Source organism: Coloeus monedula (genome assembly GCF_965178545.1).
Source record: "Coloeus monedula genome assembly, chromosome: 4".
NCBI lineage: Eukaryota > Metazoa > Chordata > Aves > Passeriformes > Corvidae > Coloeus > Coloeus monedula.
The window spans coordinates 23514858-23586946 of NC_138784.1; positions in this window are offsets into that span (position 1 = coordinate 23514858).

Below are 72089 nucleotides of genomic sequence, written 5' to 3' on the forward strand. Positions count from 1 at the left end.
AAGATGTAGATAAGGTCTGTGAAAGGCCACAGGGCGTGGGACTTGACTGCTACTCAGCATGTGCTAAGAAATAGAGAGGAGCTTCTACTGTAAGTAATCAGATCTGCTGCTCAGTATATTGTCTCCTGACTGCAGACAACTGCCCATGAAAGATTACTTCACTGGAGCCAGCCAAAATATTTCTTTTCTCTCTGGGTCTGCCTCTCCAGAAAGGCTGTGCTAAGGTCTGGTTTTCTGCATCCTCGGGGAAGTTGGCACTTCAGAAGAGCCGTTGGAGTATTTAGGACATCGGTTTGCAGCCTGCAGGCTGTGGTCCCCTGGGGCTCACTGCTGTTTCTAAGGGACTTGTGAAAGCTGGCTCAGAATAGAAAGGTCAGTACACTTGAAGCAATTTTTAGTTCTGCTAGCAAACTGCAGGGAGCCAAAAGTTATCACTCTAGAAATAGTCATGGAATTAAAGCATGGGCTTGATTCAAGCACTGATGCTTGTGCATGCGCCTGTGGCCCCAGCAAGTCTCATGTCTGAAGCAGACCAAGTCACTCCTCTCCACCACACACTGGTGCCCAATCCCTTGGAAAGACCTCCACATTTCTCTCCGCCTCTGGCCAGTTGACTAGACAGAGTCTAGGCCTTTCAACGTTCATTATTTGTCTCCTGACAGTTCTCTGCCAGGGCTCAGCAGGCAATGAGACTGCAGTTTTGAATATTGTTTTTCACACATCACTCTGACCAGATGTTCAAAGAGTTCATGTCTGTCTCCTTAGCCAAGTTTTCACCAGACTTCTGCTTGCTGGTGTCAGGTTTTTTGTGTGCTAGCTCAAAGAGAGCCCGGAGGTCTAGCTGCAACCCAGCTGCACTATGGCAGGCACAGACACACACAGAATTGCAGGCAGATGAGGGTGCGCTCCTCACCCGAGGGGGCCATCCCTAAACAGGGTGTGAAGGCACGCAGGCAGAGGCAAAGAAGGGAGAGAGAGGGGGGACTCTCCATGTAATTTCTACGCAGAAGGTTTATTGAAGTGAGACGATGGGGGGAAGAGATGGAGAGCTGAGGATCTGACAAAGGTCCAGGGATTTTATAGTGGGGATAGGAAAGGCGGGGATAAGGGATACAGCAAATGCGATACTTGACAGAAGGCAGCGTTGAGTGTAAGGGAACCAATGGAAATAACACAAAGGAGGGATTTAGGGAAGGAACCAATGGGGCATGGAGGAACAAAGAACTTTCTAGAACTGATACATATTAAACTTGGGAAATGAATATACATAACTTCACACATAAAGCAAGCAGGGAAAAACATTAACCAATCAGGGAAAACATGCAAACAGCAGAACAAAGGAACCAAGGGTTCTCACCATGACTGAAAGTTACATGCTAAACTTGGGTTGCTGACTGCCACAGCTGGTTGTCTGAGTTCTCCTCAGGAGACAGAGCAGCTGGAGCTAACTGCATTGCTGCATGCTGGCATGGTGCATGTGAAAGATCTCAGTGCTGTGTTTGTGCCTTGAGCATGAACCAAGAATTGCTGTAACTGTAGATACAACATCCAGAAAATCATCTTTGGACCTTTAAAACCACAAGTGTCTCACCTGCAATCAGACTAGAGATGACTGAATCATCTGGTGCCCATAATTGGAGGAGGTCTCTCTAAGGGCTTCCACAAAACCAATTAAGTTTTACCACTGATACCAGTGAAAGCAAAATTTAATTCTGAAGGTTCATAGAATCATAGAATCATAGAATCATAGAAACATAGAATCACAGAATCACAGAATCATAGAACAGCTTGGATTGGAAGGGATTGGATTGGACTAAAGATCATCTAGTTCCAACCCCCCTTCCATGGCAGGGACACCTTTCCTTCGACCAGGTTGCTCAGAGCCTCATCCAACCTGACCTTGAACACTTCCAGTGATGGACCACCCACAACTTCTCTCAGCAACCTGGTCCAGTGCCTCACCACCCTCACAGTAAAGAATTTCTTCCTAATATCTAATCTAAACCTACTCTCTCTCAGTTTGGAAGCCATGCTTTTGTAAATAGTCTTGCCATCTTTCTTGGAGGTTCCCTTCAGGTAATGGAAGGCAGCAATTAGGTCGCCCCAAAGCCCTCTTTCCTCCAGGCTGAATAAAACAAATTCTCTCAGCCTTTTCTTGTAGGAGAGGTGCTCCCTCCTTCTAATCATCTTTCTGGCCCTCCTCTGGACTTGCTCCAACAGATCGATGTCATTCCTGTGCTGGGACCCCAGAGCTGGATGCAGCACTGCAGGTGGGGTCTCAGCAGAGCAGAGCAGAGGGGCAGAATCCCCTCCCTTGCCCTGCTGTCCACACTGCTTTTGATGCAGCCCAGGATTCAAGTAGCTCTATGGGCTGTGAGTGCACATTGCCAGGCCATGTCCAGCCTCTCATCCACCAGCACCCCCAAGCCCTTCTGGATAGGGCTGCTCTGAGTCTGTTCATCCCCCAGTCTGTGTTGATACCAGTGGTTGCTCTGCAACCCCTTGCACTTGGTCTTATTAAACTTCATGAGATTCCCATGGGCCCACTTCTCAAGCTTGTCCAGGTCCCTCTGGATGGCATCCCATCTTTCAGGATCTGCTCCTGAGGAGCATAACATGTGACTACTCAGTCTGCACAACATTCAGATCAGTCTTACTGAGACCTGTGATCAGCACTGTTATATAAATATTACATAATAGCACTAAAAAGAAGGGAAAGAATTACTCAAATTGGACAGTAGCAGTAAAACAAGGAGCAATACATTAAAGCTGCAAAAATTAAATTTACATTATTTAATTCTGTAACTGTATGATTTAACTCAGCAAATTGCTTAAGGATCCATTTTGCATTAAAAGTGCTGTAAAAGCTGAGTTTTATTGTCTCACATTTATCTTAAGTGTTAAGAAAAGTTTTAAGAGGCAGCAAGTACAACGAAAGAGAGGAAACTTTGCCTAGTGGAAGAAGTGGAATTCGGACAATGATAAATCCGTGCATCCTCTGTGTAGTGCAGGTGCACTAATGGCTATTTAAGACAATGAACTGAGTGTGACTTCTGCCTTAGGAAGTCTCAACACATTCATGGATGTATGTGGGCATCACAGTGTGCTGGCTGTTTGCTTCATTCTGTGCAGCCCCTCTTGGGCAGATCAGAAAAAGGAGGTTCACTCAGGTTCAGCACTACCCAGAGCCAGCCCGGCTCTTCTTTCATTCCTCTGAGACATTTCTACAAATAGTGTGTTTGATCTCTGAAAAGTTTCTTTCTTAAGGTTTCTACAGTTACCTTGAAGAACAAAATTTGGGTCCTTTAGTGTGGGAATTGATTGAGAACATTTTTGGGAATTAAAAGTATCAGCACTGGTAAAACTGGAAGCTGTAGCTCCAAGTGGGTGGCAGTAGCTGTGGTGCTCATCCCTTCTAGCTACAAAATCACTGGCACAGGTAGATACATAGATACACATTCCTTCACAAACCTTACGTTGTTTTACTCATGCTCTGGGTAATGTATGCACAGACACTTTTATCTCACTTCATTTGGTGAAATCCAGATCTTCAGGTTTCCAAGCACTAGTAGCCTATTTTAAGATTAAATAATCCTGACTTCAGAGAGGTTAAAGACAGGGCTTTTGGTTATTACCCTGTGTATTTCCCAGAAGGACCACTGAGGGGGAATGAAAAAAGGGGGGATGGGGAACAAATACTGCCTTCTTGACTGTGTTTGTCCAGTGCCTAACTAGGTGGAACCCAAATCTCTCAGTTTACTGCAGCTTTGAAGTGTAATAATGTTAATAATAAATAATAATGTGCTCAGCTTGTCTCTCCCTTTTCCCTGCATAGTTTCTGGTCTGTGCTAAATTTGCTTAAAATGAGAGTAAAAAATATTTCTGTCCAGGTGTAAATGATGCTCTGATACACAGAGTGCAGGACTACTGGCACCAAATGATTTTTTTATCCCAGGTAGAATTGGGGCACTCAGAATTGTGCCTAGGGATGTCCACCTGTTCCTGAAAGTTATTGACTGGCCTCTCTCTTTTATAATAATCATGGCCTTGTTTTTTGATCTGCAGGGACTTTGAAATCCTACAGGATCCTATACGTACTTTCAGTATATTATTCTGTCACTACAGGACTGTGTGCAGTCCTGCTCACAAACATCCCTGGTCTGCAAGTGAGACAAAGCTGAACTCAAATTTTCTTCGATCTCTTAGTGTTTTGTATTCCAACAGCTATTTTTAATAGATACCTCCTTTTTAATACAGCCCAATATTTCTATGTTCTTTGTGCTTTCATGAAAGATAGGGAACTCCTTGATTTATTAATATTCAGCAGCAAAAAATATCTCCTGTTTCTGGCTTAGCAGCAATACTTCTCTCTCTCCATTAAAACATACAGGACAAAAGCACAAGCCTGCAGTATGCATGTTAACTTCCATATACCAGAGTCGATATTTGCTTTCAGTATGTTGTTCCTCTGATGAGAAAAGGGTAAAGTACATAAGTATCTTTGAACAGACTACTGTTTTAAAGAAGACTAAATCAATAGAGTCAATACAGAATTAAAAGTAAAACAAACTGTTTTGGTAATAGTTAATAAGCTGACACATTTTAAGTTTTTTTGCACTTCATTATTAGCCCTTTATTTTTATTTCTTTAACATCACTAAGCTTTAAACCAAGACCAGTATCAGTGTATGGCTTTTTTAACTGTTGTGCAGGTTCATGTTTTCCTCAAGTCTCCCTCAATTCTTGATAAAAGATTATTATAATCTCCTGAGTTAAGTCTTCCTCCTTTCTTAATAATGACAACAACAAACACAATAATACTAGCATTGAGCCCAGGTGGCAGGACATTCAGAGACACAGCAGGAGCCAAGGTCTCCCAGCCCCAAGGGTCTCTCCTTGGAGGCACCAACTTGAGCTGTGGCTTTGTTATTGCACCAAGATTTAATTATTTTAAGGATCTGGACATCTCAGACTCTGCTGTGGGCAGCCTGGGATGGAGCTAGTAAGGACACCTGGTGGGACTGTGTGAGTGTGGGGTATGTAGCTGTGAAGGGACCTCGGTCCCAGCTCGGTGGAGTGTGTCAGCCAGAGTGGCTCCTGGATGATGGGACATGAAGCTTCCTTAACAGGTTTAAGACTAGAGAGATGTGCTGCTAAGCTGTGCCTTGCCATAACAGCCCCCTCAGCCCAGAATGCAATAATCATCTTGCTAATCACAGAATATCATCTTTCATTTTAGGAAACTGCTCTCGGCACCTTGGGAAATTTCCTGTGAATGAATCACAAAAAATAATTTCATTTCTAAATTACAAATTAAACAAATGACAATTAATTGAGCAAATAGCTAGCTCTATTACTGCCTCTCTTCTTGCTGCCTGTGGACCTCCTCCAGCTCAGGCTTCCCTGCTTTTCTCACCTTGGGATCCAGCTTGTTCACCACAACCAGCTGCAGCTTCTGTCATTTCCTTTCCTTGCTGGCCCAAACATTTTCTATTCTCTTCACTCAGCAGAAGCTTTTTCTCCGTGCTCTCTTCTCTAGCTGAAAGGGAGCACAGTGATGAGAAAGGGCAAGGGGTCTGCAGAAGTTTTTCTCCAGACCATGGCTCATTAAGTTCCTACAAAAGGTTTTACAGCCACGTGGCTTCCAAGAGGCTACCTAACGCCTGCTACTTGGTGCTACGGAATCAGTTCTCCTAACTTGGCCCCTGCTGTCTGTTTTGCCTCTGACACTGAAGTAGTGCTGAGATCCTCCTTTTTGCCCATTGTCCCAAAACCTGGGTGTTGCCACCTTATCAGTAACAGTGAGGAGCTTTGCAGAGTGGCCTGAGGGAGGCGATGATTAACAGAGTGCAATAAGCAGCAACAGAGATGGTGGGATTGCCTGACAGAAAATTTGAGTGAAAGACAACACCTTAATTATGTTTTTTCAGTTGGAACCATAGGCTTCCTTCAGCCCTTGCTCACTGTTTCAGTATCTTCTGGAGTTTGTGTTATTTTGAAGTTTTTGAGTTTCCAAAAGATGTGTTCCCTCTGAGATTTTCCTTCTCTCAAAATTGATTCCTAGACCTTTCTGCCAAACTTCTCCTGAAGTTTCTAGGACAAGCTGCCTTGAGAATAAGATGCAGTTAAAAAAACCACAAAGCAGTGGGAAAAAAATTCAGGATGCCACATTGGTGAGGTTTACATCTATTTGGAGACCGAACTAAAGGCTGTATCAGATATTAAACCTTCAGTTGCATGGACCACCTTTGATCCCTGGCGAAAATAGTGGTGTTTTGACAATAGCAAATGGTGAACAACAACAAGAAAAAATCTAGTTCATTTTATTTTTGTCAGAGTAGTTATGGACGGAATTCATTCTGAGGAAGGAAAGAAATCTTATTCAGAGGCTTGTGTTAATTCCAAGTGAGCACATAAATCCAGTTTGGGGTTTGTACTTCTCATGGCACTTTTCTCCTGAGATTAGATATTGGTAAATCTTGAACTGAAGCTATGTACCCTACTCAGATAGATTTTTGCAGAAATGTAATTTAAGCCAGAGCACAGACACCCATGTGGGAAAGAAGTAGAATTATAAATATAAAAAATACAAAAGGAGATAACTGATGAGGAAAATGGGGTATTATGGGATTCTGGAATCACAGGAATGCACTAAGTGATGGAACATGCCCCCTGCTCTCGGAATTAGCTGCTTCATTAGCAACGACTGCTCAGCCAGGGAAGTTAATTAAAGGCTGCAGCCGGGCGTGTACAGAGCAAGCAGCCACTGCACAGGAAGGCTGCTGCTGTTTCATGCAGGCTGGCAGAAGAGATTTTGTCCTCGTTCACTTCCATGTTGTCATGGTTTAGCATAGTTTGGGTTTTTAGTTAAAGAAGGCTCCATCAGCCACGGAAGTGATTCTTTGCAAAGAGGTGCTTAAAGCTTCCTCTAGACACAATAGAACCAATCAACTGGCTAGTTTGAATACTGGCAACTTTTTTTAAGCCACTTAAGAAGCTTGACACGCCTCTGTGATCCACATTTAAGAACGAACAAACCCCGGGAAATCTCTCTCTTGCTTCCAGCTTTTGGACAAGTAACTGGGCAGCCCACAGCGCGGCCCGGCCGGGTCGGCTGCGGCACGGCTTGGCTGAGATCTCAGCCGCTTCTGCTCGCTGGACACCCGGCGCAGCCCCCTCAGTGCGGGCCGGGCCGGCCGGGACACAGCCACCCTGGAGCCTCGGAGCCCTGTTCCATCCACGGCCCTGCTCCGTGCGGGCTGGCCCCACAGACCTGCTCCGTGCAGGCGGCTCAGCAGTGCGGCTCTGCCAGGTCGGCCCTCACCCAGTGCGGCCGAAATTCATCTGAGGCCACTGCCCAGCAAAGATCATGTGTCCAACAGCAAAAGGCGAATTCCAGCTGCAAGGCTCAGGTGAGATTAACCCTTTTAGTGTTGTAAGTTTTCTCCAGAACAGATTAAGCCTGCAGACATCAATCCTCTCCTAGTCAAAGGAGAAGGCATGTGAAGAAAACACCATAAAGATACCAAAGTCAGTGAAGAAGGAAGAGCTGAAACCCCAAGAGAGGAGAAAATGCTTCAAACCTCAAAGCTGAAATTCTGTTGTAAAGCTATGGTGATGGACTTATGATACATCAGAGTACCCGTTGTAATTTCATGAAAGCATGAGGGGTGGAGCATTCAAACTGCAATTGTGACCAAAAGTACCTGCGCTGAAATAAGCAAATGTTGAAGTAGCTGTGATTTGATGAGAAGCTTGAACAGAGAGAGATGAAAGTGATGAAGACCCTTGCTCCCAGGGAAGAAGAAGTCCTCTGTTCCTAGAGATGAAGATGCTCCCAGAGACAGGGGAAGAGAACCTTTGTTTCTGAACAGCTCGTCCTTAAAATCGTACCCCATTAGCTCAAGACTGAACCCTCAAAAATAGTTGTGAGGAAAGCTGTAAGACGAGGGAAGGGACTTTCACATGTGAGCAGAGAACCATCTTGGGTGGCTGTCTCGCTGTGACATTGAATCCATGAGAGAACTATTTCTTGCGGAGATGTCTCCATACCATGAGCAAGAGAGACTCCTCTCCCTAAGTGAACTGAAAAAGAGATTATTATAGAGGTAGTAAACTGACTGAAAATCTCAAGGGTTGTCTTTTTACGTTGTCAGTGGGAGAAGGGAGAAAGGTGGGGGGAGGAGAAGTGTTCTGAAGGTTTAGTCTGACTTTTTTTTCTTTTTCTTAGTCTGACTTTTTTTTTTCTTTCTTTTTCTTAATAAACTTCTTTATCTTCTTTTAAGTTTTGTGCCTGCTTTGCTTTCTCCTAATTCTTATCTCACAGAAGGAAAATAAGTAAGTAATGGATATTTCGAACCAAACCCCTATTAATTGGTGTTTCTGCCCGGTTTACGAACTGAACCCGCTACACATGTCTGGGGCAGCCATGTTCCCATACCTCCACCAAGGAGATGGCAATCAGATGGCAATCACTGATTGCCTCAGCCCCGATGGCACCGATGGCATGTGCCGTGCTGTGCATTGTTCCACAGAGGGAGAGTCACTGATACACAGGCACCATGCAAGGGTGAAGCCTTGGGTGCAGTGCCAAGCTCAGAAAGGCACATGATACATGTTTCAATTGTCCACATGGATACCTGTGGCCAACTGCAATGTTGATGCAATTTCCCCAGTTTCAGGGCAATAAGGAAAAAATTAGCCCCAGTTATCCGCATTTTAGGCAAATAGGGTCAAATAAACCTCCACTGCTCACAATGCATTGGGCCAGTGCTTTTCATGAACGTACATGGGCGCATATAGACAAATGGCAAAGTTTGGTTAAAAACCTTGGCTCTAGTTTACTGGTGGATCAATACAATAGCTCTCCCAGCCTTTCCACTCTAGCTCTCTATGGGTCAGCAGAAGACCAGCAGCAGGTGGGACAACTCAACCTGTTGAGTGAATGCCATGAAAAATCCACCATTTTACCTAGACCTCTCTGAGGCTTAGAACCAAAGAACTCTCCAGGTGAAAGGAGTGGAAAAAAAAAAAAAAACAAAAAAATATCCAAAATTATAAAACAACCTCAGAACAACTAAACTGACTTATTGCAGGATTTGTAAAAATAAATAATGTCTTCAGGGCTTTCAAGCTTTGCCACATTTCACTTGAGTGACTTTGCAGAGCTCAACTGCAAAGGAATTTTAAAAAACCAAACCCAAATCCCAAGCCAGCAATGTCTGCTATCTCAAGGGATTGCTCCAAAGCTGTCAGCACTGCACTACACTTGGCAACATGTCCCAGGTCTGGTTTGCTGGCTGTCCCATTGTGCTCACATGTTCCCTCAGCCACAGCAGGGAGCCAGATGCCTCTCCCTTTCTTCCTTGAAGCCTTCCCAAGCATGGGGTCCGGGCAGGCAGAGAAGTGCCACCTGCACCCTTGGGGAGCCCAAAAGCAGCCGTGAAGTGCCTGCAGTGGCTTGGGCCCAGCTGTGGCTGCTCTACAGGGTGCACGGGAGCCAATCATTAAAAAAAAGAAAAGAGGGTGAATGTCTGTTTTGAGTAAATGACTAGGAAAGCACAGTTAATGGGGAGGGGAGACCTCCCAAAGAGGCAGAGAAGATAGCTGGAGGCAGTCTCTGTTTCAGCTATCCAGTGCATGACTTGGAGTCCTGAATTATGGATCTAATGCTGGGTACACAGTGACTTTCAGTTTTTCTCATTCTCTATTATTTCCATTGACAGACGCTTTCAATCTTCAGACCAGCAGTGAGATGAAGGACTGGGCAAAACAACACAGCAGCAGTCCTGGACGAACCCAGCAAGTGCTTTCCATTGAATGCAAGTTTGTTTCCCCAACTGTTGTGTCTGCATTTAAGATCCTTTTGGTGTTTGCTTTCCAGAAATATTGTAGCAAAGCGTCTTTGCCAGAATGAAAGTTCATGAAAAATGAATGTTGAGACAGAATCTGCAAATATTCACTGAGAGTAAATTTCCTGTTGTTCAAGCAATTGTAAAATTCATAATTTGCCTTATATTTTATTATATAAATTACACAATCAGAGCACAGTTACAATATGAAGTGAATTATGTATCTAACCAACATTGCATGCATTCCAAATATCCTCAACAAATTACTGGTGAACAAACTACAGGCTAAGAATTATTTGCTCACAAAATGCATGAATCTTTTCAAATAAGAAACACATTACAGGAAATTCTTGTCTATTGCCAGAAAAATCTGTAAATAGAGAGAGACAGAGTGAAAATTAAGAAAAAAAAGTCCATTGTGCTCAACTCACTCAATCCAACTCTGTAGTTGACCATTCATGTGATTAAAAGCTGTCAGGGACAGGCTCTTGAGGATGGAGTAGCTGGTGGAGCTATCAAACTGTGACAAAATCAGAGACTTCATTTGGACAATCACACGGAGACTAACACACCCAAACTTAATTTTGGTGTGAAGAGCTTCCTGTAGGGTGAAAATCAGAGATCTTAGCAAAGATCTGCAAGGCTTCCTCAAGTTCTGCCTCCTTTTTGGGGAAAGTAAGACACAATTGCATGGAAACCTTTGCAAATAATGCCCTTTGGAATCTCACCTCATCCTGGGTAAACCAGCTTTCATCCTCGCTGAGCCAGGAAGATACTGTTTGAATCTCCAGTTGAGTTGGTGACCCAGCACTGGGGTAAGGGGGCAAGAAGGTCTGGGTGCTGCTTCCCTCTCTACTTTGAAGTGTGTGCAAGTAATTTCACCACTCAGTACTGTTTTGCTAATTTCTCCTGTTTCATTGTTTGCTGCAGAAATTAGAATTCAGATGGGCTAAGGGCTATTTCTTCCTGTGGTGCAAAAGACCACACACCAGGGCTGATTTTCACCTGAGCATCCTTAGACCAAGACACCAAGGCAAGCTTCTTATTTAGTTAATGGACAGAGGCACCTCCAGAAGAAGACTGATCCCACCTTTCTAAAACATGTATCACAGAATGGGCTGGTTTGCTGTTTTGTTTTACACTGAAGAGAGAATCCTTTCAACAAGCACAGCATAGGTGCTTCACTTTTGGATGGCTAAAATCAGCTGAGATGAATTCCTTTCCCCAGATTCATACAGCACCTTGCACAATGCGGCTCGGGTCTGCCTTGAGACCTGTAGACATTAGTACGGATTAGAATCAATGAGAGAAAACTTAATTAAAAATTGCCCATGGGGACTGCCTTCTATTCTAGGTGTTCAAGGCTTTTAAAGAACAGAATGATTGAATCTTCCCATCACATCAGTAATAATCACCCTTAAAATTTCTTCTAGCATGAAAATTCAAGCAGAGAAAGACAGAAAGTGAATAGAAACACAGGTGCTAATTCTGCCTTCACATCCCAACAGGCACACTTAGCAAAGATACAATAAGACTGGATAATAAAATAAGGCAGAGAAATGGCTTGTAAGAGGAAGACAACCTCTTGAAGCAAGTTTGAATATGTATTCAGAAGTGTTGTTCCACAAGAAAGGAAAGGAAACTTGGATTTTTGCTATTGTGCTCACAGACCAGTGCCTCTTGATTTAACTCAGAAAACCCACAAGGAGGTGTGGTCACTTGGTTCCTATTCCTCTGTCTCTGTCCTTTTCTGCACAAGCACTGTGGCTTCTCCCTGAAGTGAGCTCACTGCAGGTGTTGCCATGCAATCCTAAGGGAAGTGTGGAGGTGTTCTGCTTTCTGGGTTCACTGCAAAACAGGGATGCCTCCAAGGGACATAGAGATTCCTGAGTCAGCACTGGACACTGCTGTCAGTGTCCATGGCCCCTTTCCAAACCCTCACTCGAGGTTGCAGCTGCCTGCCAAATTTGGAACCATTATGCAAGAGAGCTCACTATTAGTCAGGCACTTGGATCTGAGCTGATCTTTTCTTCCTCTAAAGAACAGTCCCACATTTCATGTCCTCAGTGCAAAATTATATCTGACATGTAATTTAAAAACCAAGCCTTACTCCAGCAAATGGGATCAAACAGCAGGGCACTTCATTTGACAGAATGGATATTTCTAGTTTTAATATTACATTAACTTTTCCTCTCCATGCCTCTCATGGATTTTTCATTCTTAGGCAGCAGTGCCTGACTTCTAACCAGAGTTGTCAGTCTGACTAGGGGTTCCCCAGGATTTCCACAATTCCCTTGGGTTCAGAGAGGGTTCCTGAAGAGCTGACATCAGCTCCCTGTTATTGTCCATACCATGTTTCACTTGTTCCAGATGACACTCCGATCTTGGAGGGACTGGAATGACCCCATTAGGTAGAAGTGATATAGGATTAAATTGCCAATAACCACAACAGCGTAGAAGGCTGCTGCCCTCCAACTCACACAGCTTTGCAAGAGGCCTGCAATATCACCTCAGGTCTGAGGCCCTGGTAACACACTCCCAGATTGTGAATCATCTTTATCTTGCATCTTCCTAGTTCAGTTTACAGGCAAATGTCAGTGCCTGCCTACACAGCAGGCAGTCTACTATGCAGTAGTCTAAACAAAACCTCACTCCCTTGTTTTCCCCTGTGACTCCTGGAAACTGTGTTGTCACAAGGAGCGTGTCTAGTAGGAACTTCTTGTTAAGTGTTAGCACCACAGGGCTAGCAAATGTGAGTTTTATACTTGCCAGAAGGTGATTAGCTAAAATGTGAATCATACAATACCTATCCTAGACACCCTGGATGACAACTCTGAGTAATTACTCCAGCATGATGCAGTAAAGTGCTCTAGCTAAATGCCTAAGTGCTACATAAAAACAGTTTTTAATTAAAGTAACCAAATATCTTTAATGTTGGGCAAAAGAACTGTAAATTTGAGAATGCTGTAAAACACTTTAAACATCAGATAAAGATTTGTCTTTGGTCAGAGACAAAGGATGAAAAAATTAGCATGACAAGTGAATTTCAGGAATACAATCACACCTGAAACCAGGAAGGTTTTATGGAAACTGCATCAGAAAATTTACAAGCCCCACTGACCAGGAGGACCAGAGTACCTCTGCTAGAGGGACAAACACCCAGAACCTTCCCTACACTGCCAATGCCATGCTATTTGATGTTTCCAGGAGAGAGAAGGGTTAATAAAAAAACAGCTCCATGGTGTATTGACACACATCAGGTAAGTCCTAGCCAACTGATCTCAGATCCCTTAACATGACATATTGTAATAATTTAGTCATATACCAATAAATGTTTTTCTATCAAACCTAGTCTGTATTTCAATGTCTGAAATGGTACAGAATGTTTTCCATAGGATTTTTTTATTTTTGACAAAGACTAATGTCAAGAAAAATGCCTTCTAACTGCTTCTGCCAAAAGAGGGAAAGAGAGCAAGAGAATCAACACCTGCACATGCTGTCTGTGGCTTTAGGGATAAAATTCATGCTTCAGCTGGGTAGTGCAACATGAGAACACTTCCTCTCTCATAAGAAACCCACATGACCTCTCTGTCTTGCCAGAAACTCGCCAACTGATTTGAAATAAATGCCACTTGAAATCATGGCAGGATGTTTCTTCAAATAATGTATCCTGCCTGTGCAAAGCTCATCCACCACATCCTGCCTGCTCTTACACCCCTCTTGAAGAGCTTCATCTGCAGTGACATTTACAGTGAATCAAGTTTTCTTGAGCATGGCTCAAATTTCCTTTTTTGTCTCCTTGCATAATTTCCCTTGGCATCCTTGGACTGTCTGCTTTTTATGGAGGCTGATTTCTCTGCAAATCAAAACTCTGAGCCGGTCCTGTGAAGACCATTAGGCTCACTTTTAAGTAACCACTTTAGGCATCTGAGCAGTAAAGTGTGTTCAGCCACCAGACATTACTCTGGGCTCTGGGTATTCCTGGGTCATGTGTGCTAATGCAGTTGGCTTGTTAACTGTGCCCAACAAGCTGGGTTGTTCAGTGCTTCTGTATTGTCCGTTCACGTTTTGAATGTATTTTTCATACCACGAATCCTACAGAAAATACATTTTTAATCCAAACTAGTAAATCATATCATGTTTAATATCTTTGAATCATAGAATGGTTTGGGTTGGAAGGGACCTTAAAGATCATCTCATTCCAACCTCATGGTTGGAATAAGGGACACCTTTCACTAGACTGACCATGTTGCTTGGAGCCCTGTTCAACCTGACCTTGAGGATTTCCAGAGATGGGAATCTTAAACTGTATTTTTAAATTAAAAAAAAAAAAAAAAAGAGTTAATTGCATTAGTAATTCTTACTCCTTCCAAATCATTGAAGGGAATTGGTCTCTCTACAGCAAAATCACCAGCTGACTTGACATCTAGCATTATTCCAATTTAGTTCTTACTACCATTTCTTCATCCTTTTAGATATGCAGCAGTTCATTTTTATGAACTTCAGAGTTTCCATGAAGGAAAGTCCCCCAGAAAATTAATGTCCCTACTTGTTTTGAAGAAAATGGGCTGTAATTAAGTGAAGTTGCATTACTTACAAAGTTGTCATTTGCAACACCAAATACATAAAAGCAAGGGAAATGCATCATTAGGGACATAAATCTCTCTTCTACCCACCTAATAAATAAACAAACGTATTATGCTTATCAGGTACAAAGTACAGCACACTTCATCAAGCTGCAGAAATGTAAACCCCCACCTGTTCTTTCAACAGCAGCATTACAATGAAGTGCAAAGCTTTGCTTAAAAAAAAGTCCTAGAACTCTGGACTCAGATTCTTACAATGGCATAAATCAGCATAGTTCTTCTGGCTTCAGAGATTGAGTTGTTTAACATTTATTGAAAATGTGACACATTATATCTTTATTCTACTCCATAATTCTCTTTCTCGTTTGGAGCTAATCTTCTCCTTTGACTTCTATGTGCTGTGGGCTGGTAGGATCCTATTTCTAAATCAAAACTGGTGTCTTCCTAAAGATGTATTCTACATCACACCTGAATTAATTCAGGGCAATATTAGATGGCTGATCCGACTCCAAAACCTTACTTGTTCCTTTAAACCTTGCAGTGAGTGAAAGTTTTTGAAGAGCTCATTATGATCAGAGGGACTGTGCTTAGAAGGCTGCAGGTTGAATCAGACTGTCACAGGGTGTAAAGGTTTGGAGAGTTTTGTGGGATTTCTGCAAGTGTGTCTTCTTTCCTACCTGCAGTCCCTAGGTCCTAGTGACATTCATCTACCACTTTTTGCTTCCTCTCCCTTTGTACAAAGGGCCATGTCTTCACTTCTTGACTTTCGGCGGGGGAAGACATGACGACAATCAATGTGATTGATAAAGCAAGCTTCGTTTATTGGCAATACAGAGGCACTTATATAGTATCAGTATATATGCTTGTCAGTTCTTGATTGGTTTAAGCTTATGAAAGCGCATTCTTACTTCTACATAATTGGGTTAGATAAAAGACTACATTTGGCAAGCTTCTATTATGTTTTGACTTGAGAGATCAAAGATCTTCCTCCCTTCTCAAGGTCAGTATATCTTATCAGCACAGGACTGTACCTCCTTAAAACTCCGTTTTGGTTCTCAGGCCTGTTTCTCACACAGGCATTTTCTCATGGAGGCATTTTCTTGTGCAGGCTTTTGCTTGTACAGTTCTGTTACTGATTTGTACCCTTTATCAATAATCCATGTCCCAGATCCTCTAACCATTCTCCAACATTCACTAGTAATCCATGGCTCATCTACCTTCTGGCCTTGCTGCCATTAATAACCTGGCTGAAGTTTGACCTCAAAGCCACTGTGCTTGAGAAACACAAACAACAGGTTTCAGAAACTTACTGGTAAAGTGGATTAGAGAAGATTTTTCTCCTGTGGTCCCAAATTGCTCAGAGATCATAGTTTTGAGGAGACACTCCTGAATTTGCCCCCACCTTGATCTCTGTAGCTTGACCAGAGGACAGGGACAGCTGGTAAACAGACATTGTGGGTGGTGGGTGACCTTGGGAAGAGCTTTGGGCTGCTGCTGGACTGACAGTGATGGCATGTAAAGAGGCACAAGAAGCAAGGCTAATGCAAACACCTGGTCACTGTGGAGCTTAGTGTGATGGATACTTAGGAAAGCAGGGAATGCCTCATTCTGTGCTTTTGTTATCAGCAGCAGTGAGATGATTTGCCTTCCACAGCTGCAGCACAGAGCCAGGCAGACTGACCGAACAATTTGTTCTCATTACTGCTGCTTGCATTCTTTGCATCCTTCCTCTCTTTTGGCTCTGTAAAATCATTTCCCCATGTGCAGTGGTCAGTCCTGGACCCAGATGGATATATCTGCAGATTCTGGGGTTTCTACTTCAGAGGACAGGCAGGTATTGTTGGTACTGGGACAATACTGGGCCCAGGCCTCTCTGCCTAGTTGACTGCCTTCAGAGACCTTTGCTGGCTGAGGACATGACCCTGGCCAGTTGACTGAGAGATTATATAACCACAAAAGAAGCAACATTTCTAAAATAAAATTGATATTCATGCTAAGTTCCCCAGAAATTTCATGGATGTATACCCCACCTTTCCTGTGATGCATACAAATTGCTTGGTGGAGAAACCTTTGGACACAAATAGCAAAATATATCCTCAGTCCAGGCAGCTCACAGCTAAGGAATTCACATAAAAAATTAGAGCAAGTGAAAGAGCATGAAGACATAGTTTAAAAAAAAAAAATCAGTGACTATAATTTTTAATCTCAGTAATAGACAATTACTATATTTCTTAAATCCAACATCATGAAGTTTAGTTACTGGGTAGTCTGAGCCAGAACTCGTAATTGAAACATAACTTTAAAATTCAACAGTTAATCATAGAATATGAGAGGGAAAATCCTGAGAGGAATAGTCTAAGATGTAAATGTCTTTTCTTCTTCCATGCCAGGATGTGGGTCTGTGAACTGGCCAAAGAAGTCCTGTTGGAAAGATTTTGGGGAAACACAGGGTAGCACAAGGCTCTTAAGAGATCTCCTTATAGATATAAAAATTATTTGAGAGACTGAGATTGAACTAATGATTAACTTCTCCTGAGGAATGTGTTACAGGGCTTTGATTAAGATACGCCCAGCAAAATCTCAGGCTACAGCAAATAAGTCAAAGTGTAAGCTGTGCTCTGGACTTGTACACACTGACCGTGTTTCAGCTGGTGGTCTCTAATCAAATCTGCATGCAGTCTGGAAATGGACCTAGCCCTTCACTCCTATATTCCTCTTTGTTTTTCCTGCCTCCTGAAAGCTGTTTGCACACTTTACAAACCAGCTTGACTGTGCTGTTTTTAAATCGGCATCATTTTGGGTTTCAGGCTTCAAGTGAATCAAAAAGCATAGAAATGGTGGACTTGTGCTTAAAAAAGGATTCTTACAGCTCCTGGGGATTAAACCCATGGACATTCAGAGAGGTCTGGAAGCTCATCCTAATGGTGCCTTTTTAATTTTTATACTCACTAAAAAAAAAAAAATGAAAACAAAACAATTGGACAACTGTGTTTGCTAAATGTTGTGGATTTTAATGAGATTTTGAGCAAACAAATTCCACTCCAAAACAGGTGTTAAAGAACAGTAACTGCAAAATCTTATAAAAGAAAGAAAACAACCAGTGTGTCTTCAGATTTCATTTACACATGGGAAAGACAGACTTGCGGAATGTCATTTAATAGGAATTTTGATTATTAATACAATGTGACACTAACAGCATTATTAGAGGAGACCCATGCAGGGTTGAGCTGATTAATGGAGTTGACTAGCCTATTGAGAGCTGAAAGTTGCCTGACAATTCAGCCCATTAATTAGCAAGATACCACATTTCCTCCCACTGGGCGCTGCTCCATTGAACTCACAAAAGCTTGCAGCTCCTTCTGCAGGTTTTTTCAGATTTTCTTCTAGGAAGTTTTCCTTCTTCCTAAGAGCATCCATGTCAAGTCATATCAAGAGCTATATTGCCACTGAAAAGGCACCAGTAGCAGGACTCAAGGGGCTATTGTAACAACCACTTAAGTTCATTTCCTCCGCGTGCTCTCAGTTCACAAGATCTCATTGCTTTCTCAGCCTGTGCAAAATATGAGCATCCATTATTAACTCCCACAAAGAATCCCACTGCTTACTCATCCTTTCTGTGAAGAACCAGCTGCTGCACCCATGTCACTTGCAATTTTCATTTTTTACCCCACAGAAACAGAGGGTGGAAGGCTGCTGTGACTAGGTTAGTCATTTGGAGTTTTAACTTTCCAAGAAGAATATTCCCATCAACAGAATGTCCCAAGAATCAGGAAGCTGCTAATTTGCCATAAAGCTCCCTTTGATTCAGTAGCTACATCAAAGATATAAACCCTTATTTATGAAAGCTGCTTCAGTCATCCAACAGACTAAATCTATCACGGCAAAGCAACTGTGCATTACAATCTTCTACAGGGTGATCCCAAGACATACAGGAAAATTATGATTTCCTCTTAGATTGCATAGGAAAGTTCTATAATGATATATGAATTAAACTTGAAACTGCCAAGCATATTTTCACTGTCTCAACAGAGAAAACTGTCAAAAATAAACAAACAACTCAAAGAGACTGGAAGAGAAATTTAATTTTCTGGAAGAGGTCTGGAAACTGCTTACTTTATTTTCAAAACCAGCACAACACAAAGACTAGAAAATAATACAGAAAGAAAGAAAATTAATTGGGCCCATATACCTTTTTTGTACATGCACAGGATGAAGTTGTCTTGAAATCTTGCTCTACACATATAGAACAATAAGCAATCTTTTCTATTTTGCAAGGCTGATGCATGCTTACACAAGCTGCAAATCAAACCAAAATTCTTCATAAACATGCTATGAATGGACACTGATTTCAGCTGCATAAAGCACTGGAATTTACAAAAACCAGCTTTTCCTTTCTAGAAAGTTCCTAAATGCCACAAAGCAATCTGGTGGATGGAAATGAAAACCAGTGGGAGGGGTGTGGAGAAGTATAAGGGACAAGTCTGTCTGTGAAAAGGCAGCTGAAAAAAAGCCACCCAGTCCAAAGAGCATCCTGTATATGATGCCTTCAAAAGTGCCTAATTGACAAAAGAGATTCAGTGAACCTCCACAGGAGCACGTCCACGCAGAGCTGGAGCAGGATAATTTCCCACAGAATGGGCTTTTCCTATTTGTCTGGCTCTTCTATCCTAAGACTGGGTACAGGCATACAAAGCCCATGCTCCATATTCAGAGGTGTTCAGACCTATGACCACGTTTTCAAGTGTAGCTGGTTTGTCAGCTGCAAACCAAATCTACTGCAAACCCAGTTTGTGACTCCAAACAGTGGCAGTGATCAGCGGAACAGTCCCAAACAATGCAGAGCTGTGAGACCCCTGGATGTGCTACAGGGACAGCAATAGCCCCAGCTGTAACATGAGGGCCTTACAGTAAGAAGTCTGGGTGTAGCCCCTGCCCTACTTCTGTGCCAAGCAAAGACTCAGACATGCAATCTCAATCCATCTTGGACCATTATTTTCACCAGCCTGAATAAGGCTCCCATATTCCTGACAATTTGATGGCATTTAGACTCCAGACTCACTTAATGCTTCATTTCCTAAGCTGTTTAAGGTGCTCACAGGTGAAGGTAGGCACTTGTTTAGGGTTTTGTAAAGCACCTAAAGAGACTAAGGGTGATTGCAGTGGGGTGTAAGCACTTCATTTGCACTTTTGAGAGCACCATTAGGCAGCAGTGTGTATTTTTAGGTACATAAATACTGTGGGAATTTGGGTTTGGAATGCAGTGGAGCACATGGTTGATGGGAGATCATGTCAGCTGTAAGAAATTCACTGCATTTTCCTCTGCCTAGATAACCTGATATACGTCAAAATTTGCTCATAATCCTCACGCAATTGGAAAAGAAATTCAGGTACCTGGCCCCTACCACTTCCACAGACCAATCTACTGTGTATGCCTGATTACTCCTTTGTCTCTTTCTTTCATCATCCAGCAAATGAAATCTACACAAATGGAAGGAATTTCAGCACCTTTTAATTCTTCACATGCCTTTAAACACGGGTCTCTCAGTTTTAAAAACTCCCTTTCCTTCAATAATACCCAGCTTTCTTATGGTAAGTTTCTTCACTAACATTTTCAAAGCTGTTTGTGAGTTGAATAGCTCATTACTATTTCATATATGGGGAAACTGAAGCACAGAGGTGATAGTAATGTGTACCACCTCATTCATCAGACCAAAGCTGAGAAAAATGCTCAGGATTTCCAGTCCAGTGCCCTGGGCTAAATTTTATTTACCTTAATTTCAGTTAATTCATCAGATAGTCTGACAGATGTAGCATATGACACAAGTAAACAGTTTTTTTAAAGGTTTTTTTTTTTTTTTAAGTATTTGTTGCTCAGGTTTCTACCTCACTAAGAGACACTTGTGAGCATACTGAAGACAAAGCCACAGTTTAAAAAAAAGTTGATCACAGTGAGGTAAGGCAGCTTTAAGAGAAAGAGAAGACCTGCTGCAGCATACACAGACTGGGATCCCTGATGAGGTCTCCTGCATCTACAGGTGTCTTCATTCCAAGCCAGGTGAAATTTGAAGGCCAAAGGAATACCAAGACATGCTATAAAAGCAACTGGTGGCGCCTTAAGGGTATTTTGTGGGTAGACTATGTACTTGTGGGGGGATTATGTACTGCATAAAGGATTGCAGGCTATGGATAGCAGAGAGAAAGATATCAGAGAATTTCTTGTTTATTTGGGATTTGTTTCTTTCTTTGTTTATGGCTGGGTATTTTTAAGTTAAGACAACTTTTGAAAGTTAACTGGTAGCTGAAAAGCAGACTGTTGTAGGGAGCCATAAGGATAAATTTTCTTTATGGCGATGATAATTCTCTTGTAGAGCAGGGAAAACCCTCTTAGATTTTAATTGAAAGTGAATGCTAGAATATATCTTATCTCTCAGCTTCTCTAACCCTTCAAAGAGACAATATAAGAGACAATATGAACTTCAAGCTGATGATCCCTTCCTCCTGTGTGAACAGAGAAATGAATGAGAAAACAAATGTGATTTCCATCATTTTTAGTGCACTACAAAGTAATGATTTATAGAGAAGTGGAAGATGAGATGTCTATAGTCTAGATAACTAGAATCCTGAAATAGCTGAGATGAGAGCTAGTGCAGCAATTTTCCACTGATAAGCTAGAGATGCAAAGGAAGGTCTTGAGTTCGGGTCTCTGGGTGGGCTTCAGCTCCTGAATCCTATACAGCTGGTGGACAACCAGAAGCTGGAGAAGGTATTGTAAATAAAAATACCATACTCAGTGTAGATTGAATTGCGGTGTCATAAAGGGGGCAACAAGCAACAACACTGGAAGGTAGGTACTAAAGCCATAGGGTTCTTCTCTTCTTTGGGTTGTTTTTAATCCTGGTTTGCTCTTGGGATAAGACTGAAGGCTCATATTAGGATATGCCTTCAGGTGTGTCCCTACACAATAATTCTGCATACATGTTGCCAGCTGTGACCAGCTTTGGTAAGTCTAGAGGTCACAAAGAACTAGTTTCATACCTGCTTTTGAAAATACACTTGCTTGCAGCAGACCTCGGAAGCTCTTTTCTGCAGGAACACTTGGCAGTCAGGCATAACCTGGCCTCAGCAGTGCTGTGGGACAGACCTAAATGTCCCAAGTGCAAAACTTCAGTTACAGCTCATGGTTTTGTCACTATGAGTTATAAACACAAAGGTAAAAAATAGGTGGTGATAAATTCTGTCCTTGCAGAATGACAGCATTTCCCTTATCCTTGCTAAAGAGGAGGTCTTGCCTAAGAGGGGCCTGTCCAAAGAGGCCTCTTATACTTGCCTGCCTCTCTAATAAAGGCAGAGCTAATAAAGGCAGAGCATCTGTCCTTCTGAGACCTCCTGTCTAGAGTTCTCCAAAACGCTCCAGAGCAAAAAAAACCCTCTCCTTATCAAAGTCAGTAGAAAACAATAAGATAGCAAAACAAATTGCTGTTCCTAACTCACTCCTCAGGGTGTATGGAAGGCTACTCCTTATTTCTAGCCCCTGGCCCTCTCTTATAATGCTTGTGATTACTGATTTATTTGACAGCCTTTTTGGTTTTATATTAATCACAATGGATGCTACAACGACAAGTGTCTGTGGCTTGTTGAAGGATCTGGATATCATTTCTAAAGGGTCAGGAACTGTGGCAATAGTACCTTTAGAAAACACTTGGTAAAGGTCACCAAGCACTGTGCTTATTTGGATGGTATCACTCAAATTGTACTTGTGGCTATTTCCAAGGGTGACTGAATCTGAAAGCCAGCTGAAAGGCTCTATTCAATGTGGCATTTTCTGTGAAAAACAGATTTTTCACTATTCTGTATGAGAGCACACCTTTCAACCCAGTGCTTCCCTGTTTTGGGGAGTGCAGGGGCCCTCTCCACTTAACTCATGCCATTGAGGGAGAGGGAGGAAGCATTCTGTGGCAGTTTTCCTTAAAACTTTCTGTGACCCTCTCCATGGAATACTGAGTGATGAAAATGCTTGCCTCCTCGCACCTTGCTTCCATAACTGTTCTTTCAAGGGGTATTCATCAATTTTTCCTCCCCCTTTCTCTCCTGAGTCACTTTGGGCTTGCAGTTTAGTCTTCTATGGAGAAACACTGAATATTAAAAAAAATAAAGAGATATGCAAGGTGTGCTTGCTGCACAGGCAAATGGTCTGCAACCTTGGCCCAGGAATATTTGACTCCATTGAATACCTTCACCAACAGCAGTGGGGAAAACTGTGATAGAGCAGTTTTAGTGAGTGCCTGGCATTCAGCCAGGGTCAACCCACTACAGCATTGTTAAACCTCTTCTGAAAGGGAGGAGAAAGCTGTGCTGTAGATTTTTCAGGTGAGGTGCAAAGACTTGGATTGCATGACCTCCTGTGGGGAAAGTCCACAGAAAAAAACCTGTAAGAAATCCTCTAGGAAATGCTGAACCACATAATTAATTTGAACCTGGCACCAAAGGTGTGTTCAGCATTTTCCCAGATCTCCGTTGTGTCACTGAGGATTTGCCTTCCCCAGGACAGGCAGTACATCAGAGACAGGATGATTGAACCCTCTCAAAAAGCCTTGTAGATTTTCATTTGAGACAACATATCTCCTTCAATTCCTAGGGAAAAAATACCTAATGTGCACCTTGTCTTCCAAGATGACCATTCCCTTCACAGATCTTTCTTCTTTTTGCTTGCACTGTCACAAGGGACACAATATATACTCACTTCATCACATTCTCTGCAACAGTAATACTGAAACTCGGGGATGGATTACTGTCTACCTTGTGTTGATCCTGCCTACTCTTGAGACACTAATCCTATGGATGAGCATCTCAGTTATCTTTTCTTTAATCAAATAATGCTATTTTTAGCATGGAAACCTTGTAACGAAGGTAATGATAATAGCTTTTTAATTTTTTTTTTTTTGAAACATCACTGGTAGAGGCTTAGAGATTTAAGCTTTATTGCTGATAAAGAGTCAAGTTGTGGTTGTGGTAAGGAAGAAACAAGGGGAAAAATTCAGGGAAGGGCTTATGACTGCAGAGAAAAACAATACAGGAGGAAGAATCCTTAGGGGGTGTGGGGTTGAGTGGTTATTTTTCTGGAGGGGATATTGCTATTTAGACCCTGTAAGATTTGTAATCACTTTTAAGAATAGAACAATGTGAGGGGTTGTGGGGAAAACTAGAAGGAGAAAAAGCAGATGGTTGTTGGAAAGACACTCTAGGAAAGGAGGGAGAAATTAAAAGAGAAAATCAATAATAAAAGTAATAAAGGGACAGTCCTTTTTCTCTAAAATGCATGAAAATATGCATTTTATGCCTCTGTGTGTATGCAAAGGCCTGTGTATGGAGGAACAAAGTGCATGTAAGTTTTCTGACACATCTGGAATACCTTCAATGATCTGGGCCAGTAGTCAAAATAGATAGTATAAGGTTTATTTAAATTAAAGAAAGATGATGCTTGATGAATTAAATATGAAAATAAATAATACACATTGTGCAGTAGCCCTTGAATTTGCTTTGATGTGAAATGCAATTTATTTTGCATCCATTTATTTTTTCCCGTTATAGCTGCAGGTTTTTATTCTTCATAACACAGAACCCATTGCAGAAATTTTCAGGAGATATATCTGAGGCTTTTAACTGAGAAGAAAATTAGGAAACTGTAATCCTGCTATCTCAATCTGTGACTGATTGATACTAGTACCTTAATTCCACTTAAATTTTTCAGCAATCGAATAAACTGAAAGATGGCCATATCAGTGCCACAGTTGAGCTAAATGTTAAGAGGCAATTGATGCTTCTGGACTGTGACATTTGTATCAAAGTCAGCACTTCAGGATGACTGCTGATGGAAGAGGTGACACTGCATTTAGCAATGCATGTCCTTCTCCTCTCATAGTCATCAGGCTGCTTTAGTTCTAGTTGTGCGTGTTATCAGTCTCAGAGCTCTGTTCTGCAAGGTGGACAGATTGCAAGGCAAGGGCAAGAAATTATAGCTGTCATCATCTAAATAAATGTCTGGTGGTAGAATTGCCCATTGGATTTCTGATGCCTAATTTTCTAGTGAAGTGCCTTAGCAAACTGGGGTTCTTACGAATGCACCTGTTTTTTCCCACAGCTCTGAAAATGGGCACATGAGCAGTGAATACTGAAGTGAAACACTCCCTTACATCTTTAACCTGTTATGATCATTCTCTTTCACACAAATCCCAAGAAAAAGTTGTCTGTAAGGCATTGACATCTTGATTTGACATCACCAAAGTGGAGCAGGCAAAGATTTCTATATTCATTTTTCACTTCAATATTCCTTTGACCTCAGACACAGGTCAAAGAGCTCCATTATTTTTTACAGTTCAGAATGTGTCCGTAAAAGAAAAGAAACCCACATGCTGCAGGTTTTCTTCAAGTAAATCAAAAGCACTAGTAATTGCCTTTCATATTTTGTTTCAGAAAAATAGTATATTCATGACTCAGGATGGTGCTGTAGACAAATTAATATTAAGGGAAACATAGAGGAAGCTACAAGAACACTGAGAGAAGAAGACATCTGGGAAGAGCTTTTTCTTTCTCTAATGAAGAGAAAAAGATGGTAATGCCTTTAGATGAGGTTCCTAAACAGATGTGTGCAGAGCTGTACGCAAACTCCTTCAAAGTAGGACACAGATGTTGTCTGAATAATTTTCCCAACACTTTTCAATATACGTGCATGGCGAGCTAGGAATTGCTGTAGTTATCACTGCCAGTGGTGATGCCAGAACTGTTCAGTCTGGAAATTTCTGGCTCCAAACTGAGACTGATATCCAGGAATGAAGGGGAATAATACTACTCTCTTTAAGGTAACATTGTTTATATTGCTTTTTGGTATATCATATATTCATTTAAGGCAATTCCCTAGATACTGGCAAAGCCAGAAGCCTAGGAGAGATTGAGCTGTATCTTCACTCTTAACATGAAGGCTTATCAGAGCAAGTAATTCTAATCAAGTTTGGATTAAATTTCTCTGCATCAGTATTTCAACTATGTACTTTTACAGACATGAACCATCTAGCTGAAAGTTATTTATCCTGTATAAACAGTGTGTCTTCCAAAAGAAGAGACCTGAAGCTTTTATAATGAATTAAGTTTCCCAGTTGCTCCAAGGGATGTATTGTATGGAGTCAGCATGCATGTACATGTAGTGATCACAAAGATGCTTTGAGCAGGATGAGCTGCACAGAACCACAACTTGATGCAAATATCAAGTACGCTTTTTGCCTGCCCTCCCCCAATGTTTCTCTACACATTTCCACCTCATAACTGCAATATTTGCCATTCATGGCTGCAAAAAAGACATCCAAACAAATATTCTTCCCTCAGCAAAGACTCACACAGTACACTAAGTCCATGGAAAAAAAAAAGCAATTTGGGGTATGGAGGAGTCAAGTACGGTATGGCATTTTTTTCATGCACAGAAAAAGTCTTTGTTCCACCTTGTGAATCTTTGTTCATGGGCACTTTAATTGTCCCCCTGTCACACTGATTTCTCTTGAAATAGATCTTCCTCCCTCAATCATTCAGTCTCTTAAGCACTCAACACATGCACTCACCTGAGCCACTGAATCTCTTTGCACTTAATCCCTCTAATGAACTGGGGAGTCAATCTCTTCTCCCAAGTAGGAAGTGACAGGATAAGAGCAGATGGCCTCAAATTGCACCAGAGAAGGTTTAGATTGGATATTAGGAAAAGTTTGTTACACAAAATGGTTGTCAAGCGTTGGAGCAGGCTGTTCATGGAAGTGGTCAAGTTACCATCACTGGAGGTATTTAGAAGACATGAAGATGTGGTGCTTAGAGACCTGGTTTAGTGATGGATTAGCAGTACTGGGATAACAGTTTGACTTAAAGATCTTAAAGGTCCTTTCTGACCTAAATTATTCTATGATTCTACCTAGAAACTTGTGCATCTGAATCATGAATTCTGGCTGACCAACTCTTGTCTTTAAACCTACATCATCTTAACCACAACAGACAGATTATTCATGCATCCTTCAGTAAATTGTCCCATTGACCACAATGATCTGAAGGTATTCCTGATTTCTAATCTGAATTTTTCTATCTTTAGTCAGTGTCATGGTTTAACCCCAGACAGCAGCCAGGCCCCAAGGAGCTGCTCTGACACTCACCCCAGTGGGATGGTGGAGAGAATCAAAGTGAGAAAACTCATGGGTTGAAATAAAGACTATTTAATAGGTAAAGCAAAAACAGGACATGCAAGTGAAGCAAAGCAAAACAAGGAATTTTCACCACTTCCAATGGGCAGACACATGTTCTGCCACCCCCAGGAAAGCAGGGCTCCAGAATACATAATGGTGACTTGGGAAGACAAACACAAAAATCACTCCAAATGTCCCCTTCTTCCTTCTTCTTTGCCCAGCTCTATATGCTGACCATGATGCCACACAGTATGGCATCCCACACAGCTGGGGTTAGCTGTTCCAGTTGTGTGCAAAGTTCTTGTGCACCCTCAGCCTCTTCACTGGTGGGGGAAAGCAGAAAAGACCTGGACGCTGTGTAAGCACTGCTCAGCAGTAACTAAAACATCCCTGAATTATCAACACCACTTTCAGCACAAATCCAAACCACAGCCCCATAACAGCTACTGTGAAGAAAATGAACTCTAAACCAGCATAAACAGGTATCTGGACATATGACTTTACCCCTTAGTGTCAGAACATTTTCCCATTCTCCCAGTAGGTAGTGTTAGGTCATGATACAGCAACTCTTCTGATGACCCAGGTACAATGAACATATTTAAGTCTTTTACTAGAAGGCAGCATATTCTCTCATTGAAAGAGACTTGCATTTTTTCTTTGAATCTCTTTCAATTTGTCAACAGATACTCACCAGAGTGTTCTCGAATACTGGAAGTGACAGACTGTGATTGCTAACTCTTTGGTTGTGTTGCATGTGCCTGAAGCCTCAGTATGTCTGTTTTGGGAGACAAATTGTTTCATCCTTCGTTTTATCATGCTGATGACTGATAAGAAAGAATGCATTTGGTTTAGTGGCAGCTGTTTGCTCTTTCGATGAGCAAGGCTACTAAATTTAGCACCTTTTGGCACAGTCTGAATTTGTTCTCATCCAGTCTAAGATAAATGCAATAAAACTGGTGATTTCAGTCTTGAATTTCTTTCACCTGCAGGCCTCCCACTACTGCAGTCGTATCTCAAAAGAAGTTAATATATTTTTGGCAAAACGGTAGTACGACCAATTAAGGACAAGTGTCAAGGTTTAATTCTACCACTTCTTTATTGCATTTCACTTAGAAAATGCTAATTCAAAAGAGCAAAAATGAAATCAAGTAAGAAGGTATGCCTTATTTGTTAGTGGAAATAAGGGGTTTAATCTACTGGTTTAAACTCTCAACCTTTTTCACCTCTGAAACAGCAATTGACTAACTCTGCACCCAAGGTTCATGAACACACACACACACAGAGATTGTGTTGCCCAATTTGAAGCATCTCCACCACCTCAGCCAAGAGATAAGATACTCCATCTTCCTAGGAGACTGCTTTCAGCATCCACATCCCTTGCAAAGGATCTGGGTCTAGTCACAGCAACCATGCCTGGAAACTAACAGCACAGGCCAAGGCTTGCCAGGGAATATCCTGCTTGACCATTTATTTTCATAGCCATGCTCCAGATCTTGAAAATTTATGAGTATACTTGAACACTAGATGTAGCCCTAATATAACAGCAACCAGAACTTCTTGAACAAAGTCCAGGTTCAGGCAGAAAAAAATGAAGAGGGAATGTTGACACTTGCACACTGAAGCATGCAATTTCTCCTTTGGGAAGCAGGGCATAAAAGCATTGAGCACCTTCATTCCACTTATGAAAAGTTACTGGGAGACAAAAAGCCATGGTGGGGCAAAGTCCATGTGGCCCATGAAAGGCTTCAAGGTTCTTAGCACATTTTCTTTACACTTTCTTACTCCTGCCATCCAAATGGAATGAATTTAATTGTTGAATGAAGAAACACAACTAATCACAGCTATTAAAAATTGATTGACATAGGCATGCTCTCTTTACAGTGTTAAAAATGGATGGTGCTCTGAAGTCCTCCAGAGCATGAAAATAAAATGTCAAGACTTGAAAGCTTATCTCCATTACAGGAAGGAAGTACCAATATTTCAAGGTGCTTTGCAGAACTTCTGGGTAAAAGGCAAACACCTGACACTTTAATCTTGATGCTTTAATATTATGCTCTTGAAAGAACCAACTCTACCCACAAATCTTCAGAGGGATACTCCCTTTATCCTTCTGACATCTTTGATCAGTCATGAAATACTGAAGAGGAACACCATCAGAATAATTCTTGTTGGATGCCTAATTCCAGGCTCCACCGAAATTAATATAAATTCATGTCTCCCCTCTAACGTGGCTGTCAAGTTTATTGACAAAGACAGATTAAACTTGCATTGATCATCTTTATACTGCATTCTACAGGATAAAGCTTCACACACCCAAACAAGAGATCTGCATTTGGGAAAGAATGGGATGTGTTCCATTCCAAATTACTCCTCTTTAGTGCAAGTCTTGACTTTTATAGAAGGAGAAAAACACTTTGATTTGCTGAGTATATAAAGCACTGTAAGGTATTCTCACAGCTGTTTTGGTTATCCGGTTCCATTTCCTTTCTGTGTAAGATCAAGATAACAACCTTTTTATTTTGTGCAGGCCACTGAGCAATTGTTAAAGAGAAATGGTCTTTTGTTTGTCATCAGACTGACCAAGCTGAGAATCAAAGCTTACAGTGTGAAAACAAAAGGCTTTATGGACACATTGCTATTCAGTTCTCTCCGTATGATGCCAGGAAGCCTTTTAGCTGGATTCCGGAGTGACCAACTCAGTTGATTTTTTGTAATTGTTTTTCCTTTCTCTGTGGGTACATGAGACATGTTTGGTAACATGGTGGTCACATCAGAGTCCTGGGTTCAGATTCAAGTTGTATTTCAAATTTGCTCCGACTTTGGCTCAGGAGGTTTCTTCTCTTTTGTGCTGCTGTTCCTTCTTCTGTAAGTTGGGCAGATAAGGGAGTACTTATCAAAATAAAGAGTATGTAGGGAGAATTAAAGCTAGCTAGTTAGTGCACATTGTTTTGGTATTTCACTTTTTTAGGCTACTGCTATTGGTTTTGCATATCCAGAGCATATTGTGTGTCCAATGTGCCTCATAAAACTGTCACATTTCTGGCCAACAAAACTTTCAAAGAAAAATGAGAAGTGATGACTTTGTTTTCACTAGGTACAAAAAAGGAAAATACTGTAAGACTTGTTGAACAGAAGACAATATGGGAGCTGTCTTCATGCATGCAGAGCATTTTGAAAGTGCTTTTTCACCCTTTCCCTCTCACAGCCATAAAAAATTTTAGGACAGAAGTGGAACATATTTTGAACATGTGACAGTAGTTGTTTTCAACCTTACAACTTAAACGGGGCTATTAGAAGAGATGAGGCTGCACAGATTTATCAAGTTTGTTCTGGGTTTTACATTCCTTTCTTTGGTGGGTCATGGGTGCTGTCAATAACCTCAGTAGCGAAAATGGGTTTTTATCTGGAAAGTGAAATGATTTCAAATATATTCTTTGACCCGATACAATTATTTTATGCTTGACCATCACTCAGTCAATTCCACCTGCATGGAGTTACTGCGATTATGCTTGTCATTGAAGGTGAATAAGCGGAGTAGGGGGAACCATGTCAGAGGGAAAATGGGGCTCTAAGAGGAGAGCGTACAAGCAGATGACACCTTTCCAATATTTAAAAATATCCCCGTCTTATCTGAAAGTTAGAACTAATTTCTCTGCTAGACATATTTGAACGCCGAAACTTGGAAGTGATTTTTATCTCTAGAGTGCATTTTGGAATTACTGGGTCATCATGATTAACTGACAAGGGGTGAAGAAGTGGGGGAGTTGATATGGGAGCTTACCCAGTGAGAAGGAAGGGAAGGCTGAACTGGCTATTTGGTGAGACGGAGGAGTGTGTTTTATAGAGCCAATTTGCAACAATGGATGCATATGAGAGAAGCAGTAAATGTGCTGTTGTTTTTCTACACATATGAGACTTATCCTGCTGTTTTGGAAACAGTTTTGTAGGCAGGAATAAGGCAAAAACACTCTGTACCTTACTTCAGCACATGAAGTTGATTTTTTCCTTGACGACATTGAAAGTTCATTATGAATTCAGCTTTCTACTCTCAGAGCATGCATAATTGAAACGACAAATTCACCACAACCATTGGATATGAGTAAGGTCTGGATAACGCTGTACAGTCCCTCTGGTTGTGCAGTTGGCATAAGAAAAGAGGAACTTCACTGCATGCTACCATTAAAGAAAATTTAACTTCTAAATCCAAGGTTGGCCAGCTAAGATTTTTACCATTTTATCAGCCGTCTTCTTGTTTCTTCTTTGTAGCCCTTGCATGCTGGAAGGTGTCCAAGTAACTACTAGTAGAAAGATGGACCAGTAACCAAATGACTTAGAGTGGAAATGAAATGAAGAAGGCGGTTTTCACTATTTCCTAGCTTCTTTGGACATTTTCTGTGGGAGAAAACCATGAAAGCAGAAGGTAGCTGTAGATTTGAATTTTTAAACAAATGTCTAGAACCTGTACCTCCCGCTTTTTGCATGTATTTTTGCCAAGGATCACTTTTATGATGTGTGGACTATATTTTTACTTTTAAACTCCCAAGTGATGAACTGAATGGTCACAGTCCTAGCCTCTGCCCTCAGTTTTCCAGGTTCCTTGAAATGCTAGAAGACCTATTGTTAGCAGGCAGAGACAAATGCCCTACAAGGACCACAGCAAATGAGCACTGTAGCATACATGGATCATCCGCATAGTAAACACTTGCTGGAGATAAATGACTTAACAGTAGGTTGGAAAACCTACTGCTCAGTATAAACTTACAATCCTTTCAACTTCTTCTACAACTTATAAGGAAAAATGGTCAGTGTTTTAAAGTTATTATTTCAATCTGTGATCAGTAACAGAAGGAGCTGGGAGATGCCAGCATACTGTGAGAGAAATTGTGGTGAAGATTTAAGCCTGGTCCTGTATTGAAAGCTGAAGAGTTAGAACTGATGTTTCCATTGATAATGAGTGAGACCACTTATAAAGCAAAGCCCCCTCTCCATATTACAACCTCCTCTGAATTTAAGCCTCTTTTGAATACTCTTTGTTCTGTAGCTATAGTTGCCATGCTGAACTCTACAGTCCGACTCTGAAAATTTTGGGAGGTTTCTTGCACCCCCTACTGAACTATAAATGAGGTAAAATGTAGGTCAGTCTAATTTAAAATGATGCCTGTATAAAAAGTTGTTGCCTGCTGGATGAAACAACTTAAATGACTGCTTTGGCACACTCCTGGATAGATTCTGAACTGTGCCTCTAATACCACATGTTGTTTGAGGTTTTATGTTAACCTTAATATATTTAGCATGATATCTAATGCTTCCTCCAAGGGTCAGCACTAAAGAACTTGTATGTTTCCAACTCAAATCTTACAGATGAGGATTGATACTTGAAAGAAAACGTTACAGGACCATAATGAAATAACTTGTGGTCTAAAATTCTCTTCTATTTAAGTTTAGATTTATCTGGAAGAAGATATTTGAAAACACTACCTTCCACCAGCCTCCCATAGCCCCAACAGAATAGATCATTCAAACATGCAACAAATAGGAAGAACTAAAAATCTATTATTTTATCAAAGTATCTTTTTTTCCCGTTTCTCTCAGACAACAGTGTTAGAAAGAGATGGCAGAAAGGTAAGGCTGTGTGCTAACCTGAGGCTTTATTTATGCTTATTGCTGTGCCATTTGCCACAGAAATGGTGCCCCAAATTTCAAAAAGCTACATCCCCACTGAGAAAAACAGAATTGACTCCATCATTTGCTTCATGAACAATTTTTGTTAGCAAAAGCATGTTCTTTCTTTTCACTTGTTCACACCCTCTATTCTTTCCCTGGCTCTCCCAAACACAGCTTCTGAAATGCTAACTCATATTCCCCAGTATGAGTCTATCTTTCCTTTCTTACACTGCCTGGAGGTCCTTTGAACTTGTCTGGGCAGGACCTTGAGACACATGATCAAAGATGGCCCTGCTTTAAGTGCGGACTGGAACCAGATGGCCTCTGGAAGTCTCTTAAATGTAAATTATTCCATTATTCCATTAACATTATTAATTAGACTGTGGTTTGGCATTTAGAGTAGCTTAATTAATGGTCACCTATGAGCATTTCAGGAGAACTCTGACCCTAGGTCTCCATGACACAGCCCAGCTTCCACCTTCCAGGCCTGGACCTTACATATAAAATTTGTACCTTTTGAAAAATAAGCCCTTGGACTATCTCCATGAATTCACAAATAAAACATAGCTCTCAAACACCAGTCCTTGCTGGAACTGGTACCAGTTCAGGAAGAGTATCTCCACACCCATTTTCTTCATGTTCTCTTCATCACTGGGCATTGTCAAACACACTTCCGTACTTACAGAGAAGACAGGAAACCTGTGGAAAATGTCTACACTTTTTGAAACTGCTTGTAAAAAGGCCCACACCAGAAAGGTGTTGCTTTATAATGTGAGATGCTTGTTCTGGCTATGCTCCTAACAGCTTTGGAAGCAGGCAGTCCATTGTATAGACTTCAAGTCTGCATGAGAAATCAGAGTGGGCTGTTGGCAATGGGATCCAGACCTGCTTACACTGGTAAGCCACAGGCTGCTCATAAGAAGATGAAAGATGAGTCTGATATGGAAGCATTGGTATTGACTTCCACTCCATGGAGATAAATCATTGCTGGGCCTCCTGCATCTTTCCCACGTGCCATGAAAAGGAGCAGCACACTGGCAAACCACTGTGTTTCCTCATACTTTGGAAGAAGAACACACTTCAAAGTCTGTGCTCTGCTTCACACCTTATTTTCTCTTCTCCTAACTTAGTCACACTCTGTTTTTCTTCCTGCTGTTACCTAAAGGCCCTCCAGCTGTGGCTGGGACTTGGATAGCTGTTCTGTGCATAGCAGGATCTACAAAAAGATGTGAAGAGTGCAAGAAGCCTTCAGAGGTGGTGTCACCATGTAGGTCTGCCTGGAAGAAAAGCAAAGCTGTTCATTAACTGATCCACAAATCAGGTCTGAGAATTTTTCTCTGGTGACTGATACTCACCAGACCAGACAAAGGGAACACAGAACACTCAGGTTAAACAACGGAGAAAGCTTCTTCTCTGAAGCCATGTAACACACAGTGCACAGAGCATTACAGCAGGAGAGGTGGTCACTGAAATGGACCTTTCCAGAGGGAACAAACTGAAGTAGTGTTGCTTTGAACAGCCTACCTGAAAAAGCCTGCAGCTGGTGCCATCCCCTGAAATGTGACCTGTTTTTATGTTACAGTGCTGGCTGGCACAGGTCAAAACCATGTCAACATATATTCTGAATTAAAGCACTGGTAATGATGTGCCAGCATTTGCATTTGTGCCCCAACACCATTAAAGAATAGAGCACACATCTTGTGGTAAATAGAAATAAACATTCTACAGGGCTCTCTGGCCATATCCAAACAAAGAAACAAGTCTGCTGCAGTTAAAATACAATGCTGTGTCTAAAGACTTCTTTTGGCTAAGGTTTTTACCCTCAGAGGTCTAAAAAAGAAGCTTACTCCAGCCAGCTCTAATCTCTCCAGTTCCAGGCAGCTCAACCCTACCTCACAGTTTTTTCCAGAATTACTAATCTTGACAAGATAGCTTTCCTAGGCCTGTTGCGGGACAGCATGGGGCAGCATTTTCTGCATGAATAGCTCATTTGTGCTTGCTGATAAATTTGTTCTGTGTTGCAAAGGGGGTATTGTGAGAAAAGAGAATATCCATAGACATAGACATGAACTATAGTGTTTTCTTGGCTTTAATCCAAATGGATAAGGCTTCTGGAAACCTTCTCTGAATAATCAGTTACCAGATGACTGTCAGTTCCTGCAGCTAGATTACTTTTGGAACAAATTACAGTGGTAAGCGTCCAGCTTGCTGTGTAGAAAGGTACTGAAGACACTTCAGGCTGGTATCTTCTACTCTCAATGGCTGTAAGCACTGGGCACAGGAACGTCACTCTTGCAGTTAAGTAGTGACCCATCTTAAAGGAAAGAAAGGATTTCAAGTCCTTATTTGCAGCTCCAACCTTGATTCTACTGTTTGGATAGTACAGAGTTAAATGACATTTGCTCAGACGTGTGAAGGACTGCTTATCTTGACAGGGTATGTCTGTGATATCCATGAAGGAAAGTGTGTTGATCTGATTTTGCTTTTTAACAGGGTGGAGAAAAAGATAGACAATGGACCATCAAATATATCCTTTGTTTTATTTTGTTTTCTTTCAGGAGAAAATCTTTAGTCCTGAAATGGTGATCCCTGCAAGGCAGAAACAGAAAAAAGTTAGTTCTGTTTGCTTTTCAATAGGCTGTATTGGACTGGAAAAGTTGACAAGTTTTGGGATTTGGTCTGTTGGGTTTCTTTTCTTTTTTTTGAGAAATGTGCTCTGTCACCATAGAGAGAACTGAGCTGCTGAGAAGCAAGTATTTGAAATCAGGGTAATGGGGCATCAGAGTTTTTGCTGTGCTGGTTGAAGCTCTGAAGAAAGGCTAAAAATGAACACCACTTTATGGAGCAATTTCACTTGAGCTCTTTGCTTGAGTACTTTGTGAATTCAGCTCAATTTACTTCAGCCTTAACTATGTTTTATGACATGGATATTTTCCCCTTTCCTATGGCACAAAACAGTTCCCTTCTTACAAGAAGTTAATCGCCTAGGATTAAGTCAGTTGAAAAAAAATTCATCCTGACAACCAGTTGCTTTTCCCTTCTTCTTTTCATGTAAGTTTGGTGAATTTGTGGCAAGTTGTTGCTGTTGCACGGCAACCCTTTCACACACAAAATGGCCACAAACTCCACATAAATATAATGCTAATAAACCAGGAGTGAAGCTAACTAATAGATGACCAAGTTTACTTGGTAGTAGAAGTTGCCTCTCCGGTTGTATTTTGTTGCTGTCTAATTCTTTATCATGCCATGTCAATTACATTTTTAATCCTTTTTATTTTAGTATGGAATGTTATTGTGGATATAACATTGATATTCCCTCCTTAAGGGTGCACAGTAGCACCATCCTGGCACTCCAGCAATCATCTCAGAATGTGTTTTGAATCTTGATTAACATTAGTTGGAAATACCAAGGGCAGTTTGTCTGTGACAGGGGTGGGTGAGCGTCTCATACAGACATTGGGCCATGAGGTCAGTCCATGCATGCCTCTGGTTATGTTTCTGATCACTGCAGAGTACTTGCACACTTGATAAAATTATAAGCAATGTCAGAAGCCATCAGGAGATACTTAAATCCTTTGTCTCCTTCTAGAGGACTAGTGCATTTGGCTGTCTGACAATGACCCGAAGTCAGAACTGTCACAGTCCATCTGCAGTGCACCGGTGGGGGTCAAATAATTTCCTAGCCGCTGATCTTTCATCAGTGACCTTGCATGTCTTCTGCCTAGTAACAGTAGAGCAGCAGTCCCACCCCCTTCCCAAACACGCACTTCTCAGTTCCCTCCTGAGCCTAAGTGTGAGATTAGGCTGCATGCCTGGCATCTGCTACGTCGCTTTCCGCGCTCGGCTTTGCAGCGCCGAAGCACGATGCAGCAACCTTCCAAAAGTGTCTCCTTAGCGAAGCTGCTGGGCAGGATCAGCCACATACTCACACATGCGTGTATGCACAAACGCATGGAGAGCTTCAGACAGCTTCAGACAGCAAAGAGGCAGGAAAGGTCTCTGTATAGAGTTCCACGGACAGAGGTTTATTGCAGCCACGCCCTAAAGGGATCCAGGGACAAGGAGGAACGACAATGCAGGGTCCAGGCTTAAGTACGGGAGCGGGGGCAAACATCAGCGACCAATGATCTGAGGGCATGAGGGCGGTACAAAGGCAGGACTAAGTAAGGGAACCAATAGGGAAAATCTAGGGGACTTTCCCTATTGGGAAAGGGCAAGGGCCAATGGGGAGAACAGGGAGGGGAGAACCTTCTACGGCAGGGACATATAAGGTAATAAAGGGGTGGAGGGGCTACAGGCTAACCAGGTAAGCAGAACTGGGGTAGATTAACATAATAGAACAAAGCATCCTGGGAGAAGCCTTTTCTGTTCAACCTAACCTAGGGAGGATCATTTGGTACTAAGGATCGTCCCACCAGCAGTTTCATTTTGTTCCTTGTTGCCACAGGCCCACCGGGCACCGCACTGCTATGCTTTTATTGATGGCATGGCCTGTTGACCAGAACCTTTATTTATCCTTCCCTTTTTTTCTTTCATGACTTGTTTTCCTCTGATGCTGTGTTTACACCTTCCTCAGAGAATTATGGTCACTACAAAAGCAGTATTTGTCCCTATAATAGGAAAACCCCATAACAAATCTGAGCCATCAGTTCCCAGCCTGTGCTGTCCCATGGGACTGTCATGTTCCAAATGCAGAAAGAAGCATTTTCCCATACTAAACTATAAGGAAATTTCTGTCTGACCATTCCTCCAGTTTATCAAGAATTACGACTCTGTAGTCCAGTGTTTCAAGTTTCTACACAACTTGCCATCATCTGCAAACTCGGCAGATTCATTCTGACCCATTTCTGAGGTCATTAATGAAAATACTACAAAGTATCTGCCCCACTATTGACCCCCATAGCTGGTAATTGACTGTCAGCTAGTTTTGAACAGCTGACACCTAAGCTGAACTCAGCAGTCTGGGTCGTTTCTCACACATTTTTTAAGTCATTCATTCAAACCATATTTCTTTATAAAGACGTAATTTCAAAGTGTGAAATGTCTCACTAAAGTCAAGGTGAGCAACCTGTAGTTCTCTCTCCTCATCCATATTCAAAGAAAGCAACCAGTTTTGTTGGGACAACTTGTCCATGGTAAATCTGTGCTGGCTGTTCCCAGGGACCTTGTGGTTCCTATGTTTGGGCATAGCTTCCAGAATGGTTTACTTCATAATCTTTCTAGAGTCTGAGGACAGACCTGCAATTCCAGATATCTTTTTGCATGCTTTGCTTAAAAAAAAAAATTCTTCTTTCCTTTCTGCAATCCTAAGGAACTTCTTTGATCACTGTGATCTCTCAAAGAGATAGAAAGTAGCCTGCTCAGCAATCTTGGAAGTATCCCATCAGGATCTGCAGGCTGTGTATGTTTACTTTGCTTAAGTGGTTCTTATCTCATTGTTCCTCTGCTGTGGATAACGTTATTCCCCCTCCTTCTTCCCCAGTCTCTGGCCTGGCCAGAATTGTCTGGGAAGTCTCAGGGAAAAATCTGTCAGTAAAATGGGGCTCTCCAGATACAATGATAGTTTCAATTTCAGGCAAGTTTTCCCCATCCTCCATACATGCTGCTCTTCTGTGTTCTTCCTGGATTGTTTGACCCTATTTTTACCTTCTGAATGCTTCCTTTTCTTGTTTGGGCTCAGTCAGAAATTCCCACTGCAGCCAGGCCATCCTCCTGATGCACTTGCTCATTTTCCTGTGAATTGAAATGGACCAGTCTTGGGCTTCAAGGAGCAATCTCGGAAGACCAGCCAGCTGTGCCAGAGCCCTTTGCCTTGGAATGCAGCCTCCCAGGGAATCCTTGTCAATTCCCTGAACAAATTGAACTTTGCCTTCATGTAGAGCAGGTTGGTGATGTTGCTGCTTGCCCTCATCTCTTGGGAACTTGCATTCTACCACCTTGTAATCACAGCAGCTTTCATCATAAAATTGCTTTTGTTTTCCTGATCATTTTTGCACTACCCATCTTTTCGGTTGGTTTGTCCAACATGTCCATGAATAAATTATCCTTACCAGTTCTGGAAATTTCTGGATTTTTTGTGTCCCCTCCAAGCATGTGCTGAGTTGCTCCCTAGCTAGTTAGCCCCTGCCTGCATTGTTCCAAGAGGTTTTTCCTTGCCGGATGCAGGGCTTTGCAATGGTCTCCATTGGCTCATTCCTCCACCCTGCATAGTGCCTTCTGAAAAACAAAATACTTCTGCTTCAGAGGTACATGGAATGCTCTACTAGCCATGACTACTGCCTTCCTTCACACACACACATACCCTGCTGTCACTTTCCTTCCAAAACAGTTGAAATGGAGATAATGGTAAGGCAATTCCATATGTTCTGATTGCATATGACCTCATTGGCACATTTCCTCCTGCAATATAAAAGTCTCTTCAGACAATGAAATCTCGTTCTGGAACAAATAAGTCATTATTTTATAAAAAATCAGTGTAGGGAAGGGGGTTTCATTTTAGGAACTTTTTTATTATTCAGTTTTTCTGAGAGAAAAAGAAAACAGCAAAATGACAAGAAAAATAGAACAAGAAGAACAATTGCAGTATTTCAAAGCCAGTGAAAATTAGACTAAGCCAAATGGAAATCATAATTCTTCTATTTCCCTGGTTGCTCAGACATGGGTAATAGACTTGGCAAAGCGTCAAGAAGAACAGGGCCAAGCTGTGGTGTGTTCAGAAGAATCAAAAGGCTGTTCAGAGGAAAGGCAGATTTCAGCACACCTCAGAGGACAAGAGTCTGAAGTTTGTCTACAGCTCATTCCTTATGAAGAGGATAAAGGAGAGCAAAACACATACAATGCAAAGACACTTTTCAGCTTTGGAAGGGAAACTAAGGCAATAGGGCAGTCTTGCTAGGTACACTTTGTTTCTTTTGATTTCTCACAGTGGGCCTTAATCCAAAAGTACATGGCAAAATTAAAACCGTAAGCAGGATAACAATCTTTAAAAGCTGTAAAATGTGGGCTCAGGCAGGTCACAGTAAAACACGGAACATGTAATAACATCCAAAACAGAAGTCAGAAAACACATTGTGAGTCCAATTCTCTTACAGAAGGTACCTGTCAGAAACTAAATTGGCAGAAATTGTCAGGTCTTTCATAGTGCTTGCATGCTTCAAGCAGAGAAGCTGACAGGCCCAGAAAGTTAACATATTTCATGTTCTTTTTGAGAGAAACCCCAGGCTGACTGCTTTGCTGTCAAGAGGATCTGAGTCCCAGGACCTCATTACTGATGTAGCTTTAGCTGTAGGAATAGGGGGACACTATTTTATTGTCATAGACCATCCTTCCACTATTTCCAAGGTTATTTCACAATGGAATAGCATTGCATTTGTTCACACTTCTCATGAAAGTGTGCTGTAAATATCAAAAGGCACAGAAATGATTCAGTGTCAGGAAAAAACAAACATACACAGTGGGAATCTTAAGGAGGTGAGCAATTGTTTTGCCAGAGAAGGCAAAGATCTAGAAGTAGCTGTCCGCTTGGGAAATCCCTGCGTATCTTGTTGCACAAAACTGAAGCAATATCCTACCAGGGGAAGGATAATGATTTACCCAGTTACTCTGCTCTTTCCTTCACATGCCACAGGATGACAGTGAGTCCCTGTGGGTTAGTCAATGACATGTACCTAGGATCATTGCATAAGGGCATTCATGTATGTAAAGAAGTTCTCATGATGGAGCTAAATAGAAAGTACCCTCTGAAACAGATTAGCTTTGGAGGTTGAAAGTAACCTTGCCATTTTCTAGCAATGAGGTCAGCTAAACATTAAAGTAGCTTACTGGGCAGAAAAGTTGGATTGTCTTTGCTTGGACCCTTTCAAGTCAGATTTGATACATTTCAGAAAGATGTTCTATTTGTTTGGGATTTTTTTCTAACTGACTTTGAGAGGAGAAAATGCATATCTGAGTATTTCAGAGGTTAGAATAATTGGTCAAGGGAGTAGTGCTTCAGTGCTTAGAGGATGGGAATTTAAAGTCCATGACAGCTCACTTAGATTTGTTTGTAAAAGTCAGCTTAGAATAGTTACTATGGGCATAGTCAGGGACTGGTATAGTACAGTCCACACAGTGAAACAGTGTCTTCCAGCTGCTCCTGGACAGAAGATACAGTTTGGGACACCAGATCCACACAGACTGCATCTGTAATGTTCTTTGTCATGCTTATAACACCACATCCTGGACCCCTTTCTGATCTACTGCTCTCTAATGTCTTCTACCATTTCAGTTTTGAGTTCTCCTCTTCTTCTGACCCTGTACACCTGAGAGATTTACACAAACTAATTTGCTTAATTCAAGTCCTTTATGGTTTTTTAAGAAGGCAGCTCCTGACAACTCTTCTGTCAGAGGGGGGAAAAGCCTTCTGTTTCAAATACATCACCATTTGAGTATGAAAAAAACTGTTGCCTTGGTATAGGAAAAATTGCAGGAGTTTGGAAATGAATTGCTGAAAATTTGCAAAGAGGAGAAAGGAGGAGGAAAACATAGATACTGTCTTTCAATTCATGCCTTCCTTCCCTTTCTCTTCTTCCTCCTCTTCTCCCTTTCCCCCTTTTGGATTATTTGGTGTATAAACAGCTTTTATTATGAACTTTGCTGAGAATATTAATATTATTCTTGTACCTTGCTTGACACATAGAAACCTTCCAATAGGAAAGACTACAAAACTCACAGGAAGCTGTAGGGGTAATTTGGGCTTGCCTTTACATTTGAAGTCCTGACCTCTGTTGTTGTAACATGTCACTTCTGGGTACCTTTATTTAATTAGCAGAAAATTCATGTTTGGAAGTGACCTCAGAGGTGAAGTTCCATGCAGAGGGTGTTATGCTGGTCTGTTATCAGCATGTGATAAGGGTACCAGAAACTGCAGCAAGGTCTGCAGTGGAGAGGAAAAGTCACTTGTTCCTTACCAACAGCACAAGAAATTGCTGCTACCTGGGAATCTGATGAGTCTGCTAAACTGCAAATCAAAGTATAAAAAAGCCAGCTGAACACCCTGGAGCAGTTTTCACCATAGCCCCTTCACAAAACTCCATCAGCTAAAAGAAGCTTAATTGAATTGCATCCCTAAAGAAGAAGACATTTGCCAGCACTGGAAGGTCTAATGTGACCCAGCTACTCCTGGCTATGCAATGGCATCCAGAGGATCTACCACTGAATCCTTGGCCATGTGCTTCAGTCATGGGCTGAGCTTATGTGAATTAGCATGTATGTTGCTGAAATTCACTTTTATTCCATTGCCTCTTCACCATGTGAGCTCAGCTTGAGGTGAACAGGAAAACCAGCCTCTTAAATAGAAGAAATCTAAACAGAGAAATCCAGGGTCTGTTGTTCTACAGAAGGTACTATTTCTACCTTACCTGTCTCGTTCCTTAAATGACATCCAGTCTCCAATGGCATTCACTGCAAAGAAGTATTCCTGGAGTAAAGCCAGGGAGTGCAAGGTTTGATGCCACCGAGGGCTGGCTCCAGCTGCTGTGTGCTGGCTGCAGCCACACTGCAGAGCACCTGCATGGAGCCCTTCTGCGTGTGCTGGCACGTGACTGCACCACAGCATTTCAGAGAAGACTCACATTGCACACTTTGTCACCCCTGTGACAAAGCATTATCTACTCCTAATGAATCTACTTTTGGTCCTTCTGACAATGTTCTATTTGCTTTTTGGACCAGGTAGACTTTCCTGTGTTTCTTCTTCTTCTTTGGGGAAAAGCAGACATCACCTGCCCAGTACATCATAGTGGGTATCTGGATAATTTGTCTGCAGACCAGAACAAGACTTCTGTCAGAAATGGGCTACCAGCTCACTGAAATTAGATGACACACAGCCTCATTTCCCACCTCCACCATTCCAGTTTATTCTGAACAGGTAACCTGCAAGAAAACAGACTTTTACAATTGTTCTTGAATTTCATCTCGCTTTTTAATAAGCTGGACTGCAACTCCAACTCCAGACATTCATCCAGTCTTGTCAGCATGGAATATCCTGGCTCAGAGCTGATAATTCTGTCATGAGAGATGAGGTAGAAAAATGCAGAGTGAATCTGAAGGAGGAATAATTCTGGGGAACCAAACTATAATCCCCTATCTGTATTTCTCAGATCCAAATTCTACATGTGTATAATTTGCGTCAAGAGAAGGAAACAGCCAGAGAAAGGCAGAAATAAATAATTTACAGTAATAAACAGCAATCACTGCACATCTTAAATATACTTCCTCGTGCATGCAGTCACAGAGTGGATTTATTCAAAACCAATTCAAGGCCTAGGACAAATTCTTATTTATCACTCTGACGACTTTCCCTGCTTTCCCTCCTCTCCCAGGCTGGAACAAAAGTCTGTGTGGTGGGGAACTGCTGTTTGCATCCAGTCTGTGCTCAGCATCATCCTTTAAGTCCATGCTTACACAAAAGAATCTCCACAGTCTGAAACCCTGAACTCTGTGTTTATCCTAAGCACACACATTCAACTATTTACATGGAGAAATCCTTTGGAAGACAATAGCCACAGGTAATGTTGAGTTTTAGAATGGATGGGCAAGGCAGAAGCTATAGAGTTTAAATGCATGCTGTTTTCTCCTGTAGTTTCTGAGTGCTATAAAAACGTTTGGTGTGTACTTGAATGGAAATGTGCAATGCTGCTCTGTAGTATACCTTGAGCTAGAAGAGCTAGAGGGCCATTAGAGATGGTAACAGAGTGCTGTCTCAGCTGTAGAATTCTCTCCAGCTGAATTTCCCAGTACCTTTTCATAGTATCACCACTTCAGATAAAATGTACAATTTTCATCTAGAGGTTTTCTTCCACTGTTTTTTTTTTCTTCTTTTCTTTGCTTTCCTCCCTTCCCACTCCCTCATGGAAAAAGACACATTTGTCTCTGTCTAAAATTAAGATATTGTCTGTGTGATTCCTTCCTCTCTCCCTGCCTACAATCTGCATTCCCAAATTAGGACTGGCATGATTTAATTAAGACAGACATAAGACAGAGAGAATGCTCCAGAGAAAGGCTATATTAGGAGTAACAGGAGAAGAATTGTGGTTTTTTTTCGTTCCTGCTCAGGCATAATCTTAAAGACATGAAGCAACACACATGCCTACTCAAACAAGTTGTTAGCAAACTAATTGTGCATTACAAGACAGCAGAGCCACACTGTGCTCATTATACTCTGTTTAAAGATGGGTTTAGTGCAGTCAGAAGGCAAATCAAACATGTCTAGACATAAGGTTGGATGGGGAAAATTGCCTCTTTCCTTTTAAGAGGCATAGGAGTAGTCATTTGCTTTAGCATCAGTCTGTATTCATGAAAGACTGGAATACAGAGCCTGAATTGTCTATCTGCACAACTCAAAGGGGCCTTTGAATAAGAACTTTTCTGAGTTCTCAAGAAGAGAAGGGGAAGAAGGACTTACTCAAGCAATCTATTCCTCTGCCGAGATAGACTGGCAGGCAACAAATGGCTAAAGGCAGATGGTCACACTGGTAATGGATATTTGCCAAAAACAAAACCCCAACAACTTTGAGGTGAACAGAAGTAAGAGATTGTTTGAAGAGTGTATCCAGAGACTTCCATAGACTCAACATGTATGGGAACTGCGCTGCCTGTGCATATGGTTAGAACACACGTATGAATATTTATCCTAAGAGACTGAAAGACAGGTGTTTTATCTGAGAAGGCACTTCTGTACTAATACAAATAGCCCACATTTATGAAAGACTCAAACAGATTTGTCCATTAACAGCAGACTTCATGTCCAGCCCTGCTGATAGAGCTATTCTGCTCATTTCAAAACGATAAAATTAATTTTGTAATTTGCATGAGTTCATGCTAAAACTACGTCAGCCATAACAGGCTTTAGAATTTCTTTGAGAAAAAGAAAGTTAAATTCATCATAGCTGTTTTGCAAGCATTTGATACATGAGATCCAGTCTTCTCCATTCTAGGTAGCATAGTGATCCTACATGAAGATGTTCATACTCAAAGACCTCAGCTATAGTCTGTTAAATTCAGCCATGAAAGAACTAGAAATTCCACTATAAAATTTGGTTCCCTTAGATATCTTCCTTCTATACATTCTTTGCTGTATGTGTACAACTTTTGCAGTATACTCGGTGAAGGCTACAAAGATCCCAGTGAGTATTACTGTAAACTGTATTATAAGGTATGATTTGTCCCTTAAATGTAGGCATTTAATTCTGATTTAGCCATTCTATGGCATAAAAAAAATTTTTTTAATCAGATTGTTCTCTTTCCAGCTATCTACATCCTCACAACATTGGAATATATGTAGGATTCTTTTACATAAGGTGCTCCATGCAAACATCTGTGCTTACAAAGGCATTTGCATCCCACTTTCTTTATACATGTGGACAGAGCATGTGCAACAGCTAGACATCTTACACTGTGGTTTTTCTGTCTGTATATGAACTGCTAGGCAGTCCAGGACCATGACTAGTCTAGACAGACCTTGTCAGAAACAGTGAGATGGACAGGGAATAGAATTGCTGGGAAGGGTGTGAGCAGGACCGTGTTCATCGGTGTTCCTTCACAGCCTTCCCTTGGTACCTCAGATGGTCACCCATAAGAGGAATTCCTCTCCTTTGGCCTGATCAATGTAAGACTGGCCATTAAAAACTACATCATGCAGTTCACTGACTGATTTCTTGTGTCTGCTCCAGAGAGGCTCCAAAGTGCCTAAATATGGAAGCCTGCAAGAGACATTGACCTGAACCATTGCTTGTGCAGCTTCCCATGTCACCTGGTGCTCTGTAGAGCTGGGAAGTTCTTATGGCTTCACAGTCTATTATGCAAGTATGAGTAGTCTATCCACAAAGACTGGACTTGCACCTACTGTGTTCTAGTCCACTGAACAGCATTCCCCAGTCTCTGTTGCTGTCACTGTGCATTGACTAGAGTGCCATTAAAGTACTTTATAAGTACTTATATATTTCCTTGGATAACAAAGAGAAACACTGCAGCACTTTGTGTATTATTTGTTCCCTGAGAGCAGGAGGCAAAACCATTTCATAGCAGCCTCCAGAGACAGAGGAGAGTTCATTATAAAAACTTGACAACAGCGTTGCTGCCCCACCTTATTTCCATCCCTCAGCACAAATCTGAGCGTGGACCAAGGGTCAGTCCATTACAATGCTGTTCCTCTGCACAGCCCCTCACGACTGATGGTGGATATCTTACTTGTCAGTACAAATGCTCAGAGAGCCCACATGATTGATGTTTGTGGCCTAAAAAGATTCAGTACATTTGTTTTGTCCATTACATCATTATCTTTCAGAAGTTCCCATCAGATTAACAATTTCAGTCAGAAAATAGGGTATGTCCTGTTCTCTCCTCTTCCCCCCAGATGATTTTCTAGCATAGCCATCTAGCTAAATTGCACTAAACAAAAAAAAAGCAAACAGGAAAAGAAAACAAAAAACCCCCAAAACCAACCAGACAAAAAAACCATCCCCCCAAAAAAGGGACCCAGGCTGTTGTTTAGTCTTGTCTTAGTCTCCTCCTTGCTGGCAGAGAACCATAAGGCTTTCTGTACAGAACAGATTATAGACAAATGTGCAGTGTGAGTAAATATGGAAAGAGCTTGTCATCCTGGTTACCAGCAGTCCTAGAAGTCCTAGCCACCATTAGTATACCAGCACATGGTAAGACTACTTTCCCTCACTTGATGAGACTTGGCTCATTATCACCATGATCCTGTCAACAGAAACCTCACCTGTGTAATTTCACCAGACTCCTTGAGACTGGTGCATGGCTGCTGGTCCAGCTAGAGATGTAATTTTTAGTGATGATCTCTGTGACTTCCAAGGCCTGGATAAAACTGTACTGGCAGCTCACTTACTCTGAACCTGCACATCTCCGGTTCCCTACAGCAGGCTTAAGCCCAGAAGACAATGCTCCCAGTGTCAGATATCTCTATTGCAGTCCCAGGGTATGGTAAGCAAAGCCCAGTTTCATTTCCCATCCCTCATTATTTTCTCTTTCCAGAGAGTGCTGCTCAAAACTTTCCAGCTAGGGTTCTTCACTTTTGTAGAAACAAGTGCACCTGCTCACTTGAGACAGTCATCCTGTATCATTTCAGGCTGGAAGGGTGGCTTGTAGTGCATCCTAGAGATAGCAACCACCATATTCTGGGTACACTGCATATAGCATGATTTGAGGCATCTCTTTGATCTGCAAGCGACAGAAGAGGAGTTTGAGTTACTGTACCTGACATGATATATCTGCTCCAGCAATGTCACAGTGAACCACTGTTCAGCAACGTGCATTTAAAGAGTTTGCACTGAAACACAGTCTTTTCATGGGACTGTGACTCCTGGTTTGGTTTTTTTTCATATGGCACAGTGGTGGAAAAATTTGTCAAAATAGTAGCCTGATGAGAAGGCTGAAAACTAGTCAATATACATTTAAATTTTGGATTACCAAAGTGCACTTCGTACTCTGGGTTATCATGTGCTAGTATCTGATTTCCTAAAATCTAGGCATTACAATTTTGAGACATCTAGCAAATATATCAAAGAGTTCAGAGTCATTAGGTCCTGCAGATACTTTTAATGAGAGACAGGTTATATAGGACAAGAAGCTTAACATAATATGGGAGTCTTCATATAAATATTTCTTAAAAATATTATGTTTATCCACTAAGGGAAACATTTTTCCTGAATGATTGTGAGGAGGGTTGTAACTAGATGAGCTTTAAGGTCCTTTCCAATCCCAACCATTCTATGACACTATGATTAGCTCAGTCAGATAGCCAGAACAAAATGGGTTTGTGTTCTGTGCTACATACCTGAGTGCAGTGGGAATACACACAGATGGGAGAAAATGTGTTTGAAGAGGACATAGGGAAACTCAGCAGCACCTGAAAGAGGGAACAGCGAAAATGCATGTGCATATTCTTCTTGGTGCCTTTTCAAATGCTTCTTTCTTCTCAGGAAAGGAGGAAGCTGGGCAGAATCCTCCATGCTGAGCTGCTAAATGAATTTTTCCTCATGAAAGTTGGGGGGAATGAGGCTGCCACTGACTCCCATCCTCAGCTGTGGAGTGTAATTGTGCCCAGGGCCAGGCAGCTGCTGCCTCCTGCCACTAGATGGAAAGGAAGCAGTGCTTGTATTTTTAAGGAAGATTTTGACTGAAGCAAAATAGAACAGTTGCAAAACATACAAATAGAGTTAAATGAGAAGGCTCCTGATTCTCTTCTTCACGTTGGAAGGACAAGGAAAAGCTGAGAGTCAGCCAGCCAGGTGCAGCTCACTCTTGATTTGAAAAGACTTACTAAGGCAGGAGAAATTGGGATTAGCTGGAGACAGGAAGGTTAAAAAAAATTAACTTGAGAAGACTGGGCACTAATTACCTATCAGGGAAGGGAAGGATCCATGTCCCATTACTTCTAAGTTTCAGCCGTCCACAGGGATTGCCTGTCCCTTTCTTCTCCTCTGAGGTTTGACCAAGTAGTGCCATTAGGATACCATGCTTGTCCTTGCTGACCAGGTTAGCAGTCACCAGGATCAAGTATCTGTCCCTAAAAGTGCCACATAGCTCAGTAATGCTCTAAGCTACTCTTAAAAAATGTGTATATAAACATACTAATATTTTGTAATCTTATTAAATTTCTCTGCTGTGTCTCCTTGTTCTGTGTGTCCATTCTAAAGAGGTTTTGAAGCACTCTGGGAATGGGATATCTGTAACTTATCCAGTGTTTTCTTCACTCCATGACTCATTTGTCATGCCTGGTTCGTCTGCCTCACACTCAGGATGGACTCTGCCCCTTCCTGCTCTCTTCCATTCTTCACGAACACAAACAGGAAAGTGCAATCCTGAGGCCATGGTAAACCATTTTATAACACTGGCCCTAAACCAGGAGTATCCTGAGCAGGTAAAAGACTCTTCATTTAAGAGAATATATGGGGAAATGATGTCTGCTATAGCTTAGTAAAAAGCAAACCAATAAACATTTAATATCGGGCAGCATAAAAGTTCAACTGCACAATCTTCTCTTATTTATCAGCACAATCAGATTTTTCAATGAAGCCATATGCTAAGTTAGCACAATGCAAACTCTTTAGTAAATGCTTTTAAATAAAATATTAATATCTTCTACCAAAATGGACTGCCCTGATAATTACAGAACTTTGCCTATCTGCACATAAACTATTTGCACCAACAGACGTCATTTATTCTTTCAAATCCAAGAAACACAGCCATTCCAAAACAGGAAAACAGTAGAAAAAATAATTGTTCTTGCAAGTTCTTGCATATTATCCAATAATGCTGCAGACTGGTTTGTTATTGTAAGAAACAGTGAAGCAGATTTGGGGTACCTAAACTGTTGTGAAAATTTGTTTTAAATCCTAATATTTCTACAAGTCCCTCTCTTTGTGAGAAAAAAGAAAAGTGAAAATCCTCTGATAATCTTTTAGTACAAGATTGTTTCTTACTGCACTGAAAAATAAATAAATAGAGAGGTCTACGTAGCTTCTTCCCTTTGTACTTTGATATCAGACATTTCCTAAAGGGAAAGGCTATCTCATTTCTGTACTGGAAAAACCAGTATCTCTCCTTCCTTCATGCTTTCATTTCTGAGGCCTTTTGGTTGACCTCTGATTTTCAGGCACAAAGGCTACAAATAACAAAAGGTTGAAACAAATTTCAAGAAGACACCGCTGTGCCCTGCATTTGGGACCAGAGCCTGCAGCTTCTCTGTAACTCCTCTCTCTACAGGCTCCTGGAGGGGCTGCTGGATCAATGCCCTCACTGCCAAGGCCGTGACTTCCTTCTCTATTCTGAGCTTTGAAAGCCCTAAGGGGAATGTGAACAGACTGTGCCAAAATTCCCTACAGAGGCTGGGGCTACACATAAAGTGGCTTCACAGTTTTAGTTCTCTTCCCAGCATGTGCTTTATCCTGATGGATTTGTGACATCCCCTGCCAGACCAACATTCACATTCCTTTTCATTTCCTGGGAACCACCAACCTGTCAGCCTCACCTCTGTGCCTGGGAAGATCACGGAACACATCCACCTAGAAGCTCTGCTAAGGCACATGGAGAACAGGGAGGTGACTCAGAACAGCCAACATGGTTTCTCCAAGGACAAGTCTTGCCTGACCAGTCTAATGGCCTTCAATGATGGAGTGCTGAATCAGTAGGCAAGAGAAGGGCTGCAGATGTCATCCATCTGCACTGCTCTATGGCCTTTTATACAGTCCCCCTTTAATCTGGTCCTTCTGTCTAAATTGGAGAGATATGGATATGATAGATGGACTGTTGGGTGAATAAGGATTTGGTTAGATGATCATATTCAGAGGGAATTGGTCAAGCGTCCTGGCCACCAGAGTTTCCTCCTGCAGTATTCTTCTCTTTCTCCGCATTAGTGTTAGAGATGTGTACCTTGACTTCATATTTTTTCTGCCCAGCAAACAGAGACAACTTCAGGTCACAGGGAGTAGTCTTTTGACTACCATAATCTGCTATATATGTGGCAACACCTTGACTCCTTCTCATAACTTACTGGATAAAAAGAATTTTGTTTTGCCTCCAGCCATCCTGAACACACCAGTCTTTTTGTAGGTGCATTGGCTTTTCAAATTGTCATCACAACACTTACAGAGGAAGCTGCCACAGCCCCTCATTCATTTCTTTATTTGCCTTCTGTGACCTTTTCCCAGTCCAGCTCCTTCAATTTCTCTTCCCTCCTCTTCCTGTTTTTCTCTCCAAATGACACTGGTCATCTCTCTGTGCCTAATTATGCTCAAACTACAACTGTTGCAAAAGCTTTTCCCCCTTGTATCTCCCACCATCTGGAACAGTCCTTTTTTCCTGTTGTTTCTTTCTGCCTCACCGCTTCTCCATCTATTTTCAAATCTCATCTGAAAACATCTCTGCTCCCATGCCTGTGCCTCTTAATTTCTCTCTCCCTCTGCTATTATGTATTATTTAACTTTGGTAAGTACCTTGGGATACCATTTGTATGAAACAAATTTTACTAAATAAAGCTGTAGTCTACAGTCAGCAGAGCTTACCCAAATTATTTGCTTTTTCACTTGGTCTTCAGTAAACAGTAGATCCCCCCATGATGATAGCAAACAGCATTATGCTGATGACCACTCAGTAATTGGAAAGAGGAGAGGTACAGAGCTGTCTGACAGGTTTGTGAAGAACAGAGATGTTGCTCTGAGTCAGAGCCCTTGAGTTGGAGTACAACTCAGCAGGAGGAGTAGGAGCAATCCCTGGGAAACCTGGGGGAAGGCAAGGGAGTAATGCAAAATGTTGTGAGATTGAAAAGTTTATTAGTTATCAAGATTCACTGATTAGCTCTGCTTTCCTTGGATCTCATGTACATGTGTAAATACCCAAGGCAGACACCTGGCACAAAGTGCGGATCTAAGACACAAATGGCTGCAACAAAATTATCTGAGCATTGCTGCAAATCAGCTCAAGGGAAGCCAACTGAGGGTAAAAAGCAGAGCTATGACCTACTCAGCTCAAAAGTGCAGAGCCAGGAGAGGTGCACAAAGGGCAGCTTGATGCAGTTAGGCAGAGGGTGGGGATTATTCCCTTCTGTGTATTGGCTCTCCTCATCTGCTTTCCTTTAGCTGTGAACTATTAAAACAACCACAAACCTAGTAATGATAATAATGTTAACAACAACAACAATATAACAACTTATATTTTGGGGTCCTCAGACACTTTATGAGACAATTGTCATTTGTCAGTGGCTTTCTTGCACCAGTCCTGGATCCTTAAGGAATCTCTCCTGCATCTCTTGTGTTCTGCACCCACTGCGGCTTACTGATTTAGTGAAAAATAGACTACCCAAGGGACCTGCATAGCAAAAGACATTCATAAAAACTGATTAGAAACTACATCTGAATAATAACAACTCCTTTGAGAAAATAATAAAATTGTTCCTTAAAAAATGAAGAGTAAAAGAGGATACATTTATTGATAAATAATTCACTATGAATTATTCTCTCAACTTTAGCGCATAAAGCTATTAAATTAAAATATTCCCCTATTTAACATATAGTGCAAACTAATAATAATTAAAGCAGTGGAGGAATGTTCTCCAGCAGTGGGCTTTGTGGTTTTCTGAACCCTAACCCTAGGCGTAACCCTAACCCTAACCCTAGCTCCAGGCGCAGCCTAAGAAACAGCAGTGGGCTGAGGCCAGCTCCAGTCAATTAATCTGGAAAGCTGCAAGGTTGTTCCAGTGCCGCGCTCCCGTTGGCATGCCTCTCGCATTGTCAGCGTCCCTGGAGCTCTGGGCTTTGTGGTTTTCTGAATCCTAACCCGAGGCATAACCCTAACCCTAACCCTAGCTCCAGGTGGAGCCTAAGAAACAGCAGTGGGCTGAGGCCAGCTCCAATCAGGAAAACATGAAAGCTGCAAGGTTGTTACAGTGCTGCACTCCCCGTGGCATGCCTTTCGCATTGTCAGTGTCCCTGGAGCTCTGGACTTTGTGGTTTTCTGAACCCTAACCTTAGGCGTAACCCTAGACCTAACCCCAGCCGTAGGCACAGCCTAAGAAACAGCAGTGGGCTGAGGTGTGCTCCAATCAGGAAAACAGGAAAGCTGCAAGGTTGGTGCAGTGCTGCACTCCCCATGGCATGCCTTTTGTACCTGCAATGTGTCTGGATCTCTGGGCTTTGTTGTTATCTCAACCCTAAACCAAAGTGTGGTTTGCCTAATTAGGAATGCCTAATTCCATGTAGAGCATCAAAAGCATCTTTTTGCCTCGGTGCACAGCGCAGTGGATGTGCCAAAAAGGAAGGTGCGGAGGGAACAATATTTGTGTAGAGGTCTAAATGCAATGGATCCAAACCTGCCAAAATGATACTGAAATCTCAAAATCAGGCAACAAAATGAAATGTAAAGGCAGGCAAAGAAAGCGATGAACTCTAATGCTGAAAAAAAAATAGAAAATTCAGACGAAATCAAAACTGATAAAATTGTCTGAGATGACACGGAATGCAGGGAAATGGACAAAACCTTGCTGAATTTCTACTCATTATTATCACAATATTTCATTTTCTTTGATGTTCTTTTCATGAAAGGAATGAAATCTTGTGGTTTCAATGAGGATCAGTTTGGCAAACTTCGCTTCATTTCACTTCGGTTCATATCATCCTATTCGCTTTTACTGTTTTCACTTTGCTTACGAATTTTCTCTTTTTACTTTTAGCATTTCATTTCTTCAATTTCTTGTCTTGTCATTTCGTTTACCTTTCTTCCCTGATTTCAGGATTTCAATGGGAACAAATTTTTCAAGTTTCGGTCCTTTTCACTGCACCTCATTTCATCTCCACACATTTCATTGTAGTCACTCCATTTCCAAATTTTCTTTTTTTTTTTCTTTATTGCATTTTATTTTATCATATCTCCTTTCCAGAGTGTTTGTTAGACATCCTTCTCCCATTTTAATATTCTACACCAGCAGAACCCTAACCCCTAACCCTAAATGGCATCATTAGTGGTGGTGCCCAGGGTGTGGTTAGGAGTGTCACTGGGGGCAGCATGTGGAGGTCACCACAGGCCACCAGTGAACACTCGCAGCACTCTACGGGAACGTAGTTCCTAAGAGCCTCAAAATCCTCCTGCCTGAACAAACCCTGGCCCCAGCATGGTGTGCACCCAAACCTTGGAGTAGAACATCGCCTCACACACTGGCTGGGATGGAGGGAAAAAAAAGCCCTGCTGGGGGAAAAAGAAATCCCCCCAACTAGGCTTTTTTTATTCTAAACTTAAAAATTAGTTGAAAAACCTGAAAGGCAGAAAAACTACACACAGAACCAGTCAACACATGCACTCTCACAGGCAGACACAGACCGACACAGTCAGATACACGCAGTCACACACAGACACAAGCCACAAAATTTATTCATTTCATGAAAGGAAATGAAATCTTGCAACTTCAGTGAGTATCAATTCGACAAGGTTTGGTCCATTTCCCTTCATGTAACGCACTTCATGTCAACCCATTCCATTTTATCGTTTTCACTTCGTTTCAGATTTTTTTTTTTTAATTGGATTTCATTTCATCAATTTCTTCCCCTGTCCCTTCACTCCGTTTCCTGACCTCAAAATTTCGATGAGTATAATTTTGGCAACTTTCAGTCCTTTTCACTTCACTTCACTTAATGTCATCCCAATCCACTTCCTTGTATTCACTCAACTTCCAAATTTCCTTTTTTTTTCCAACTGCATTTTATTCGATCATATCTCCTTTCCAGAGACTTTGTAACACTTTGTTCTCTGATTTCAAGATTTCATTTCCTCTAGGAAATGAAATCTTATGATTTCAGTGAGGATCAATTGGGCAAGCTGCAGTCCATTTCACTGCACTTCATGTCTTCCCATTCACTTTTATTGTTTTCACTTCCTTTCAGAATTTAATTTTTTTTTTAGCATTTCATTTCTTCAATTTCTTCTCCTGTCTTTTTCTTTACCTTTCTTCCTTGATTTCAGGATTTCAATGGGAATAATTTTCACAAGTTTCGGTCCTTTGCACTGTACCTCATATCATCTCACTACATTTCATTGTAGTCACTCCATTTCCAAATTTTCTTTTTATTTTCAATCATATTTTATTTTATCATATATCTTTTTTGTGTAACAAACACTCTGGAAAGGAGATATGATAAAATCAAATGCAATTGAAAATAAAAAGAAAATTTGGAATGGGAACGAACACAATTAAATGGATTTGGATTAAATGAGGGTCAGTGTAAAGGACCGAAACTTGCCAAAATTATACTCACTGAAATCCTGAAATCAGGGAATGAAGTGAAACAAATGGACGGGAGAAAAAAGGATGAAATAAAATGTAAAAGAAACAGAGAGAAAATTCTGAAACAAAGTGAAGACAATAAAATGGACTGGGATGACATGAAGTGCAGGGAAACGAACAGAATCATAAGATTTCATTTCCTTTCATGAAGGAAAGGAATTCTTCATTTCATGAAGGAAATGAAATCTTGAAATCAGAGGAAAAAGTGAAACAGTCAGACTACAGTAGATTTACAATGAAACTCAATTCAATTTAAAAAAATAAAAGAATAATCTGAAATGAAGTGATTTGAAGTAAACAAATATAATGAGATGACATGAACTTCTTCCCTGAGCATGCTTTATGTAGTTGCAGTGTGTCTGGACCTCTGGGCTTTGTGATTTTCTCAACCCTAAACCAAAGTGTATGCTTAATCCAAAGCGGAGCAGTAAAAGCAGCTTCTTGCCTAGGTGCAGAGCGCATGGATTGTGCCAAGAAGAAAGGTGTGGAGGGAACAATATTTGGGCAGTGGGGTGTTCTTTTTCTAAATGAAATGGACTGAAACCTCCCAGAATGATACTCACTGAAATGTCAAAATCAGGGAACAAAGTGAAACAAAGAGACAGGCAAAGAAAGTGATTAAATGTAATGCTAAAAAGAAAAATGAGAAAATTCTGAACAAAGTGAAACTAATAAAATGGCATGGGATGACATGAAGCACAGGGAAATGGACCAAACCTTGCCAAATTGGTACTCATTGAAATCATAAGATTTCATTTCCTTTCATGAAATGAAGAATTTGCTTTCATGAAAGGAAATGAAACTCAAAATCAGAGAACAGTATTAATCAAATATCAGTTTGGCAAGGTTTGGTCTACTTACCCGCATTTCATATGATACCATGCCATTTTATTGTTTTCACTTCGTTTCAGAATATTTTTTTTTAATGATGTTTTATTTCATCATTTTCTTCACCTCTCTCTTTATTTCATTTCATTCCCTGATTTTAAGATTTCAATGAATATAATTTTGGCCAGTTTCAGTCCTTTCCATTTCACTTCATTTCATCCCAATCCATGTCTTTGCATTTGCTTAATTTCCAAAGTTTTTATTTTTTCCCCAGTGCATTTGATTTCATCATATCTCCTTTCCAGAGTGTTTGTTAGACCTTTTTCTCCAATTTCAAGATTTCATTTCCTTTCATAAGAGGAATCTATAAATTTAACTATTTATAGGCACCAGCCAATCACAATGCTGCAATTTGCATAGAGATAGCGCAGTTACTTTTCACTGTATTGAAAATTCTATTTATTCTGGTCGTGCATGCTGCCCATGCCAGGCAGGCCACTGTCTGACTTCAATTCACCCAGCCAGGTACACAGAATTAACTTGCTCCTCCATTAAATCAGCAGTGAATCTCCTCCATACTACAGAGGAGCCAACACTTCACCCCAGGTTTCACCTTCAGTCTTAGGTGACAGAAGATGATCTGACCAAAAGGGGCCATGAGACAGATGAAATGTAGACCTTCTAGGCTGAGGCTTTGATGCACTTTTATTGAGCTCTTCTAGTGGCGTTGACTTGTTTCAAAGTAAATTCCGTTCAGCTAGTTTTAAAGCTTTTTTAAAATAGTCTCTCTTTGGGCAGTCAGTGACCATCAGTCCCATCACCTTCTTGACCCCCCCAAGCATGGCAGAAGAGCAGTTGGGTGACCTGAGGGCTGCTCTCCTTTAGTCCAGTTCTATCAGACGAAAAATATTATTGTTCAGAGGGAAAGCCAAAGCAGTTCCTAAATAAAGCTAACTTGACTATCTTTTCTTTCATATGCTGGTATCTGGAAACGGTGTGAGAGTGAGCAGAGCTGTTCTGGAGCAGCCAGGTGATCAGATCTTTGTACACAAACTGTGGTGTTCCCCACTTAACTTGATTTCACTATATCCAGAGCTAAAAAACACCAAGGCTGAAGAAATTTATTCCCTATAAAAATTTCAGAGTCCAGTTCCAAGCTTATTTAGTTCAAGATGCGATAATTACAAGCTCATAAACAGGAAGTATGCCCTCCAGTACACATCTACTTAATAGAAGTTTATTGGATGACAGTGACCATAATGATAACTAAAACAGATATACAGCCCCATTAAATGAGGTTTAGTCCTCGACAGCCATGAATCTATCTAGTAGCTTTAGTCTAAGTTGTATCCCCCCATGCAGTACTTTAGTCTTTTGCTCTTTCCTGTCTCTTCTCCAGATTCTGGTGCTTTCTGTGGTGACATTACAGCACTTTAGCTATCTGAAAAGACAGCACTAATAAAAGCAAACATAAGGTCTCACACCATCATTCTGGTTTCTTGCCTTGATCTCTCTAACCACTTCACATTCCCCTTGCTGGGTATGCTTTTGCTTAGCAATCATTCTTCTCTTCAGAAGCAAATAAAAAATACTTTTCTTGTTGTTAGACACAAAACATTATAGCTATAAAAGTCAGTTTGGACCACTACTCTTAAAAAGAGCAGCAAAGCAATGAAAAGGGAAATAGAGCTTGGGAATAAAGATCAGTTTCTTATTAGTGCAGCTTTGTGTGAAACCAGAGTAACTAGATGCTTAAATAGTTCTGAGGATCACAGCCTTAGTTTCTTTCCACTCAGTTCCTCATTTTTAAAACACAAATTATTTTCCCACTTTCACAAGAGGATTGTGAGGATAAATACATGGCGATCATGAGGTATTCAGATACCACAGTTAAGAGGATCAAGTGACTGCTATGTGTGTTTTCTTATACTGTTTTGGTTTTTTTCCAGTGGCCAATATCATATCTTCAGCCAAGCTATGTAAAAGGAAAATGTATTTCTATTTCTATGAAAGCTTCATACTAATCTTTTGTTGCTGTTTCACAATTTGAAATATATTTTTGGATCCTTTTCAGTGTTCTCACTTTTGTACCTAGGTGTTTTACTAAGTTGCATGGGTAACCACTTCTGTCTTTAATTTCATCAGTTTCTCATTAAAATCCTGTGGCAATGAGATCTGTCAATCAGTTTCTTGTTTTGCAGGAAAAAGATTTGAGGTTTAGCAGTTTTAAATATTTTGCCTTCCATATTTGCAAACTATACTTTTATCTTTGTACACAGACCTAACTTCGTATCTTCTTTAATTGGCATCTTGGTATCTTGTTTAATCTAGTCCAATCCATTCTGTGAAGACAACATTTCCTTTGTTTAACTTATATTTGCTTGGCTAATTTTATTTACAAATATGATGTTGCTGCAACTTTTGAGCAAAGTTCTACTTTTATTCTGCACGCTCTGAGGAACTCCAGCCTTCCACTTGCTTAGAAACATCATTAGTTTCTGAGACAAGAAGTACCTAAGGTCTCAATACATTGTTTTAGACAGAGCTACTAGAACTAAACCACTTACAGCCGGGATACACCATTTGTGCAAAGAGCACTGTAATAGCTCCTGTAATGCTTCCTAGCCCATACTTCACACCCCCTCATGCTCAGCTCAGCTTTTATAAATCACTGCTCTGTGAGGAACAGAATTCTTCACTGGATCATCCACATGGACACTCAAACACTCTCAGTTAGGTGGTTCTGTTTTAATTATCCAGCAGCGTCTTCTGACTGTCTGTGGGTTATCTGGCTCTGATGCTGAGTGAACATATTCTCTCCTCTCTGCAGTTTCCATCTGCATCAGAAGAGGATGAGCAGGAAATCCTTGCTCAGAATGCACATGTGCTCTTTTCTCCCTCTGCAGAATTTTGGCAAGAGGCAGTCACTGCTGGAGATTGTCAGCTGTAGATTCTGGAGCCAGAAAATCAGCTAATTCCATTGTTTGCACTAAGACTACAAAAGGAAAAGAAGCCTAAAACCACCCAACAACACAAACCTGAACCCCTGCTCAAAAGGAACATTAAGAATCAAAAAACAGAGTTCATTAAAGTAATATCCTAGATAAAGCTAATGTACTTTCTCCTGTTCCAATGCACTTCATGAATAATGGATAAACAAAACTTCATCTGCTCTAATTAATCTGGTTTCAAAATTAATTTGACCCAACACAAAATTAGCAGTCAATTTAGAACTTTGGTTAGCGAACAGGTTCAGTTTACATAGAGAGTGTGTTAGCAGAAAGTACTGTAAACAGCAAAGGGCAATATTTTAGTCCCTGAAGTAATAGGCCTGGTTAACTAATACACAGCTAAGGTAGGGAATGCATTTATCTTGCCAAAAGCTAGCTTTACTCTGATGTTTTATTTGCAAATTTAGACTGGCACAGATCTTCTTGCCCGTTCCAGAAAATTCCTGAAATTGCCTTTAATGGGCATCTGTCTTCTTTTGGAGAATTTTGTACTGATGCAGAACTGATGCTGCTGCCTTTTTTTAACACAGTCCCTTCTTCTGTCATCACAGAATGTGGCTTGGATCAGCCTTGGAGCTCTCCTCAGTCTCCACACCACTCAGCAAAATTCTTACAGCTGTCCCTCCCAGCAGCTGAGGGGTCCTCTGGTGGAAAGATGGATCAGCTTTTTCCCCAGCCATGTCCATGGCATGGATGATCTAAGAAGACTGTAAATCCCCTAATTTTTTTTTTTTTCACGTGTTTAAAGGATTCCCCAACCAAAGAAGATTCATAGTTTGCCCTTCGATTAGCTTTGCCCCACTACACATGTATAGAACTGTTTCTGTGGAATAAGATTCTGTGGAATTAGAAAAAATAATTTCTACCTGCTTGTGTCATGTTCCAGTTGTCAGATGTGAAGCTCTGTTTTGCTTTGTGGTTTTATGCAGTGTAACTGCATAAAGCTGTTGCTATGTGGTGGTGTCCTTGAGGTAAAGGGACTGATTGCATCTTTTACATGCCTGCATGCAGTCAATCTCAATCTTTGTTAATAAAGTCTAGAGAAAAGCTGAAATTCACAGAAATTAATTGCTTTAGATTATTGGTGTCTTAAGTAAGCATACATAAATTACTTACTATTGCAGATATAAAAGAAATACATGAAGGTGATGAACCCTTGCTTACTCTGATGCTTTTGGGAAAGAATTTAAATGAGTGAGATAGTATTATACTGGGGCCAATGGACTGCAGTAATAAGTTCATGCTTCTTCAAAATTATTTGAAATTATTTTCTTACAAAGAAACAAAAGTGAAAATTTTCAATTTTTAAGATTAACTGTCACACAGTGGCATATTTTGCACATGACCCTTCTTGCCTCAAGTGCAGCAGGGGACAACAGTGCAGAACGGAGCAACAGCGTTGCAATCTGAAGAGGTGTCTAGCTCCAGTGCTCCTCAAAAATCCCTCTATAATGGGCAATTCCATAAGCCTTACTGTCAACTCAGCTGCACAGCCTCAAACCATTGTCTCATAGATGTGGAGGCTGCACTTATAACTAGATTTTGCTGAAAACAGATCACGAAGAAAAATAAATCACCTGCCAGAAACCTTGTGCTTGGTGAAAACATCCTGAATGCATTTGAAGCAGCGGTTGGGCTTTTTTGAGAGCATTTGAGGCCTTGGTTGGGCTTGCTGGATGAAGAAAACAGCAATAGGACTGGAGGAAAGCTACTAAACTGTGCAAAGTGTCAATGTTCAAGGATCCATTTCCTTATTGATTCATTGCTGCCACCAAAAAATGGGATTGATAGGGAAAGAAAAAACTGATGGTTTCTCCTCCACAGATTTATGGAGCAGAAGATGGTGTTCAACCCTGATGTGTTCCTCTAAACACACGTACACACACACACACACACAGAGAGAGAGGTTTGCTTCTAGTAGAAATGATACTCCATACTATATAATGGTTGCTTGCTGATTTATGTGCTTACTGCTGGTCTCTGCAGATCTTCCTCCTAGAGAGCAGGTCCACCATGTGCATGACTATGGCTGAGGGGCATGGAGCATATTGGGAAGGAAAGAGGAAAAGTTAGAAAGGATTCTTTTCTGAGCATCAGACAGTGTATGGGGAGGGCCAGCTCTTTGTAAGTGTAAATCAAATGAACTGCTCTATCATACTGCAGCAATCAGAAGGCAATTGCAGTAGCCAATGATCAGCAAGGCACAGGGAAACTGTATTCCTGTATCAAATGGAAAGCAGCTTGTTATGAATGGATGATGTGGGTTTAAATAAGTCCCTGCCTTTTGCCCGGGCCTCCAGCAGCAGGCAGTAGCTTTATTGAGGTGGCCAGCACCCCAAGACCCACTCTCATTCACAAGTTCTTTAATAATGGCTGATTCAGTCTCTTATAGAATGAATTATTTATTTAATAGGCACAAACCAAACAGACATAAGACTTTAAATGGACTATTACTACACAGGAATAAGACAAAAAGAGACAACTAGTATTACACACTGGGTTAAAGGTACCATCTTACAGCTAGTGAAGAAATTATATAACTTAGGATCCAATGTTTCTTACCATCCAATTCCTGACAGAGCACACATCGAAATCTTTTCCCTCAATTCCCAGGAAAGTAACTACGGAACCTGCGTTCAGGCTCCAGGAAGAAGTCTCACACGCTTTCAGGGATGTGGGTAGAAGGCTTCTGCCTCCATGATAGTCTGTAGTACTTTTATAGTGTAAAACAGGCCTTTTGGACACCTACTTCTTTTTAATCTCTTCCCACATCTGTTAAGGTGGAAGACCTTTTTGGTGCCAGGAGATGATACCTGCTGATGATAGATGATACTTGCCAGCCTGAGTTATCTCTCTATCTGCACTGTCCACCTGTGGTGGGGAGAGGGGTGATATGCCCTGCTGCACAGCTTCATGCCTCTTATCCCAGACCTGTCCCACAAAAACACCTCCCTTCCCCAGAGCAGAACCAGCATAGCAAATGAAACAATGTAAGTGCTTGGAGGGGCTATTCGGCAATGATGGCCTTAGGCAAAATACTCTTCAACCTTGCTTAGAAAATGTCCAAGATTCACAGGACACCAGTCAGACAGGATTTGACCATATTGAAAGAAAGTGTCCATGTCTTCTCCTAGGAAGGAGAAGGTAATGGTTCATCTAAGGACTCAGCTGACCTTTGATGGTCTCACCAGGCCTGGTTTAAAGAGATCTTCAGGGCCTGCTCAGCCTACCACTATTTAATAATGTAAGTTCTTTAGCCTTTTGATAGAAAGCTGTGGGGCTAATGCCCCATCCTGGACTTGCTTGGAGCTCACAGAGTTCAGTAAGCAATCACCTAAGAAATACTTTCAAAACCTCTACCTTTTCTTGGAGTGAGTGTCAAGGTTAAAGGAATAGATTGTGTTGATCTATTATTTGAGAGGTTTGGAGCAACCTGGAAAAATCAACAACCTTTTTCAAAGACCAAAGTACTTACAAATCTGCGTACTTACAATGAGTTCCCTGTAAACAGCTCAATTTCAAACAGGTAGTTTGGATCCTATTTTGATGATTTATTCAAATCTGCGGCTCACTTGAGACTTTACTGCTGCGACATTCAACTTTTTCACCTGGTCATTATCCCTAAAAAAGTAGTCACTAATGACTATTGACACTTGTCAGATTGCCTTTATTTTTAAGTGCCTCAGTGGAAGCTTTCAGTCTCCTGAACAAGGTAATAACATCAGATGATCCCTTGCCATGGTCTGTGGGCAGGGTTAGCCTGCAGCTAATAAAAGATAAGCTGAGCTTTGCCTCAATATGCAAAGGCTGAGAGATCACACATTAATTCACATTTGCCACAGGGCAGGAATATGCATGAACATTGCCTTGGCTCAGCTAGTGAGCAGCACGGCCACCTTTAAAAATTTCAAAAAGGACCACAGCACACTCAGAAAAGGAGGTTGCTGTAAGCTTCCCCAGATAGATCCCCTTGTCTTGTGTTTCAGACCTTGATCTGTCCTAAATAACTGTCCTAAATCTTTGTTGTTCACTTACCTATGCCTAACTTGCACCTCTGTGTCAGAATCTTCCTCTGGGTTTTTATGCTTTTTGCCAGTCTGTTAAGGGCACTCCCTCTAAACTCATCTGAATGAATTAGAAGCAGTCTTTGGTGGGATTTTTTCAGGATAATCCTTCTCCTAATGGCAAGTGTGGCTTCTCCAAGGCTTATCAAAGTTTTCCTCGCAAATTTTCAATAGCACTGATATGAACACTGTATCTTAGGTAAAACTCACAGGAAGGGAGCAGTCTTAGGGTTTGAGGTTGTATGGGGTTTATCTGGGGACATTTTAGGTACATAAGGAAACAGACAGTGCTGAGGTAAAGGGCTAGGTTTAAAGAACTAGGTCAAGGCTTTTTGGTGCCAAGGGGGAGATGCTACTTTGTGTTTTACGGACAGGGAGGATTATGTTGAGAGAGCCACTCAAGTTGTTCATAAACTTCACAATAGGCTGTAGAAAAAAATTCCCTGATGTCCTATCTACCAAAACTGACAACTTTTGTTACGTTTTTTATTAGCCTATTTAAGCCGAAGAATCCCATGAAAGTAAGGTGGCAAAGCAATACAGGTGCAGAAAAGCTAGGTAAATAGGAAAAATAAAACTAAAATCCATAGAAGGTTAGTGTATTAGATGAAATATTATGTGCCATTTTTACTTACACCACACTTGAGGACATGTCAAATGTTTGTGCGGTTTTGCAGACACATCCAGCTGAACAGTCTGGCAACTTCTCCTTGTCTGGGACAGACAAAGTTTCAAAAGTAGTATGTTCTTGGACTTACGCAACCTTACTCTGATTCCTCCTGGGAGAACAAAGCAGGTGACTGACAAGGTTGATAAGACTTTGATATTAAATTCTTGCAATTTCCAGATTTTTCCTGCTAATACAGCACCAGGTTAGCTCTCCTATTGAGCTTCTACATCAGTCTCTGGGTCTTAACATTGTTACCAACAATTTGCCAGGCTTTTTGAATTTTTTGATGCTATCATTAAGATGAGAGTCACAGAATATTGTATAGTCCTAACTGGTGAAGATGAGGAAAGAACTGTGCATGCTGATACATCAGCAGATCCAGGATATTGTATCTCAGGGCAAGAACCCCCAGCAAATGAAAAGATCTTATGCTCTGCTGAATTATATCAGCAATGCTTTCTTGTTCGTGACCTGAAAATTCCTCCTAGCATAGAAACAAGAACAAAATTAGAATGCCACATGCAGTTATTGTAGTTAATGCAGTTATTATTAATGGACACTTCCTAGGATGTCCTGATATACATCTCTGATTCTGTAGTTTGCTATACTGGTTGGATGTGGTGTTATTTCAGATCCAAGACCTGCAGTCCATATCCTGCAATGAAGTATCACCTACCGTATTCCTCTGGGCCTAGCACTATAATTTTTGGTTTAGGACTGAAGATATTAAGAATTTGTTCCTCACTAGCTCCTATTGACAACTACAGTTTCTGTGGTTCTCTCCTTATTTCCCCTGCTTGGTATTGTCTTATGAATCCATGTGTATTGAGTCTGGCTGGGATGGAGTAAACTTTCTTCATAGCAGGCTGTACAGTGCTGGGTTTTGGATTTGTGATTAAAAAGGTGCTGATAATACACCAGCCTTCAGCTATTTCTGCAGTGTTTGCACAATGTCAAGAATGCATCTTTTTCCCAATCTATCTCCTTTGGAGAGTAGGCTGGGTAGTTAATAAACTGGGAGGGAACACAGGCAGGACATCTGACCAAGACTGACTAAGCAGATACTCCATGCAACATCATGCCATGCTCAGCAATCGAAACTCAAGGAGAGGAGGAGGAAAAGGAAAACACTCTTATGGCACTTGTCATCCAAAATAACCACTAGTGTTCAAAGGCCCTGATCTCCAGGAAGCAACTAAACATCTGGCTGCTGCTGAGAGGGAAGTAGTGAACAAATTCCTCCTTCACTTTGCTTGCATGCACACCATTGTTTCACCTACTAAACTATTTTTATCTTGATCCACAAGTCTCCTCAGCTCCTTTCTATGTTCTTTCCATCCTACAGAAGACAGGAGGGAGGGAGTAGGCTGTAGGAGTTCTTGGCTGCTGGCCATGGTCCACCCACACCACATGCAAATACTAGGCTACCATAGGAATCAGCAAATTTGTTGCTCAAAGGCCACAGTCCATGGCTGTTGATTGCAGTGAGCTGCCGTAAGTGCAAGCTGATAGGGCCCTCTCTTGACCTCCCTTTGTATTTTACAGCTAAGAAGATTTTTCTTTCACATTTATGCGTCCTGCCAGGTACACGAGTCCATGACTAATGAACACAGGGGACAGTTCAAGCTTCTAGAATCATCTAAAAGAAGATTTTTACTTCTGTTAAACCAAGTGTCTACTTATGGGTACAACCTCATTTTGGTAGTCCAAACTATGTACTCCTAAATGTTTCTCATATTTAACTGACACTGACCATGTTAAATGCTTTTAGTCACTGCTGACCAGGTTTTACAGCTATTTCCTGTGAAGCAGTTGATGTAGAACACGTGACAATTCTTCCTGTGGGTCTGTAGAGAGAAATGTTTGAAAAGTGATTCTACTATGCTGATGTTCTTGATGTATTTTCCCAAGTGCTTAGCATGGTAAAATAACCAGCAAAATTCAAATGCAATGATATTTGTTTCTCTAAACTGGCAGGTCCCCCCCACAAATTCAAGCATGGAAATGAATGAATGAATGAATGAATGAATGAATGAATGAATGAATGAATGAATGAATGAATGAAATGCCAGACTGAAGGCTTAGGAATGGAGCTCTTCCTTTTTAATATCAAAGCTGGAATTTAGCAAGCTGATTAAATGCTTCTGTGCCTTTTTGATTTTAAGTATGTACTAACTTGGGCCATTTCCTTGGAGGCCCCTGGAAGTGAGTACATGGGACACTGACTCTCTGTAAATGGCCATGAATCCCTCTCTTAGGGACATTATTTTTCCTGGTGTCTTTGATCAGCTGCAGATACCTCAGGTTTTCTCCATAATTTGATATTTTGACTAAACCAAAAAAGTATGTTTGCAAGTGTCTGTGATAAAAACTACACCACAGTAGACCCAACCACAATTATCCTTGGTCTACTGATGTCCCTCAATTTTTCTGGGGCCATTCTGATTGTTTTTTAACTGTGGGGGTCAATCACCAGTCTTGTGAAAACACACCTTCCCTGTGACCTGGAGAACTCCTCCAGCCTTTGAGGTCAGAGTCCAAGAGAAGCTTTTGTTATTCTAGAGGCAATTCAGTCTCCTAAGCATGAATGGGTGCATGAGGCCTTCCTAGGCTATAGGATTCAAAGCTGTCTTCCCAAGAGAGGCCATGAACATTTTCAGAACTGTTATCTTGGTGCTCACTGATCTAAATGGTTTCTTTGCTTATTTTCAGATACCCTGTTAGTTTGTTTTGTTTCTTTTGTTTTTGTTTTTTTTTTAACTAAGACGAGGAGAGCTTGTTATTCTTCTGTTCACCTGAGAACAACTTACCAAGATTAAGGCTACCTCCTCTTCTGGTATCTACCCCATCATATATATGTGCTTACCTCCATGAGTCTGTCCCTGCCTGCCTGCCTGCCTTCAATGAGTTTAGCACTGCAAACTCTTGGGTGGGAAAGGCCAGTGTTTGTTTCAAACTGCCTGGCACCAACTTCACAGGGCTAGCCTCCAGCTGGCTCTTGCAGTTACCTCCACTCTGTGTTTTGGAACATGAGAGCATCTGTGTCTCGGTTTTTCGGAGACAAAATTTTAGGAGGAAACGCTCTGGAATGAGCACCGCCTCCAGAGGGAAAGGGCCTCCTCCTTTCCTCTGACAATGAGACAAATTGATGACAGCAGGTGAAAATGGAAAAAAAACCTGAGCTGTTTATTAACACAGAACAAAACATGGCGGAACACAAAAAACCCTCCAAATACAACAGATGCCCGGAGAGGGAAAAAACACATGGGCTTGCAACTGGTTGCCCCAGTCTCCAGGAAGAGGAAAGGGAAGGCGAATCCACACACCAGCCTGGAGCAGTGCAGATGACTCCCCAGCACTGGTCCTCCTCCCCACACCAGGTGAAACTGGAGAATAGATGGAAAAAACCTGCTGCCTCTTCGGCGCTGCTCCTTGTCCTCAAAGCAGGCGAAGCTGGCAGACCTCTGCATCCCCTCGCTCAACGGCTTGGCCCTCCTCTGGGTTCAGACCAGCTGGGGCCACCCCGCAGGCTCCCTGGACTGGAGAGAAGGGAAGGAGGGCAGGGAGGCCAGGGGGAGGGAAAAGAAAAAAAGAACCAATAAAACCTTTTTTCCAGTTAGCAAGAACAAAAAACCACCAAGAAGCAGTGCTGCACTGCCAGTGCACTCCCTCTAGAGCACGGCCGAGACCACTGTAGCCAGAGCTGTTGGGCCAAGTTGTTGAACAGACCTGTACCCAGGTCCATCTTAAAGACACAGTGTCTTTGGGCATTAAACAGACGGTTAAGGAATAAAGCGGCCTCATAACATCACCCCAGGACAATCTGACACACTAATTACATCTAAGACAAATAGCCAGAGGCAGTTCTTTCTTATATGGTGTTGGAGAGGATGAAAATTTGGTAAGAAAGTTTCACAGATATGTAGGCTTGGCAGAAAGATCTCTGAATGTAGAAACTGAGGATGAAATAGAAATGAAAGCAAATTTTGATGTAGAGTAAAAGATGTTTTGCTGAAACACTGACTACTGAATAACTGAGAAGGCAAAGGTTGGAGATGAGTTGGAAGGAGATTTTTATGAATAGGACAAAGGTATGTGACTACAAAGACATGTTTTTCACCAAGTATATGAGTCTCAAGAAGAGCACAAGTAAATAGAACACATGTTTTTACCAAAAAGAGAGATAGCGCAGGCAAACAAGAAATGTCAATGTAGCAAGAAGAAGAGAGGTCTGAGAATTTTCCGTTGTAAGCTTAAATTGTAACTTACTCTTGTGATTGGATAATAATGACTATAATATGGTGATGGTAGTAGCTATGATAGGCTATAGGCAAATGTGTATGGTGCTTATTGGTTGTTATGTGTTAAGATACTCAGCAAAGAAAAGTATATAATGCTTTGTAACTTGAACAGAAAGCAGCTTCAGGTGTGCCTACAGCTGGAGCTGGCAGTTGTAGGGCTGGCTCTGGACACCCACTCCCTGAAATGCTGTAACTTCGCCTATGCAATAAACAGCTTTCAAGAGAGCCGCCTGAAGTCCAGACATCCTTTGTGAAACTTTCTCCTATATTCTAGTACTTGAAAGGGACCTAAAAGAAAGATGGGGATAAACTTTTTAGGAAGCCTGTTGTGATGGAACAAGGGGTAATGGTTTTAAACTGAAGGAGAGTTTATTTAGATTAGATCTATGAAAGAAGTGTTTTTAAAATGAGGGTGGTAAAACCCTGTCACAAGTTTCTCAGAGAGGTGAGAGATGCCCCATCTTTGGAAACCTTCAAAGTTAGGCTGGATGGGGCTGAGTAACCTGATCTAGTTGAAAATATTCCTGCTTATTGTAGGGGAGTTGGACTAGATGCCCTTTCAAAAGTTTCTTCCAACTCAAACCATTATATGATTCATGAATTCCCATACCTTTTTGTTTGGGTTTTTTTTTCTACTTGAGTGTTTTCAATTTCTTTCTTGAGAGATATCCACCAAGTTTGGACTATTACATAAACCATCTTCTTAGAACGAGAGAAGACTGTTGTAAGACTCTTACAGATATCCATTTCTCTCTTTAAACTTGTCCTTCAGCAAAGGCATTTTTTTAGATTACTATTATTTTGATTCCAACCCTTGTTTTAGGAATTTTCCCCAAATAAATCTTTGTAGTCCAAGGCTTGTGCTCCTAGTCTGCTCTCTGGAGACTGTTTCCTAGTAACCAACATCTCTGTACTGGGAGCTCTTGCACATTTTTCACTATATCTTGAGAAGGGAAAAAATCAGTTTTATTCAATAAATAGATTCTGACAGCAAAAGTGACCTAGGCATCAAAAAAGCAAGCTAGGAAAAAGTGTGCATGCTATTTCTATAAAGCCAAAACGAGGAGGGTGACATGGGTTAATTTGTTGAAGAAAAACTAAAAGAAATGTCAATTATTTAGTGATAAATATTATAGCACTGTAGTTTTCAAAAACAACAAGATACCAGGAGCCTGGCTTACAAGTGGAACCCTGTTATAGTATTAGTAGAAACATATTGTTAAAGGCAATTTTGAAGGGAAATGTGAAATGTACTTCAGAGGCAGAAGAAAATATTTTCCTAAAGTCTGAGACTTGTTTCTCATCTCCACCCCCTAAATACTTCTGGAAGACAAAAGATGCCAATTTCAAAAGCAATTTTGCATTTGACATTAGACATTGGCTCATGGCTTTCCTTTTTCATCTCTTGGGTATTGTGCCTGTTTTGGTAAGTAGCTAGATATTCTGCTAAGAATTATAGATCATTTCCCTGTTCCTTCTGGTGGAAACAGAGGCATCTGTGTCTAGGTTTCCATGTTGGGACAAGATCTAGGACGATCATGCAAGAATATTAAACTACTGCAGTTACTACAGCTTAAGAGATTTAGCAGGTAATTTTGAGGTATCCCAAATTATTACTATGCCCTCCACCATAGTGTCCTGGTTTCAGCTTGGATAGAGTTAGTTTTCTTTCCAGTAGCTGTCACAGTCCTGTGTTTTGGATTTCAGATGAGAATAATGTTGCTAATGTGCTGATGTTTTAGTTGTTGCTAAGCAATATTTACTCTAACTCAATGACTTTTCAGCTTCTTACACCACCCCAGCAGTGAGTGGGCTGGAGCACACAAGAAGCTGGGAGGTGATACAACCAGTAGAGTTGACCCTAACTGGCCCAAAAGATATTCCATACCCTATGACATCATGCTCTGGATATAAACTAAGGGAAAAGCAGGCCAGGAACTGCTGCTCAGGAACAGTCTGGGCATAGGTTATCAGGAGGTGAACAATTGCATCATACATCACTTTTTTTGTATGTTCTAATAATTTTAAAAATTATTATTATTATTATTATTATTATTATCATCATCCTCCTCACTTCCTTTTCTGTGCTATTAAGCTGCCTTTATTTCAACCCACAAATTTTACTTTTTTTCCCAGTTCTGTCCTTCATTCCACAGAGCTGGAGCAGGGAGTGAGCAAGTGGCCGCATGGTGTTTAGCTGTATGTCAGGTTAAGCCACAATACAGAAAAAGCCACCAAAGTGTAGGTTTTGGAAAGAGAACATCTCCATTGTTTGTTTTTACCATATCTAGTTGGACAGAACTGTAGCCACAACTTGAGCTCTTATATTTATCTCTTATATTTATTGTTATTTATAAACTCTGATAATAACAATGTTATAGCTGTTTATAATTCCTTTGACAGTCTACTTTAAATATGGACCAATAAGTTTTGTTATAAAAGTTATATTTCAAAACATATTTTCCCTCTTAAATAGAAGTGTGACTCTCTGCAATAAATGTACTTTTCAGTTTTTCAGTTGAATTGTTCTTTATTATTGCTTGCACCTATGTTAAAACTATGGTATAAATGTGAGCAGTAAATCTTATACTAAATTCTCTTAACTTTGGAATTGTTTCCTAGCTATAAGGGATGACCCTTGGGAGGAGAAGAAGTTTAACTTAATCTACCTTTGGATAACACTCTACTGCTACATGTAATGCAGATAAATCACAAAAAAAAACCTCTGAGCACTTTATACAGACAAAAAAAATGTTTTGCATCCAATTCAGTTAATTCTACAGCAGGGATTCTCAGTCTGTTTTGTATTATGGTTCCTGTTTTGCAGATGGATGATTGTTTCTGTTACAGTGGGTCCTAATGATTTCCTCCATAGACAGTGTCTCTGTTATAGAGGTGCTACATGAAGCAGATGTATTTTTTTTTTAATGAGCTCTTTGAAGGCAGAGATTGAATTCCAACTTGAATGCAAGCCTCTTCAGTCCACTTACTGTTTTCAGCAAGGTAGGACCAGACCTGCCTTGCAATCTAACTCACACCTGTCTTAAACCAAACCGACTTGCCCTCACTTTCCATTCCAGTTGGCAATATGCAAAATGCAGGGATAATGCCAGTTTCACCTGCTCCCTCCAGGGCTCCCAAATGCTGTACTCTAAGCTCCTCACCTAGATTGACTTCCCGGTTTCTTTGTCACAACGAGTTTAGGTTCATGAGGAGATGAGCTATGCCAAGTATTCTTGCTTGCTATTTGTAAAGTTTGTTATGGTGCTTTTGGAAAGCTCATGCACAGAACTGATTCCAATAGATTTGGAAAAGAGCAATGCTGGAGGTGAATGGAAAGGTTAATGGCAAATGACAATATATTGATTTAAATAGAGTGGCTGTGTTGCACTCTTACATGCCTTCGATTTCCAGCAGTTATGAGGAGGGGAGAGACTATCTTAATTTAGGACAGCATACTCATGAAATATGCACCAGTCTTTGCAACACAAACTCATATCTCATTTGCCAATGTCAGAAAATACCTGTGCAAACACTGGGCAGCACAAATGGAAATGCTCTGTCACAGAACAGAACTGGCAGCCCCCTGTGGAATGCTGCTGAGAGCATAATGGGTATACTGGCTCCTGTTCTGGACATCTTCTTGTGAGGTGCATGCAGACAAGTTGCTTCAGAGTCTGTTTCCATGGTGATGCTCTGGGACTTCCTTATGATGTGAGTTAATCAAAATTATGTAAAGGTATGAATTATAAAGTAGATTAGTTTCATCTGTCTTCAAACTCTCCTCCACTTAAAAAATAACATTCCAAAGACCTGAGGGATATGATAGCCAACTACAAGCTTATTGTGAGTGCTATTTTTACAACTCTCTGCATAATGGGGCTCTAGCCTATAACTGAAGTTGCTACCTAATATAAACAAACAAAAAAATTGCTTTCTCTATATTCACAGCTATTAAATACTAGCATAAGAGGAATTATCTGTCACATTCAAGAAGAGTGTGATTAGGTGAAATGGGGCTGGATTATTTCCAAAATGTCCTAACATAATGATAAGTTCCCTTAGCAGTGAGCTCAATTACTCCTCCCACCCCAAGAAACATGGAAGCAAATGCTGGAGATGGCTGTTGGGATTTTCCAGGAGGTTTTGGAAGTAGGATACACGAACAAATAGAAAACCACAGAGTACATATACAAGCTTTGGCAGCTCTCAAACTTTAGGGCCCTTCAAAGGATAGTGCTTCCTCTAGAGTCACAGGTATGGCTACTCCTGCTGACAATGTATCCCTGGGCTGAATAGTTGTACAGAGGCCATTTTTCCTGCTCACTTATGCCAGATACTATGGATTCACCCAATTGAACGGCCTCCTATGGAGTCCTAGAAAGCAGAAGCCACTGAAACTGTTCTGCTTCCCAGGCACATTTCTAGCTTACAGCAAAGAATGCTCCAGACCTTCAATAGGACACTCAGGTGCTTTAGCAGGTAGCAAAATGCTTTCTACTTGAGGCTCAGAGCAGAGGTAGAGCTGTGTCTTGGTGGCCTGAACGGTCTGCTTTGTTCTGCAGCCAGTTCTGCGTGCAAAGAGCTGTCATGCTTGAGTACAGCCACTGCCATCTGGTGGGTGTGTATGGCCCATTTGCTGGTCTGGTGATCACTGATCACCGATGAGAAGAATTGGCCAGTGCAAGTACTCAAGGGAGAAGGCCAGAAATGCTACACAGGCAGCCTATGTAAGCCTGTGCTTGGAGACAGCACTATGAGACAGGCTGAGATGTCAAAGCAATGAGACTAGGCAGGGCTCCAGGTTATCATCTTAAGTCTTTTTCCTGTATTTCTGAAGGTTGGTGGGCAATGATTGTTACAGCATAACATGTTACGGGTATGTGGTTTGCTGTTGGGTAAAAGGCAAGGAGGAGCAGTGGGAGATTATCTTATATTTTGGCATCAGAAGCAACATTTTTTGCACTTTGCAATTCACTCTTACTTTTCATTACACTCTCTGGCCTTCCTCAGTCTACTGCGTGGACTTTGGATCCACACATTGAACATGGAGGCTCTCTTGTCAGGGGATGAG